This window comes from Lactuca serriola, chromosome 3, assembly GCF_051521515.1.
Source record: "Lactuca serriola cultivar US96UC23 chromosome 3, Lser_US96UC23_V15, whole genome shotgun sequence".
Classification (NCBI taxonomy): Eukaryota; Viridiplantae; Streptophyta; class Magnoliopsida; order Asterales; family Asteraceae; genus Lactuca; species Lactuca serriola.
The window spans coordinates 162,491,355-162,563,443 of record NC_136410.1 but is presented as its reverse complement, the minus strand read 5'-3'; the positions used below and the strand labels follow the sequence as shown (position 1 = coordinate 162,563,443).

The 72,089-nt window shown below is 40.3% G+C and overlaps 1 protein-coding gene and 1 non-coding gene across 2 annotated transcripts; both read right to left on the bottom strand.

Moving 5' to 3' along the window:
• Window positions 1–47,925: 47,925 nt before the first annotated feature.
• On the bottom strand, window positions 47,926–50,565 carry LOC145095838 (uncharacterized). The gene is made up of 3 exons (XM_079033659.1): window positions 48,907–50,565; window positions 48,309–48,318; window positions 47,926–48,209 (listed from the first exon to the last, which is right to left on the bottom strand). The coding sequence occupies exons 1-3, from the start codon at window positions 50,563–50,565 to the stop codon at window positions 47,926–47,928; spliced, it is 1,953 nt and encodes a 650-aa protein (XP_078889785.1).
• Window positions 50,566–59,476: 8,911 nt separating this feature from the next.
• LOC145096644 (small nucleolar RNA R71) lies at window positions 59,477–59,582 on the bottom strand. Its single transcript, XR_013704017.1, has one exon. It is a non-coding gene; the product is annotated as a small nucleolar RNA R71 (small nucleolar RNA).
• Between the last annotated feature and the right edge of the window lie 12,507 nt (window positions 59,583–72,089).

Genomic DNA, 72,089 nt, shown 5'->3' with positions numbered 1-72,089 from the left:
ACTCATAACTTATGAGCACTCATGAGTGTTGTAGCCCTTTGTCCAACACCTTAGACCTCTACAAGCCAACCCATGACAATCTTAATTCTTATCTACTTCCAACATATGACCGACTGTGGATGGTTTGAATAACTTAGTCATTCCGGAAGAATAACCTAGTTTATTCGGGAAGTCAAAACATGCAAAATGAAACACAATAATAATTGAATCCAATATGGTATCAACCCTTTGAACATAAATAAAACACCTTTTATTTATCACCATATGATTACACATTATTCATTGTATACTGTTTCAGCTATCAAATTTATTCTTGAATTTAAAACAATAGTTGTCCCATGCTCCAAGCATGTACACTATGTTTTCTAAACACTAGTCATGCCATACACCAAGTATGCATACTATGTTTGTCTATGACCTTTACTTTGTGAACTAGATCAATTGAACATAACATCAATGATTCTCTTTTCACAGTCCCAAACCCTTACCGCAAATGCAAGAATTCCAAATTCATGCCATTTACTGAAATCTGTTAGATTCTAAACTTATATGCATTGATCCTCTTGTAATGATTATGCACAAACTCACAAAGACTTGGCAACAATCTTACAGAGTATCCCAAAGGAGATCAACTCCTTGGAAATATCCTTCTTGCATTAAGTTTCCTTAATCTTACACAGATTGAAAATTCTAACTTTGAAACATTTCTAGATTCCATTTTGACTATCACTTCTGACCAAGAGTTGCCTCCTTACAGAATATGTCAATATGGTCCTTCCAGAATTATCACTATACTTCCAACTGTCCTTGAGCAACCAATCTTTGGTAAACCTTAGATTGTCCCCGACAATTGTTTAATCCTTTCAGTCAAATCCAGTTCTAAACCTTTTCCCTTCTTAATGCCCCAGGCATTTGGAAAATTTTAGAACGGATGATTATAGCACATGTAATCGATCCTATATCCGAAGCATATGGGACACGATTCATGATGTCTCACATAAAGACTAAACCAGTCTTTTGCTATAACATTTCCATTTCAATTTGCCAAGTTCTCATAATTCAGATTATGAAAAGGGATGCCGTAATCATAATCGAATTTTAGAACGCAAATAATGGACTCATATACAGAATTTCCTTATGTTGAGTCATTCCAACATGAAATTCATATATATATCCTTGACTAAATGATTAAAACCTCATGATCTAAGCTTATAGATTTGAGATGAAGTATAATTTCCTCTCCCTTAATTATAGCAAAACAACTTTTTCCCAATTGAAACTTTTGTTTTCTATAATTAACATTGCTAACTTGCAATACTTTATCATAATTATCATGCTCCCACTAACATGATGATTATTAGCATAACACTTATGCTCCCACTAGCTTTGACATGTACCCAGAAATCAGCTGGACTTCTAGAAATCAATACTTTATTGGCTTTCTTACCAAAGTTCAGATTTCTGATACTAGATTGTTTTGATAAGAGTTTATCAAAATCATACACCTTTCCCTTAGATAGCACACTTGTGAGTCTAAACAATTATGAAGAGGTATGCCGTAATCATAATGGTTAGACCTTTTTGCCACTTCTCACAAGTCCATATTAGTGTGCCGGTTAACCACACGCGCTCCACTAACGACTTTGAGAATGCAAATATCACAATTGCTATCTAGATAAAATCTACTTAGTGAAAGTGTTTCCTCACCATCATTTTTCATGAATCGGAGAGAAACCTTATGACACTTAGATTTAATGGTGTATGAGTTCCTACCCATATGAATTTGTCAAAACCATAATCATAAGACAAAGATAATGACAACTCCAAAACCATATGGATTGAACTCAATCTTAACTTCTTGCCACTTGGCAGCTCAAGGGCCTGCCATTGCTTCCAAGTTGTTATGCAACACATTGAGAACTCTAAGAACTCATATGCAAAGCCAACTTCAACTGGAATGGGCACAGTATATGTCAACACAATAGATTATAAACCTCAAATTGTGTGCTAGAGAAGAACTTTAGGTTTTATTCTTGATTAGTTCTTGAGTCTTTCAAGACTTTTAAGACTCCCACTGTCCTCTTGATATACAAGACTCCCTTGTCAAACATCCAAGATATAATGCGGATTCTAATCAAGACAAACACTTCACACAATTGGCCTTAGTTGGTCTTTGTTTTATCCAAAACATCACAACTTACCAATTTCAAATGTACAAGAGTAGAAAACTTTTACTCTTACATTTGACAAGCGTTTTAAACCTTCTTTAAGACATGTCACTCAAATTACAATCTTGGAGTATGACTCTAAGACTTGCAGTATGACTCATCTTCTTGATTTAACCATTTCAACAATTCAAGATCCCTCTTCTTAGTCATAAGAATGCACTAAGACTTTCTTAGAGAACTAATTGTGATATGGTTTCTTAATCATTAAGATGATCACAAAAATGATACTAAAGTACTCTCTCATCTTTTCAGATTTGAGAAACTTTTATCCTTCTGCCTAATTTGATTCTTCTTATTCGCTCTGCCATACATTGGAACCTTTTCCAATGTCTCAGAGTTACACTTAAGCTTGTAAGTATAATCATATTTACTGAGCTTTAGTAAACTATGACGAATAGTTTTATCAATCTTTTTGTGGTGGACTTGACCAGTGCACAAGAATGTGTACTGGATCCCTTAGTCCATTACTTGACTCACACATCCATGTGAACGAGTAATTAGTCTTAATTTTTCCAAAACTTGAAAGTTCTCATTCATCATGCTATACAACTTGCATGATTCCAAGTTCCGGTCCAATTGAAACTTGGGTGATGAGAATCTTTCCTTATTTGGTAAATCTAGACATTACCACAAATGAAAGAATCAATTTCATATTTCCACTCTTGCTGTTAATGGAATCTTATAAGCAACAATTTTTTCCTCAAATGCCATTGTAAGGATATTTTAAAATAAATAAAATCAAAAATTTTCTTTTATTTTAAAACTTTGCGGAAAAAAAAACTTATCCTTACAATCCATATGAAAACTTGTTGTTATCTATTCCTAAGCAATATCTCATAACTCCTGAGAAGTAGCTCAAGAATCCGATCTTCAAACTATGCGATAGAAATCCATCTACGCCATCAGATTCAGCATATTCTTTCTTTAAGTTTCTTCACTTTTTCTTTGATTCTTAAAACATCACCATGTGACCCAGTCACATCATGTATCAAGAATCTCAGAATAGAAACTTAACAGAGTTAGATAGTGGAATTTACCTGAAGTAGAGTCAAACTTATTGACTTTAACATCCTTAGGTAAATTTGGCAGCTTCGCAACCAATGCCCCTTTCTTTGGCAATACAAACATATGGACCCTTTGATAATGGTACACGAGACTATCACAGACTTAGCTTTTCTCTTTACCATTTGGTCAACCGAGTTGACTATGGCCGATCCCTTTCCATCGGGAAGAGAGAGCTTTACTAGATATCCAATGTCATCATTGTCAATGTCCATAAAGTTTTAGGAAGTTGATCTTAGCAAATAGATAAGATCATTAAGGGTCTTGTCATAGTCGGTTTCATAGGTGTTCCAAAAGAACTCACTATGTGACTTAGAAAGTGATTGAACCACCAACTTTCTTAAGACTTTGACACCCAACTCTCCCGGCTTGTCAACATGTGACTACATCTCCAAGATGTGATCACACCTAGACCTTGCCTTGCCAATAGGGCCTGAGTGACCTTAAACTTTTCAAGAACTTGTGGGTTAGGGAGATTAATTGGGGAGGTGAAAGAAGTATGATATCCATGGGACATCATCTTCATTAGGAAACGTTGTTTCAAGAGATTTGGGAAGATCATAGGTGTCTAAACCAGACATCTTTTGGGAGATATTCAAGATAGTTGATTTAAAGTCCTTAATATGACACCCAATATGAAATATTAAGGCTAGGACCCAACAAACTATTTTATAACTTAGAAGAGGTATGCCGTAATCCAAGGTATAAAATATTTGAAGGTAGGTGAATGACGATTCACCAATTTCCACCAAGATAAACGAAATGTATTATTAGGTTTTAATTGGTTTTGAAACTCCTAGATCTTTGAGATTCATTGAAATTTTCAAAGGCATGTTTCAATCTCGAGTGTGCCCTTCAGGTTTTGTGACTGGGATGCCGAGGATCACAAAACAAGGTGTGAAGTAACCATGCAAATCACTTGGTACCCTTAATAAATTACCCCTCAATCGATGTGCCGGTTAACCACACACGCTCTATCGATACTATGATAAATATTAAGTCACCCTTTACCTACCTTGTTAAGTCCAAGTTAGTGTGCCGGTTAACCACACACGCTCCACTAACGACTTAGACAAAGTGTAAAGTGTAATTTCATGGATTAGCACCTTATTCACATTTTTCCTAAGTAACTTAGATTGGGTATTATTAAGAGTTTAGTTACTTAGTATTCATCATTAATACTTTTAATGAAGGGAGAATTCTAGTCCTGTCAAACCCGTTCGGCTAACGACCCTCCACCAGTCAAGCAAGCGGTGGGTGAGAGTGGACACCCATTAAGTTGCCATTTTATAGGCAACAACCTTATACCCACCTTATAGACCGGCTTCGTGAATGAGGCGTACTAGTGGTAAGACTGACTTTACTCTTATACATATATATATTATTAACTTATAATATTATAAAGTATAAGGGTTGAATTTTAACTTTTAAAATTCTAAGGGCTAACTTGGAATTAAAGTATTCATAAGTGAAAACTTTACAAATTCCAAAACTTGAGGGCAAGTTTTGGAACTATTCAAAACTAATTAATTCCATAACTTATGTGTTTAAAGTAGTTTTAATCCAAAAACTTTTCAAGTTCCATAACTTGAGGACAAGTTATGGAAGACTTTAAACTAATAAAAGAACTAACTTTTTCTTTATTTTATAACTTATGGATTTAATTATGGTTACATATTTTCCTTTAATGAAGTGACTCTTGAACTTCCATAACTTGAGGACAAGTTATGGAGTCATAAAAAATTATTCAATGACACAAGACTCTTCATTTTGTAACCATTGCCAACTCTTATGAATTTTTATGAGTCTTTAATGTGACTCTTCATGTAACTTGAGGACAAGTTACACAAACACATTTTATACTCAACTCTTAGATTAAAATGGATTGAAAACAACTATTTCACTCAACATTTCTATTAATCTAAGCAACTCATAAGAACAAGATAATCAAATCAAACTTTTTCATGTAATTAGTCTAAACCTTAAACTAATACAAAACATGAATCTATTGACAATTATCTTTGAAAATGGATTAGCATGAACATTACCACATCAAAAACAAGTTTATAAGATCAAAAACAACTTAGGGTAATGTTCCTAGTCCATTTCTAGCCAAAAAACTCGAAAATATGCTGTCTGGGGGTCCAACTTGTCGAGTGCATGAACCAACTCGGCGAGTTGGATCAAATTCATCACTTTTTAGGCATGGACTCGCCGAGTCTCCTGATGGACTCGCCGAGTCTGATGGCCAGACAGCACCAGATTCGTTTTTTCAGCTTCTATTGCAGGTATAACAAGAAAACAAGCCTAGGCTCTGATACCACTGTTGGGTTTTGAGCATTCTAACACTCCTAAGTGTACATGCAACCCTAAATACCTTGGATCTATGTTTTCTCTATTATACATGCAAATAAGAACATCCAAGGTATTATCCTAATCTAGCATACAAAACAATGACTATAGCAAGATAGAATACATACCTCTTTGGTGTAGAAAGTCTTCATGAAGCTTGAGTGCCTAGTGCCCCAAGTGTGACACCTCAAATGGAATCACAATCATCAAAACATTTGGAATGACTTGAGAGAATTCTACACTCATCAAAATCGGCTAGCCCTTTCTTCACACACACTAGTGGCCGATTTTGGTCAAGAATAAGATGCTTATATAGTTAGGATTACACCATGTAAACCCTAATTGACATGGCCTTTCATTTCCATGATCCATGGGTACAAATACACCATGGAGCATCCATGGACCATCCTATGGGTTTTAGCCCAACTTGATTATCCATGGAGCATTAGCCCACTATACAAGTATGGATGATTTACATAATCAACCCATATATTTAATTAGTCTTCTTTTGATCACTTAATTAATCCTAGATTAATTCTTGATCAATACTAATTAAATAATCTTATTATTCTTATTATTAATATACTAGAACTTATAATATATTAATAACCATAAGTGTCTTATTTCTCTCATTATAGTCTATCCAAGTGCATGATGGTATGCAACCCAAATGGACCATGCCGGGTCGGGTCAAGTCTTACCAATTATAGTTATGGACTTAGACATTAATCCAACAAAAAGGCGGGGCGCCAGTACTAGAATGATAGTTGTTGTTGAAGGCAAACTCTGCAAGTCGTAGGTGGGAATCCCAACTCCCACCGAAGTCAATGCCGCACGCCCTCAACGTATCCTCAAGGGGCTGAATGGTCTGCTCGCTCTGCCCATCGCTCTGCGGATGGAACGTCGTACTAAAATACAGTTGCGTACCCAGTTCCTCATGGAACTTTTTCCAGAAATGCGAAGTAAACCTGACATCCCGATTGGAGACAATGGAGATTGGGACCCCATGGCGAGAGACAATCTCACGGATGTACATGTCGGCCAATTTCTCAGCCGACGAACTCTCCCGTATAGGCAAGAAATGGGCACTCTTGGTCAATCTATCCACGATGACCCATATAGCATCGAACCCCTTCGCCGTCCTCGGCAACTTCGTAATGAAGTCCATCGTGATCTGCTCCTATTTCCACATGGGAATCTCTAGAGGCTGCAGCTTACCATGTGGCCTCTGATGCTCGGCCTTGACCATCCTACAGGAAAAGCACCTCTCCACATACCAAGTGATTTCTCACTTCATACCAGGCCACCAATAGCTCAAACTCAAATCGCAGTACATCTTGGTCGCCCCCGGGTGAATGGAAAAGTGAGACTTATGAGCCTCTTCCATCACTGTCTGGGGGACCCCTTCGGTCATCGGAATCCAAATCCCACCGTATCGAGTCAATAACCCGCGGCTACCCTGAACTAACCGGGCGCTCTCGCCCTTAATCCTCTCTAACTTCCAGTTTGCGATCTCATACCCTCAACCTGAGCATCCCTAATCAAGCTCACAAGCGGGGAATCCACCACTATCCTCATACACCTTGATGGGGTAGAAGACCCAGTTGACTTGCGGTTTAACACATCCGCCACCACATTCGCTTTACCAGGATGGTAAAGGATCTCACAATCATAGTCCTTGACCACATCCACCCACCTGCGCTGCCTCATGTTCAGGTTCGGCTGATCCATGATGTGTCTCAAACTCTTGTGATCCGTATATATAGTGCAACGGACCCCGTACAGATAATGTGTATGGTATCTTGTCTCATGCGGTTTCAGCTGCCGCAATGCATAAGCTACCACTCATCCCCTCTGCATGAGGACTGTCCCCAAGCCCGAGATGGATGCATCACAAAATACTACAAAATCCTCGACTCCCTTGGGGAGTGTCAGCACCGGCGCCTCGCATAAACACCATCGGAGGGTCTCAAATGCCCTCTGTTGCTCAGTGCCCCACCAGAAATCCACCCCCTTCCTCGTTAAACGAGTGAGAGGTACTGCAATCTTGGAGAAATCTCAAATGAATCTCCGGTAGTACCCTGCTAAACCCAAGAAACTCCTAATGTATGAGGGAGATTTCGGAATCTCCCACTGCATAACCGCCTCCACCTTGGCCGAATCGACCAAAATCCCCTCCTGGTTAATGAGATGTCCGAGGAATTGGACCTCTCGTAACCAAAACTCACACTTCGAGAACTTGGCATACAACCGTTCTTGCCACAGAACCTCCAACAGCTCCGTGAGATGTTCCTCGTGCTGCTCTCGAGTCTTGGAATACACCAATATATCATCTATGAGCACAATGACCGAGAGATCGAGCATCGGTCTACAGACTCGGTTCATCAAATCCGTGAACACAGCCGGCACGTTGGTGAACCCAAACGACATCACCACGACCTTGTAATGACCATAACGAGTCCGTAATGCGGTCTTCTCCACATCTTCCTCCCTCACCTTGACTTGGTGATATCCGGATCTCAAATCGATATTGGAGAACCAAGATGCACCTTGCAGCTGATCGAAAAGAACATCTATCCTCGGGAGTGGATAACGGTTCTTCACCGTTTACTTGTTCAACTCCCTATAGTCAATTCACATCCTGTGCGAACCGTCCTTCTTCCTGACATAGACGATCGGTGCTCCCCAGGGTGAACTACTCGGACGAATAAACTGCTTACCCAGCAGCTCCTGCAGATGAGATGACAGCTCCTGCATCTCAGGCGATGCCAGACTATACGGCTCCTTGGCGATAGGGGTCGCACCCGGCACTAGATCAATCTTGAACTCAACCTGCCTCTCCGGAGGCACTCCAGACAACTCCTCCGGAAACACGTCAGTAAATTCCCTAACCACCGGGACCTTTGAGACTGAGGGCTTCCCCTTAACTCGTGTAACCACAACATACGCAAAATAACCGACACACCTGTGCTGAATATACTGCTGAGCCCTGTCGGCTGAACAAAACCCTGATCTGATCCTCGTGCCATCACCATATACCACCAGTTCTCCCCCACTTGGGGTTCGAACCAACAATCACTGTCCCTCACAGTCGATCTTGGCGCCAAATCAACAGAGCCAATCCATCCCTACTATCACGCATAGTTCCCCCATGGGAATAGGAATCAAGTCTATCGGGAAGGATACCCCGAAAATCTTCAACTCGCATCCCCGGTAGACCGAAGAAGCAGAAACCATGTGCTCGTTGGCGATCGATAGTCGCAACGGACACTCAAGCTCATCCATCGGCACACTGAACCCTCTATAGAAAGCCTGGGATACAAACGATTGAATCGCCCCCGATTCGAATAATACCAAAGCAGGAAAAGAATTTACTAAAAACGTACCTAAACACAGGTACAACCAATAAGCATAACATAAATACAATAACTGAAACACAAAAATAGAAAGATACCAACAACCACATCCAGTGCTGCCTTGGCCTCCTTGGCCGTAAGCTGGAAGGCGCGCCCCTGAACATTCGGAGGCTCCACCTTGACTGGCCTCCCATCCCCAATCCTCAAAGTAGTCGATGCGGAACCCTGCGCTGGCTTGGCCTCGAGCTATGGATAGTTGGTCTTAACGTGAGCAACCTGATGACAATGGAAACAAATCCTCATACCTACTGGAGGGGCGGACTGACGACAGTCCCTGGCATAATGCCCCTCTTTGCCACATTTGTTGCAACCACCTCCCGCTCGACAGACCCCAGAATGACCCTGGCCACACTTTCCACAATCGCGGCTCTTCTGACCCGCGGTCCGAGTATCAGCGGTCTTAGACCGCTTAGGTTCCGGCTGAGAGTGAACCGGAACCAGACGCTGCTCCCTTAACTGTAGCTCAATTCCTAACTCACGTCGCCTCGTGGCTTCTTGAAGATCCAGGAGGGTATCACAACGCTGTGTAGCCACAAACTATCGAATATCCGTCTTGAGCATACTCAGATAACGAGTCATCTGAGACTGCTCTGAAGCAAATTATGGGCAAAACATAGCCCTCTTTGTGAACATACGAGTAATCTCTATCATAGACTCCCCATCCTGCCTTAATGTCAAAAACTCTAGAGCCAGCTACTCCCGCTCAACATGTGGAACGTGGCGGGTGTAGAACATATCCCTGAACTGCTCCCAAGTAACAGCAGCTCGCTGGTCATCAGTGTACGACCCTATCGTCAATCTTCACCAGTCCTTTTCCCCGAGCCTCAGCAGGTTCAGGGCACACCTGACCTTCTGGTCATCCGGACATGAGCACGTGAAGAAACAACCCTCCACGTCAGATAACCACCTCATAGCCCTAATCGCATCCTGTGTACCATCAAATGTCAGGGGCTTCGTGTTATCGAAGTCCCGATATTGGAAAGCCCTACCGGCTCCTCCTCCAACCCCTGCCGTGGTTACAGCCAATGTGGCTGCATTGCCTGTTGTCTCTGCTAGAGCTGCATATTGCTCATTAAAGTACTCAACCATTGCGCTCTAAATCAACCCAAACATCACCAGTAGCTGGGCTCGGAAATCCGCATCGACCTCATCGTGCAGAATCTCCCGGATCCTGGCATCCAACTCCACTGTCCCTATCACGGGCTTAGGTGCTATCGGCACCTCTGACCCTCCGTCTCCTAGCCTTGATCCTGATCCGGATCCCGATCCTAATCCGGATCAGCATCAAAACGCCTCGTTACCACCATACTGAAAGATACACTCAAGACATCAGAAAAACAACATAATATCGGGAGACCAAAATCCACAAACCCTAGGGGTTGTGACTTCCTTGCTACGCATATGGGTCCTGTGCTTTCAGTAGTACGGGCCCATACTACCTTCCACACTTACCCATATTTGTCTCAAGTATCACCACAACACCCGAACACTATCATCAACATAATGTGCGCTCAACCCTCGCTCCTAGGGGAACATTGCCTATCTCGCAACTGATCTCACAGCTCCCCGCAACTCACACATCCATGAAACTTCCATCAACCCCTGCAGTGCTAGTGCATGCTGGTCGCACATAACAATGGACCCAATAGACTCTCGAATATCCAATCCTATCCGAAGACTGAATCAAACATTCTCAGGCTATAAGATCTTGATTATCCAAACCCGTGATGCCTACACTAACAACTACAAAAATGATGTCAATTCCATATACAAGAAACCCTAGGCTAGTAGGCATCATATAATCATGCAAGTCTATCATGCGATTCCTAAATATCCCTAGCCTAGCACTAGCATGATGTTCTAACATATCATAATATCAAATAACTGTATGGTAATTTGGGGTTTACTTACGGCTCCGGCTGATCATACCCTCTGCATCCTCCATCATTCATGTTGAAAACTATTTCAAAAAAATTTATTTTCCGACCATTCCCTTGATTTGAGACTGGATTCACACGAGTGTTCCTCCAATTCGCTCAAAACAAGGCTCTGATACCAACTTATAACATCCATAAATTTTACACCAAATTTGAACTTTTTCAATCATAAATAAAACCCAATGGTATTGTTTACAGAAAGTGTTTTCAAATCATTATTCAATCAGAGTGTCCCAAAACCCAGATCATAAGGATGAGGAGCTGTACGATCACGCCTTCGCCTTGCCATGATCTCCTGAAGTACTTGAAACAATAACTGAAAATTGTAAGCCCGAGGGCTTAGTGTGCTACCCCCAAAATACCAATACCACACTGATAATACCATATCAGTAATAATCAATCAATCAACATGCATACTGGGCCATCGGCCTGACTGGTCCGCCCTGGAGGGCCTACAGTCTAACTGAATCTATACCGAGCCTTTGGCATGATTGGACCGCCACGTGGGCCTACAATCTCCTCAGACCGCTCATAGGGTATGTTGGCCTTCAACACAAAGCAGGACTGCCTCAACCCAACCGATGGGCAAATAATCATGTGCACATAACTAACATATATTGGCATATAGAGACATCAAATATATCTATCTTACTGATCATCAATCATAGCAATCCCTCAATACTAGAGCACAGGCCCAACATGCCACTAACATACCAATCCCGAAGGATCATAAAAACATAACATACTGTCTATCCTGATTCCGACCTATCAGATCATAATCTCATACATATCATATCATAACCGTAACAACTAAAGGGCCGACCTTGGTGCCTTAGACCCTTTTGATACAGTGAGGATAACTCACCTTGCAGATGTCGACTCGGTAGATAAACTCCAACTCTCGGATCACTTGCCAAAAACTCCACCACCTATTACCATAATACGAATATACCTATAAGTCCTCAATCTTACAAAGTACTCCATAAACCAACTAGTCAACCCTTGGTCAAAGTCAAAGTCGTCAGTCAAGGACAACAATCCATGTTGACCTTAACTCGCCGAGTTCCCTCGGCTACTCGCCGAGTTCCTTGAAGTACTTGCCCACTTGCCATGTTATCGGGGTGACCCGCCGAGTTCCTTTGGTTTATGATCAAAAATCTATAGCCACCCGTCGAGTTTCCTTCATGCACTCAACGGATACGAAGACATATATCACTTCGGGGAATCTCATCCGACTCGTCGAGTTGTTCATACAACACGTTGAGTCTATGGCAATCTCCTACGGACTCGCCGAGTTGTTCTTCCAACTCGTCAATTTCATTCCTATCTTCATATGACTCGCCGAGTCGACAATGCGAATCGCAGATTCCCTTCAGTCCTTTTGCCATACTGACTCATTTGAGCCATGTAGCGGCTCCAAACTACAAATTCAAGCTTCTAAGGCATGCTTTTCACGTAAAGTTGCAAACTTTATGTGCATGCATAGCTATAAAGGCTCCAAATGTCCAATCCATACTTGAAATCGGGTTTCCTACCCAAGGGAGGTTTCATTCACGTCCAAACCAGAAACTTTATGAGTCTAAGACTTAAGAGGGGTCCAGATCCGAAGTTACAACTTCAGATCTAGTCCATAGTCCACCTTATCAACTCAAAGATCCATAAAAGCCCTAGATCTCATCCAATATAGGTCTAGAAGAAACATGAGGTGAAGGTGACAACTTGATACCTCTACATGATGCTATCTGAGGTAGACTTCTGATTTCCCACACCACCTTGCCCCTAGTCTTTTGTCTTCCAAGGTTTTCTTCCCAAAAGATCCCTCTCCAAAGCTTTAAACACACAATAATGAAGCACCACATGAATTAGGGTTTTCAGAGCTCTCAATAGACTGCAAAGAGGCCAAATGAGGCTTATACTTCCTTAAATAGGGTGCAAAACCCCGGGATTTAGGGTTTCAACTGCCAGCTCCTACTCGTCGAGTCCCTTAATGGACTCGTTGGGTAGCTCACTAAACATGCGATCCCACCCCGCTGCTACTCGACAAGTAGGGCAACCAACTCATCGAATAGGACTTAAAACCAAAGAAATTCTTATTTAAATCAATACCCGAGAATCAGGGCATTACATTAAATTATATAATCAGATGTGATTATATATGTCTAATCATATGTGATTTATATGGATAATATACATCTTTCTGTTATTCTCGTATCCATATAAATTATATGTATACATATAATCATATGTGGTGGTGGCGGGTGGTGGGTAGCGGTTTTTGTGGGTGACAGATGGGTTGGTGTTGACCGGTGGTGGTGATGGGTGATGGAGGTGGGTAGTGGAGATGGTGGTCAGTGGTGATGGTGGTAGGTGGTGGTGGTCTTAGTGGGTGGTGGGTGGGGGTGGTTGTGGCAGGTGGTAGTAACGGGTGGTGTAGGAAGGTGGTAATGGGTGGTGGTGGTGGGTGGGTGGGTTTGGTGGTGATGGTGATGGGTGGTGGAGGCAGGTGGTGATGGCTGGTGGTGGTTGGTGGTGACAAGTGGTGGTTTTTATAGGTGAGGTTGGGGTTGGTGGCGTGATGGGTGGTAGTGGTGTATGGGTGGTTGCGAGTCATGGTGATAGTAATGGGTGGTAGTTTTGGTGGGTGGGTGTGGGTGGTGGTGGTGGGTGGTGGTGATGGGTAGTGGTGGTTGGGTGGTGATGATGGTGGGTGGTGGGTGTTGGTTGGTGGTGGTGGGTAGTGATGGGTGGTTGTGATGGGTGGTAAGTAGTGGTGGTGGGTGGCGTTGGTTGGTTGATGATGATGGGTGATGGAGGTGGGTGGTGGTGGCGGGTGGTTATGCTTGGGTAGTGATAGTGGTGGTGATGGTGGGTGGTGATGGGTAGTCATGGGTGGTGGTAGTGGTTAGGTGGTGATGGTGGGGGTGGTGATTGGTAGTGGTGGGTGGTAGTTGTGGTGGGTGGGTGGGGGTGGTGGTGGTGGTGGTGGCCGGTGATGGTTGGTGGTTGTGGGTGGTGGGTGGTTGTTGGTGGTGGTTAGTGATGGGTGGTGGTGGCAAAATTACTTGTTGGCAAAGCTCGTAGGGATTCTCAAGTCACATGAAAGTGTTGTGACAAAAGACTCAAAAGTTGTTTCTAGTTTGGATTCCTTGGCATTTGTGGCAAAAGGTAAATCCATGGCCGATGAAGAATCTAAGACCGATCTCTTAGAATGTGACCTTTGGTGAGGAGTATGTTGTAATGGTCTCTAACCCCAAGCGGTTCGCTAGGAAGAAATTCCCTTCAACTAAGAACCGAAACTGGAAAGGGAGTTGTAGTTCTGAGAAGGCGAAGGAGGAGAACAAAAATGCTCCTCAGAAGGAAGAAGATAAGATTGATGGAAAGCTAGTTGGTAACTCTGGGTTTGAATGTCACTACTATCATGGGTATAATCATTTGGCAAAGGATTGTATGTTATGAAAGCTGAATGAGAAGAAAGAAGGAGAAGATGATGAAGCTTACTTCAAGCGTAAGCTGGAGGAAATCAAGAAGAAGAAAACTAATGATAAATCTATGCCTGCTTTGATTGTGTAGGAAGATGTCACAGAGAACGAGTTCAGTGGAGTTGAAGTTTGGTCTACTGATTCGGAAGATGAAGAAGTTCGCAAGACCACACATGGCAAGGCATTTATTATGAAGGAAGGAGGATCTGAAGCTGCTGGCAGATGTTTGATGGTAACAGCTCGTGTGTCACAAATGAGAGGCTACACAATAGATGGTAGGTGTGGAGAAGCGAAGGAGAGGGAAGAAAAATGCTTTACCGCAAAATCAGTCGAAGAGCAGATCAATGAGTGTGATCAGTTGATCAAGAAGGTAAATTCCATCCTTGAAACTCTTAAAAGACCCGTATCTGACTACGAAAAGGAATTAAATGATTTAAAATTCAATTTCTCTAGCTTAAGTGGTAGCCTAAAACACACACGCCTCACGAATTCTAACCTAACTGATCAAACCAGTAGGGTGTCTTCCAAGAGTGAGGAGTGAAGGATATGGATAGAGAAGAAGGAATTAGAGTTGGTTAAGGCTAGAGACGAATTGATTTATTTGCAATGTGACAATTTGAAGTTTTTGAAACAAAGGAATATTTTTTGCTTGATTGCTAAACGTCTTTATTCCAACATTACCTAGTTGCATTTAGATTGTGAGATTGGCAACAAAATTCACAAAATGATTTTGACTTTCCTTGAATTAAAGGAAGACGAAATAGATGTTGATTGCTATAATTGTGAATCTATTGTCTCATCAAAAAAAACTTCTAAAGCCTACAAAATTGGACTGGACAAAATTGAGTCATTTATTAAGTCCAAGGACCACAAGGATATGCTCAGAAACTTACTGGATGAAAATGATAAATTGAAAATAAAGACCGAAACTGTACATAAATTGGATTCATCGAGTTCTGAGTTGAGTTCAGATAACAAGATCAATGCTTAAAGTACATCTGAATTTGATGAGGACAATGAAATGAGTGAAATATCTGGAGAGGATGAGGTTGATTGTTCTGAATTTATTAAAACCGAACCTGAACCAACAAAAATCCTTATATCCAAAAACTCTGTTGAGTTCGATTGATTGTCTAAATAAAAGGTCAAAGTCTTGAAGGACAAGGTTGTGGAATACCAAAAGGTACAAACCGTACCAAATCAGGTGTACACTACTGTTGGAGTAACTAAGGATCATACAGTTAAGTTAACAACCTTGGTGGATGAAGATAACGCTGATGGCTGTGATAATCATTTTTGGTCAGCCCCAATCAACAATGTCGATGAAATAAAAGGCTTATCGGAACGAACCTTGTCGAGAGTGAAAAGCAGATACGTAGTTGAACCACTAAATAAACCTTCAAGGTTCGATAAAGCCAGTATAAGTGGCACCAAGGATGTTCAAAGTGAACTTTCATAGGGTACTAGCGAATCTCAGTTAGTAAGAATCGAACCTCGTGCCAGGAAGGTGAAACTAAATGTAAATATTCACAAATCTTCCAAGCAACTTCCAGAACAGAAACGTGAACGAAATAGGAGATATCAGAAAAATCTCAATGAGAGGAAGTAGTTCTGGCAATCCCAGAACTCCAACTTTGTACGAAAAGAAAACTCTTCCAACCAAAAGACAAAAGCACATTCACAGGTGAAACCCGAACAGTGTTCACAATGTCATCCCTATACTTCGCAGAAACAAAATGGTAGTTTCGCTCGTAAGTCATCAGTTCCTAAAAGATTCTTTGAGAAACCCAATCATCCTCACTTTCAACCAAAGAAAACTACTATCAAGAATGTTAAAGGGCAGGGAAAGCTCGTCTCAGATTTTGAAGTTCGGACAAAAAAGACGACCACTAACCCTAGGGAGGATAAGAGAGAATTTGTTAAGAATCAACATAAAGAAAAACAAACTAATTCAAATAAAGCAAATAACAAAATCAAGGTTTTCACCATTAAAAGGAAAGTCAAAACCATTATAATACCAAAAAGATCATCGTCACTGATCTAACCAAGTTTTTTCACAAAGGCTCTATTTCGGAATCTATGTACCGGTCTGTCTCTCAGGAAAGTAAACTCATCTCTGAGTACAAATTTCTTCCTCCAAAGAGTCCTCGGCAATTAACTCCAGAGATGCAAGTTGCCTTAGACGAGGTGGAGAAACCGGCTAAACGAGGAAAGAAAGCGGTTGATAAGAAAGAAGCAACCGGAGAGCCATCTTCTAAACCCGCTAAGTCAAAGAAAAGAAAAGCTGACAATGGTGATTCCTCTACTCCTAAGAAAATAAAAAAAATGGCTTGCAGAAACCTTACTTCTTCACCTTCACATTCAGACCCGAAGGATGAACAGTCTGCAGGTGATGATGACGAAGGGCAACATAAAGGTTCACCTAGGGGTAATACAGCTCCTCGGTCTCCAACTCCTGTGGATATTGTTAATGATTTTGTTCCAACACCCCCTCCATCTCCACCCAAGACAACTGTTCCGGTCACTATTGCTCCTCCACCCCCATCTTCAACACCACTAGTTTCCACTATTGCTCCATCATCGCCTGTCATTTCTACTGCAATCACTACCGCCCCATTACCACCACCTATTTTCTCCAATGCAACCTTCTCCTCTACACCTATCATCACTTCAACCATATATTTTTCTATCAACGTCAACACATCTGATGTGGGGGCACAGACTGAAGAACCTCCTAAAGTCACCACAAAGCCTCTTTCACCAACTCCTTCTAGTGATTCTAATCCAGTTCTTGGAGGAGCTGAATTTGAATTTGATTCTACATACTACAGTCCCTACCAAATTCCCAGTGAGGAAGATGAATCTGGTCCGGCAACAAAGCAACACATCAACAGTGTTCACGAATAACTTGATTGCCTGCTCGCTTTGACAACACAGTATAATGATGTTGTTCTCAAAGCTTTCATGGATACAACCCTAAACCAATATACAGAATCCATCGACAAATGTATTGCTGCAATCAATGATTCTACTTCTCTGTGCAAACGAGCCTCTTCTGATGTTAAAGATCTCATTTATGACTCCAAGGTTTTTCTTGACTCCTTCAAAAGTCATGCTGATTCCAATGCTGCCAAGCTCACAAAGTCCATTGATTCGCTTTCTCACTCTCTTCAAGCGGGGCAGACCAAGTTTGAAACTGTCAGGTCTGACCTCTCTGCTGACAACAAGACTTTCTTGTCATCCATTGATTCTCGGTTCGAAAAGCTCACTGTTGATCTTCTCATGGAAAGACAACTCAAAGATGATCTTGCTCAACATACGACGATCAACGTAGTGCAGCAAGCAGCACTTGCCAAGGCTGAACACAAAATTACCCTGTTGAAAACTGAACAGGTTGTTTTTCATAGCTATGCTGGGGATGTTTTATCTCAGTTACATACCCTGCTTCAGGCTCATGATCCTATTCTCACGCTCACTATTCGCAATCACTTGACCTCTAAACTTCTTCCCTCTCTTGAAATCTTACGTGAAATGAAGGGTGTTTCGGAGAGAATTGTTCCTCCGCAACAAGGGGGAGAAGAGAAGCCAAAAATCTATTCCTCTTAAACCGAAGGTCAAAACCAAACCGAAGGATAATTTAGCTTCAGGTTCTGGTGTCAAAGAAAGGAAAAAGCATGTTATTGGAGAAGATGATGAGGATGACGAAGATCAAGAAACTATTTCTGAGATCTTAAACCGAAAGAAAAAGAATGAGGAGATAGATGAAACTCTTTAAGCAACTAAGGAGGCTGAGGAAAGAGAAAAGAAGAAGAAAGAAGAGGATGATGCATTAAGTTACAAGAAGATGTTGTTCTCTTCATGGACAAGAGAAAAACTTATCAGGGATGCGATAGAGTTTCCAAGCACCTACTGACTGGAGCCTGTAACCTCCTTTGACTATGAAAATACAAGGGACTCGTAGTTCGACATGCCGACTACTCGAAAGTCATTTGTTTTTCACTGTTTTGAGCCGACAGTTGATGTTCCTTCACCCCATCCTCTGGTCGACCGTGAACTTATGGATTTTTATCTTGAGTTCAGTCAGCCTCAGTACCTGACCTCGGGTGCTCAGAAAATTACTACGGGTAAGGTGCTGAAACCATCATTTGTGGGGAAGTTTATCAATGTTTCTTTTAGGTTAAACCGAGGTTCAAGTAACTCAGTGTCTATTATCTCCCTGGCAGATCTTCCTAACTTGAATCCTCATGATTGGATTCTGCTCTCCAGTATTTTGCTTACTAATGCAACAAAGTATGAACCAATTTTAGGACATTTGAAAAGGATGTTGGCCTCTTATATTCATGAAGTTGCGAGGATGGATCAAGAGGTGGTGACTGTCACGAGGAAGAAACCGACGGTGAAGCCAACTGTAAAGCCAGGAGATGTCAACAAAATGACTCTCGGTCAAATTGATCTTGCTCACCTCACAGTGATGTTTACAAGAGCCAAAGGTCAAAGATTCTTGTTTGCTCTGGTGGACAAACATTTTTTCTCGACTGATTGACTGGAACACATCATCAATATTATTCATTGGTGCAAGGCGAATTCAGAATCTGATAAGAAGAACTTCACAGACATACTTCGGTGGTACATCAATGTTCGACAAAATCTTTTAGCCATCTTACCGAGCATGTTCAAGACTATCAAGAAGTCTGCTGCAGATCAACTAAAGTAAGCTCTCGGCTCCATTGACGCAAAGGTGGAGATTGTTGGGTATTATGTGTTGCGTCATGGGCTATTCTTTTGCATATCCGGTCTTGGGACTGTCTAACCATGATTATATATTAGGGTTACGTATTACATATAGTGCATGCATATATGCCTTAGTACGCTAGTCATTGATTATCTTTTGCATTGTAAACCTAAGCATCTCTACAGTCGAAGTTCTTAATCGAGCTCTTCTGAGGTGTCAAAGTTTAATCATTCGACATCATTCAAACCATTCGTGCGTTCTTTATTGTTTCATTTATTGTTTTTCTGCTTGAATCTATCGATCATTAAAGAATATTATTCCAACATTTTGCATTTCATGAAGGTTTCACATTCTTGGATTTGCTGCGGGAGGATTTCTTTGATGACACAAGTTTCTTTAGCCTTCGGCCAAGTGGCTGACTTGACTGTGTAGTAGTAGGGGTTGCGTTACTCACTGGACGATGGGGTTCTATAGAGGCTAATATGGACTGACTGGGTAGAGGTGGGGTGGAAAGGTATGGGTCAATACCTTTCGTAGCCTATATGTGATCTGTGACTTCTTTGGTTTCAAGTCCACCAGATATCAAGACATGTACATGTAATCGTCTCAATGGTCCAAAAATAGATTGATCTTTTGAGGGTGTGTACCTTTTAAGATCGCGGGTGATGAAAACATTGATGTCATTTCCCATGCCGAGGCTTGCATCCCGGTGGAGGTCTAAGATGCACAAAGACCAGAAATGTGCGAAGGTGAGCTCGGTTGGGGTTGCCCTTGGATTCTCCTTTGGAATGTACTGAAGAAATTCATCCCATAAGATCTACCCGTAGTTAACATCATTCCATGTAAAGATGCTCCACACCAGTTTAAGTAGCTTGAGACCCATGTTGTCTGTGACTCCGGTTCTGCTAGAGAAACTCTAGATGATGAAGTGACAGACAAAATGCCAAACTATAGGCAGTTGTTTCTTCTTGAATTCACTAATACCTTAGAGTTTCTTCTGATATCCCATTTGATAAAGAGTAGAGATGATGTCATTCAAGCATGGAGAGTAAAATATTGTGGAAGGAAGAACACAAAGATTAATTGTAGTTAGGAACTTTTCTTTGGTCAAAATGACCATGGAATCATCAAAAAAGTTCAGATGAACTTCTTGCAGATTGTTGATTGAGCGAAATGCAGAGAATGCACATTTGAAAAGGGTTGAAAGTGGAACAACATCACTGAACGAATCGAAAGCTCCAAACAAAGGGTGAGAAGATAAGAACTTGATCATCAAACGAATGGATTCGTTGTAGGATGGATGATCTTCAAATATGGCCCTAAAATTGCTCGAAGAAATTGTTTGCGATTGATTTCTTGTGGTGAATTCAGAACCAATGGGTTGCACTGACCCTGATGCTTTGGATTGCTTCTTCGATACACCAGACTTCACCATGTTGAAACTGATTTGAAGAACTTGCAAAGAAAAGTTTTGAGTGCAAGAAGATGAAGATCGTCAAAGAGTGCAGAAAGCGTAAAACTTTCTTGGAAGAGAATAAAGTGTTTATATAGTTTCGGATCTCAAAGGTTTACTAGATTTATCCTATCCATAACTGTTAATGGTAAAAACCCATGGGTTTTAACTATTATAAGTAATAAATAAAATAAATTACAAGAAATTATTTTTGTTTATTTTTGTAAAGATTTGGGCATTTAATGAAATGTCAGCCCACGATATAGATCGTGTGGAGGGGGAGGGTTGAAAAACCGTTGGGTAATTGGGAAATGGAAACACATTAGACAGCTTGGGGAAGGTGATGTGATAGAGAAAAGGTAAAAGATTTCTTTTATGGGTAAAGCAAATTAATTGTCTTTTAACCTAAAATAGGTCTGACGTGAAAAAGGTGTTTTTGAAAAAGAATGAAATGTTGTATGCTAAAAAAAGAATATTTTGAGAATGTTTTTCTTATTTAATGTAGATCATTAAATAACACACAATGTTCCTGATTTTATGAAGTTGTTGAGAAGTCATTCAATGTGAATGCAAATTGTTTCTTCATTGCGGATTAAGTCTTCATTGTGGTGAATGGTATCATGACTGCGATAGTAGGACCTGAAAGGAACACTTGATAAAAAATAGAAATAACAAATAATAAGGACCCAAGAAATATAAGTATGATATATGGTTGCAGTATAGAGAGTATACTGAAACCATGTATGATAGATATATTAGACTAGGACCGCAACAGAGACCAGAGGTGGTCTGCGGTTCCTATCAAATCAAAAAGAATTGAGGGTCCGAATTCATCATCCCTAACATTTGTAGAAAAATGTTGAGCTTTGTAGCATCAAGTGCCTTTGTAAACACATCCGCAATCTCTTCATGAGATGGGACAAAAAATAGTTCAATGTTACCTTTGAGGATGTGGTCCTTAATGAAGTGGTACCTAAGTTTGATGTGCTTCATTTTTTAATGATGAATAGGATTGTGAGAAATCACTATAGCACTGTCTGAGTCATAATAAATCGGTATTTGTAGCATTTTGTATTTGTAGTCGATCAGTTGGGTTTTCATCCATAGGACTTGAGAATAGTAGCTCGTTGTGGTCACGTACTGGGCTTCTACGGTAGACAAAGAAACACAATTTTGTTTCGGTGAAGACCATCTAACCAGTCTTCCTCCAAGAAATTGACAACCACCTTAAGTGCTTTTCCTATCCAATCTGCATCCGGCATGATCCACATCTGTAAAAGCTTGAAGGCTGAAGTGGTTTCCTGTGGGATACCATAGGACGAGAGCTTTGCATCCTTTCAAGTATCTAAATATATGTTTCACTGCGGTTAAGTGCGATACTCTGGGGTTGGCTTGGTACCTAGCACATAAGCCTGTTGCGAAGACAATATATGGTCTGCTTGTGGTGAGGTACATCAAAGAACCAATCATTCCACTATAAGTTTTGTGGTCCACTGATTCTCCAGAAGGATCAACAGAAATCTTATACCCGAAGGCCATAGGAACCTTGACTTAGGAACAATTATCCATTGCGTATTTCTTCAGCAATTCAGAGGTAAATTTTTCTTGATGAATGAATATCACTTGAGGGAATTGTTTCACTTGGAGTCATAGAAAGAAGTTAATCTCTTTGTTCATGCTCATTTGGAACTTGTTGGTCATGAGAAATGTAAATTCATCAACCGTACCTTGATCTGTTGACTCGAATATGATATCATCCACATAGATTTGAACAAGCATAAGGTGATAACAATTTTCCTTTCGAAATATAGTGGGGGTGAATCACACCTCTTTTATATCCTGACATGACATGAAACTCAGAGAGAGTTTCATACCATGCCCTCGGTGCTTGCTTAAGACCATAGACTACTTTCTCAAGCTTGAAACAATAATCTGGGAGCTTTAGACTTTCAAAGTCCGGACGTTGTTGCAAGTAAACCTCCTCGTTCAATTCACCATTCAAGAAAGCGCTTTTTACATCTATTTGATGTACTTTGATATTTTTGTGTGATACATATGCTAAGAAGATGCGTATTGCTTCCATCCTGGCTACGGGGGCATAAGTTTCATCATAATCAACACCTTCTACTTGACTATACCCCTTGGCAACTAATCTTCCCTTGTTTCAAATGACCGCACCGGATTCATCAAGTTTCTTTTTGTACGCCCATCTTGTTTCAACAATAGAGTGACCTTTTGGTTTCAGAACGAGTTTTCATACTTTGTTTCTTTCAAATTCTGCTAACTCTTCTTGCATGGCAGAGATGCAGTCAGGCTCTAAAAGCTTCCTTGATGGATCGGGGCTCGACTGCGGACATAAAGGCTGCATAGTGGCAGTGGTCCATAAGATCATGTGAAGATCGAGTTTGTACGCCTGCAGATGGGTTTCCGATAATTTGACCCGGAGGGTGTTCTTTTTTCCAGACATGTAAATGAGGTAATTGATGATCAACAGCTGCGGTGGAAGGAATGTCAACAACGTCAGAGGATTTTGCGGTAGGAGAAAGCAGTTCCCCCTCGACTTGTGAGCAACATGAAGAGTTGTCTTGGACTTGGACTGTAGGATTTGGATCAGAATCAGGTTCCCCCTGGATTGCGGATGAGAGTCCCTCTTGAACCAAAGATGGTTCCCGCTGGAATAAAGAATGCGTGATAACTCTTAGATCAATTCATGTGTCAATATTTTCTTCTTCATTAGAGTCTGAGGAAGCATTTGATGGATTAGAGACTCTGTGAATGGAAACAGGAGCTATATCTTCGATAACTGGAACCTCGATGGTTGTCGCAAGAACCGGAGTAGTGTTTCCCCCTCAACCGAAGAGGTGGAAGTTCCAAGTGATAGATCTTCAAATATTAAGGGTCCAGAAACTTCTGTGTGTTGTTGTTGAGCTTCCGGAGACACAAGAATTTCAGACAGTCGAGCAGTCTCTACGGGGTCGAAAATGTCATCATAGTTAACTTCAACGATGCTGAAAGGAATCGAAGAGGCTAGGATATCACTTTCCAGGATTGCTTTTGTTTCACTCGAAGGAGCAGTGTTGCGGATGTAATAGTCATCGAATTTGACATCGAAACTTTTAAATATTAGTCGCGCCCGTCTAATAAGAACGTTGTATGCCACCTTGTTTGTTGAGTAGCCAAAAAATATGCCTTCATCAGACTTCGGTGCAAATTCGTTAAGGTGATCCTTATTGTTGATCACAAAACATCTACACCCGAATATGTGAAAGAATCGGACACTCGGCTTTCGATTGTTAAGGCCCTCATAAGCTGTTTTGTTGAGACGCTTGCATACAATGATTCGGTTTTGAATAAAGCACGCTGTTGCGACTGCTTTCCCCCAGAAGTATAGAGGAAGATTTGCAAAGTTTAACATGGACCTAGTTGCTTCGACCAGAGTATGGTTCCTTCGCTCTACTACTCTATTTTGTTGTTGTGTGTAGGGAGTAGAGAAGTTGTGACTGATATCTTTGGAAACCATGAAACTATCCAAGAGATTACTAGCGAACTTGGTTCCTTTTTCACTTCGGATTCTACGGACTGGTAGCTTGATTTGGAGTTAAATTTCTTTGATGAAGTTTATCAGGACCTGCGGTGTTTCGGATTTGAGTCTTTAGAAGAAGAACCATGTGAAATTAGTAAAGTCATCAACAATAACCAATATGTACTTCTTGTGATGGAGACTGGCTACGGTAGATGGACCGCAAAGATCAATATGCAGCAGCTCTAGAGGTTTAGAAATTGAGAAATCAATGACCAGTGGACGAATTTCCTTTGATTGTTTTCCACACTCACAAGCAGGGAAGAGTGTTTCATTGTTGTACTTCAGAATTGGGAGGCCTCGGATGAGTTCTTCTGTGACAAGGTTGTTGATGTACTGAGAGGTTAGATGAGCTAGCTTGTGATGCCACAACCAACTAACTTCAGATACGGATTTGGACAGAAAACATAGTTGTGGGTTCCCGATGATCAATGAGACATCCAAAGGATACATGGTCCATTTGGATTTGGATTTGATCAAACAGGTGCTTCTATCGCTTGTCATGATGCAGTAGTATTCATTATCAAACTCAACCTGATGACCTGCTTTGCATAGTTGGACTACACTGATGAGATTGTGCTTGAGGCCTTCTACGTAAGCAACATTTTGTATTGAGAAGATCCCTGTTGTTAATACACAGTAACCTCAGATGATACTGTTTGCGTTGTTACCAAGGTGACATGTCCTCCATTACAGATAGGCCTGAAATCCTGATAGTATTCTAACCTTCCAGTCATGTGCAAGGAGCAGGCACTATCGATCAACCACTCCTCTTCTTGTTCCTCCTTGCACAAGGCCTGTTCGACTATGCTCAGAGTTCTGTCTTTGGCCATGAAGCAGTAGTTATTTTCCATCTTTGTCAAGCCATCTTCATCCACAGTTGCCAGCATGCAAATTTTATCCTTTCCCTTGATGTTTAAGTCTTCTTCCTCATGCCCTGACGACCATACTTGATGATATCTTTTCACCTGGGCCACATATGCCCTTCCCTTTTCCTTTTCATCCATATCCTGTGCCATTCAGAGATAAAAGGCTTTTTCCTTTTCTACATTTGCTTTATAGTCCTTAGCAAAATGATTCTCTTTGTTGCACTTATGAAAAATGACAACATCTTCTTTAACTTCGGTCAAGGGACCGGAGTCAGTTGGTTTAGCAGGTTGCGGTATCTCCTTGGCTTGATGAGAGTTCAGAGGTTGCGGATATTGGTGAGAGTGTTTTGAGTATCGAGGGAGGTTGTTTTGAGGGTTGAAGTTTCGGTTAAAGGGAGGCTTAGTGAACTGCTAATTTTTGCGAAAGGAGGTTGGAGGTAATCGATTGAACTGTTGACTAACAAGAGCAATAACATTTTGGAATTCCTCTTCATCATCATACTCTGTGTCAACTTCGGAAGACTACAGTGGGTTTTCATAGAAGAGAGAGTAAGGTTGAGGAGTTATGTTTTGCGGAGTCTGGGCCATGAGAGCAAGTGACCCTCTGAAGTCAACACAATCTTTGACCACCATTGATTCTTGTGCTTGGAATTCTCCATATAGTTTGAAAAGGGAGAGTGAGTGAATCTTCTTGTCACCTTGGACTATCATTTTTGCGGTAGTCTAGTGTTTCCTCAAACCATTACGAAACTGAAGATTGGTTTCATGATTACTGTGGATACTACCAACATTTGATAACTTGGTAACAATGAGGTTGAATCTTTTGAAGGAGTCCTCAAGGCTTTCACCCTCATGAGCTTTGAAGTTATTGAACTCGTTGAGTGCGGTGGTGAGCTTCTTATCTTGTGCCTGCTCCAAACCTTCATACAAATTTTTGAGAACTTCCCAGATCTCATTGGCTGATTTGCAATTGATGATAATGTTGAAGTTGTCAGGAGCAACTCTGCAAGATATTTCATAAAAGGAAATTGCATCATTTTCCATTTTATCAAGATCACCCTTTGTGGGATGATTCATTGCAAATTGGCCTCCTCCAAGTCTAGCTTGAGCACCGTCGGCTTGAACTGGAGTAAGAATAAGGACATGAGGTCCTTCTTCTACAGATCTCCAGACTCCACACATCTCGTCCAAGTCTTCTTAGATATCTCTCCATCCTTTGGGACCAGTGATGATACTCATTTACTACCAACATTGGAGCCATATTCAAACCTCCAACACTATTGGAAACGTTAAGAGATAACGCTTGTGCCATATTTTCTTGTTTTGATTTTTTTTTTTAAAGAAAAATGAGCTTTAGTGGTATAGAAACCTTTTCAAAATCAGTGTTTCGTTCAAAAAGCAACCACTTTGGCTCTGATACCAATTTGTTGAGTTGAAGACTCGTTTGAAGGTTGCGTCATTGGGCTCGGCTGTTAGTCCATTTATTTTGTACTCCGGTTTTGGGCCTGTCCAACCATGAGTTTATTAGGTTTACTATATAAAGATATGCTTGCATGCATATTAGGTTAAGGATTAAGAAGTAACGATTATTACGATAGTATTACAGATTTCTTTATCGTTCTTGTAAACCTCCAACCCTCTACAGTTGATGTTCTTGATCGAGCTCTTCTGAGGGTTTATTTTATAATCATTCGACACGTTTGATTCATCCTTGAGTTGTTCTTTATATTGCGTTCGTTCTTGCTGTTTAAATATTTATTTACCTGTTTAAGATCTAATCGATCTTCCAGATTAAGTTTCAATATCATCAATTGGTATCAGAGCAGGAGGCTGTGTAATCAATACGCTTCTTTTCTGTGAAAAGGTTTCAATTAGGGTTTTTCCGCAATAACTGATATTTATTGAGCCGTCATCTCATTATTGACGTATCTTGATATTTATTGTTTTGCCCTAATCTGGTTTATTACAAGTCTGATCTTTGAACAGGTTATTCGATCATAATGGACGATTCGCAATCGAATCCCATCAATATTTCCAACAGCATCGGTTCAACCACGAAGATTCCCATCCTATATACCCATGATTCTGAAGTCTGGGCACATCACTTCGAAGACTACGTTATAGGATCTGAGGATAATGGATACCTCATATGGGAAGCAATCATTAATGGACCTTTCTCTCATTCTGCAACGTCGAGGATTATTAAAACTCAAAAAGAGTATAATGATCTACTGAAGGATGTCAAAGATATTGCGCAAGATGAAAAGGATAAATTCCAGTGTAATATCAAGGCGTTACGATTGATCAGATTCGCCCTTCAGTCCGACACCTTCAGGTTGGTAAGCTCATGCACGACGGCAAAGGAAGTTTGGGATAGACTTCATGAACTGTACTCTACAGACGAGGATCTTGAACACTCTATCCAAACCTTGATCTTATCTGAGTTTGGAGAATTTAGGCAAGGAACCGAAGAAACTATGACCCAAACGTTCGATCGCTTCAATCATCTTCTCAGCAAGATGATCAAACATGACATTGACAGGAAGCTTATCGAGCAGAAGGTTACGTTTCTAAATGGTCTAAGATCAGAATGGAGAGCAGTGGTGTCTACAGTTAAAGCCCATGAGCAGTTTAAATCATATTCTTTGGCGAAACTGGTGGGTATTCTCAAGTCCCAGGAGAAGATTGTGCTGCAGGAAAAGAACGTTGTTTCAAGCCTAGGTTCGCTGGCCCTCTTGTCAAAAAGTAAAGCTGTGATGGAGGACGAAGACCTCAACCTGGAGGAGTATGACCTCACTTTAGAGGATTATGCTATGATGGTGTCTAACCCCAAGAGGTTCATTAAGAAGAGATTCCCCAGCAAGAAAAATCGAAAACTGGCAGGGGAGTTATAGTTCAGAAAAGGTTAACAATGAACCGAAGGTTGAAGAGCCCAAGAAGGAACCTAAGGCAGATGGTGATTCGGGAGTAAGTTGTTACTACTGTGGTGGGAAAAATCACTATGCTAAGGATTGTGTCCTCAAAAAGATGGCTGAAAAGGATGAGGAAGCTTTGCTGCAGAAAAAGCTTGATGAGATAAGGAAGAAGAAATCTACCGCTAACCCTTCCATGAATGCTCTAATTGTGCAGGGTTCGGTTGCTGATGACGAGTTCGGTGATGTGGAAGTCTGGTCAACCGACTCCGAAGACGATGAAGTGAGGATGCCTTCGCATGGAAAGGCCTGTGTGGCTAAAGAGGAGAGCAGTGGAGGCAGGTGCTTGATGGTGTCTGAAGTATCTCAGATGAGGGGATACAACACTGATGGTGGAAGCAATGAACCGAAGGAGCAGGAGGATATGTGCTTTACGGCCAAACCGCTCAGCGTGCAGTTCAACGAGCTCGATGAACTGATCAAGAAGGTACAATCGGTTTTTGTTTCATTTAAAGTACCACAAAGCTCATATGAAAAAGGACTAAAAAGTGTTAACTCTCGAATCTCTCATCTAGATAGTAGTTTAACTCAAACTCGAGTCACCAATTCTAACCTGACTGATCAATTAAGCAGGGCGTCTTCGAAGAGTGAGGAGCGGCGCATGTGGATCGAGTTGTTAAAATAACGAAAACATTTATTTACAGAGAGACAATTTAAAGCTGTTAAAACAACGAAATGTTTTTTGTTTGATTGCAAAACGTCTTTATACTAATATTACTCAGCTTCACTTGGACTGTGAGATAGGACAAAAGATCCATCGCATGATTCTGCCCTTCCTTGAGTTTAAGGAGGATGAAATTGATGCTGAAGCCTATAATTGTGAGAGTGTAATATCATCTGATGATGTCAATCCGACCTATATGTATGGACTGGACAAAATTGAATCTTTCATTAAATCCAAGGACCATAAAGATATGCTCAAAAACCTTTTAGATGAAAATGATAGACTTAAACTGAGAACCGAAACCATACAAAAATTTGACTCTTTAAACGCCAACTTGAGCTTAGAAAACAAAATTGATGTTGAAAATGCATCTGAGCTTAATGAGGATGACAATATGAGTGAAATTTCTGTAGAGGACACGGTTGACTGCTCAGCATTTGTGAAAAGCGAACCTAAAAACCACAAGAATCTAATTTCAGAAAATTCAGTGGAGTTCACTCGAGTGTCCCAACAAAAGTCCCCGATCTTAGCAGAAAAAGCCGTTGTATATCAAAAGGTTAGGACCACTCCAAATCAAGTTTACAAGGTCACAGGAGTAACCGAACATCAGACTGCTGAACTCACATCAATTGTAAACGAAGACAATGCTGATGGCTGCGATGAGTTCTTCTGGTCAGCTCCAATTGATAATGCACATGAAACGGTAGGCTTATCAGAAAGGACCTCATGGATAAGTAAAGGTAGATACATACCAGAACCCTTGAACAAGCCAGATAATTTCGATGTGCCAAGTACCAGTGGTACGAAAGACATTCCTCTAGAAAATGGAAGTTCGGCAAAAGAAGACATTCCCTCTAGTTCCTCTGTTCAAAGTGAAACTTCCACAGTTCAAAGTGAACCAGCGAAAGAGAAACCGAACATGAAAGCCAATATCCATCATCAACCGAAGCGGATGAGGAATCAGAAACGTGAAAGGAACCAGAGATACAGGAAGAATCTCTCTGAAAGGAAACAATTCTGGCAATCCCAGAATGCATATTTCTGCCATCATGACAAGAATCTGAAGTTTGAGAATAATCATGTTAAAAAGCATGAGAGCCACAACAACCAAAAGCCAAGGTTCGGTTCGGAAAAGAATACCAACCGAAAGAAAAGGTTCAGTTCTGAAGATGACTCCAACCGAAAGCAAAGGTTCGGTTCAGAGAACGACTCCAACCGAAAGCAAAGGTTCGGTTCCAAAATCGAAAGAGATCAAAACTCTAAGGTCAGTCCTACCAATGATCAAAAGAAAAAGGGTCACCTAGAGTCTCCAGCCAAGAAGTCATCCCCTTCTCACTCATCTAATTCTTCTACTTCTTCAAATTCATCTCGATCTCACTCAAAAGTTCACTCAGCTCGTTCTCAAAAATCTCATTCATCAGCTGAACAAAAGGGCAAACAGAAGGTTTCTGCATCCAAACCAGAATCTAAACCGAACGCACCTAATCCTAATAAAATCAAAGTTTTTACCATCAAAAAGAAAGATGAAACAGCACTAATAAAACGAATGTATCTAGTTGACATCTCTCTTACTATTCCTGTTCCTGTGAAAGGCTCACGAGGACCCAAGAAACTTTGGGTTCCTAAATCTGCTTAATTTTTGCAAGTTATAAGTGACGAGCAGTTTGACGAAGAATGGTACATCGATAGTGGCTGCTCGCGTCACATGACAGGAAGGAAAGAAGAGCTCAGGTAATACAGGTCTCTTTCAAATGGTGGCAACGTCAAGTTTGGAAACAACTCTTTCGGCACCATAAAGGGATACAGAATGATTACCAATGGTGATTTTACTATAAGGAAGGTGGCATATGTGGAAGAACTGCAACACAACCTCATTAGTGTATCTCAGCTTGTTGGATGTACAGGTCTTAAAGTCTCATTCGACGATGAAGGCTCTGAAATTATTGAGAAGAAGACGAAGAAAGTAATTCTCAAATCAGAGCGTAAGGGTGAAATGTTTCCTCTAAACCTCAAACCCATCAAAGGAAACCCAGCTATATGCTTGTTATCAAAAGCACAATCTGGCGAAAGCTGGTTGTGGCACCGAAGACTCTCTCATCTCAATTTTAAAGACATCAACAAACTTGTCACTGGAGGCCATGTTCGAGGTCTTCCATTGCTCAAGTTCGACAGAGATCATTTGTGTGCTGCATGTGAAATGGGGAAGTAGAGTCGTCAAATTCATCCATCTATAATTAACACGAAAGTTGTTGAACCACTCGAATTACTTCATATTGATTTGTGTGGTCCATCATCTATCGAAAGCATCGGTGGTAGCAAGTATATTCTTGTTGTTGTTGATGACTTTTCGCGATTTACATGGGTGTTCTTTCTAAAGCTCAAATATGAAGCGACTTATAAGCTGAAAGTGTTCAGCAAGCAGATTGAGGTACAGCTCAAGAAGGTCGTTCGCAACATCAGGAGCGACAATGATCTGGAATTCAAGAACAGGGAATTTGAAGAATTTCTGGCAGAAAAGGGAATAAGTCACAACTTCTCAGCTCCCTACACACCTCAACAGAACGGAATTGTCGAAAGACGAAACCGATCTTTGTGTGAAGCTGCCCGAACAATGCTAAGTTTCGCTTCCTTACCTCTTTATTTTTGGGCTGATGCTATTTTAGCTGCTTGTTTTACACAGAACAGGTCATATCTCAACAAGCAATTCACGCTCACACCATATGAGATTCTCAACAACAGGAAGCCTAATGTGAAATTTTTCCACATGTTCGGCTCACGGTGTTTCATCTTTAACTCTAAAGAACACCGCAACAAGTTCGATGTCAAAGCCGACGAGGGAATCTTTCTGGGCTACTCTCTCACTTCCAAAGCATACAGAGTCCTAAACAAGCGATCGAGGAAAATCGAAGAGACCTATTATGTGACTTTCGATGATAGCTATGTCAAAAAGCTACAGGCTAAAGAAGACACAGCTGGGGAAATCTTTCCTCAAACTGGCCAAGTTACAGTCTCGATCGCTAATCTATACGAGAAATTTATGGAGCTATTTGACGAACCAGAGAAAGCTACTCTCTCAGAAGCAGGTGCATCAGACAACAAGGTAGACCATATGAAACAAATTGTCGAAGAAGCTGCCAGGAGAATGAACGAAAGAGGATCGAATTCTGGTGAACCTCCATCCAATGATGCTTCAGTTGAGGGGGAGCCAAGCTCACATGTTGAGGGGGAGCCAAGCTCTACAACTGCTACCGAAAGTCCAACTCCAACCGAAAGTGCTTCACCAACCGAAGGTGCATCAACGCTTGAAAGCCCAGCACCACAACAAACCTCTGAACCTCAAGTTTCTCATAGCTCATCAATTGAGGGGGAGCATGGTGATATGTCACTCGACTACGAAAGCCAATCCGAGCCAGAAGAAATGATCAATGCTAAACTAGACCCAACCTTTGATCCAAACTATCCTCCTCTCACCAAATGGACCAGAGATCATCCTATCTCTCAAGTGGTTGGTGATGTCTCTGAAAAGGTTCTGACCCAATCACAACTGAAGGCAAAACAGACATCCTTATTTTCCAAAGTTGAGTTTTGTATGTTTAACTCTTTCGTATCAAAAGTTGAACCGAAGACAGTTAACACTGCTCTCGATCACTCCGATTGGGTTCCAGCGATGCAAGACGAACTGAATGAATTTGAAAGGAACAAAGTCTGGCGCCTCATTCCAACTCCTCCAAATGCCTCGGTTGTTGGTCTCAAATGGGTCTTTAGGAATAAAATGGACAAGGAAGGGAACGTGATCAGGAACAAAGCTCGTCTGGTGGTAAAAGGATATTGTCAGGAGGAAGGGATTGATTATGAAGAGACTTTCGCTCCTGTAGCCAGGCTGGAATCTGTACGAATATTTCTTGCTTATGCTGCCCACAAAAACTTCGAAGTTTTCCAAATGGACGTCAAGTGTGCATTTCTTAATGGAGAACTAGAAGAAACTGTGTACGTGGAGCAACCTCCTGGGTTCGTGAACGAAAAGTATCCAAATCATTGCTACATTCTGGATAAAGCTGTGTATGGACTCAAACAAGCTCCTAGAGCCTGGTATGAAACGCTAACTAAATTCTTAAAGATGTCCAAATTCAAACAAGGTTCGGTTGACCCAACCTTCTTTCGCAAAAAGGAAGGTAACCACCTTATGATAGTTCAAATTTATGTCGATGACATCATCTTTGGCTCAACGAATCCCAGCCTAACAGCTGAATTCAGAAAGCTGATGGAGACTAAATTTGAAATGAGCTCAATGGGTCCTATTAACTTTTTCCTTGGTTTAAATATTAGATAGGGACCCGAAGGCATCTTTATCAATCAGGAAGCTTACACGAAGACTCTCCTTGCAAAGTTCGGTATGATGGGAGACTCCAAAGTCAAAGTCTCAATGGCATTCGGCACCAAGCTAACTCCATCGCTAGACAAACTGGCTGTTGATATCACGCTCTATTGACAAATGATAGGCTCACTGATGTATCTTACTGCTAGCAGGCCTGACATCATGTTTTCTGTGTGTTACTGTGCTAGATTTCAGGCAAACCCACGCGAACCTCACATGCTTGCAGTAAAGAACATTTTACGTTATCTCAAGCGAACTGCCTCCTTAGGTCTATGGTATCCTTCCAACTCAGGCTTCTTCATTCAAGCCTATCCAGATGCAGACCTTGGAGGATGTGGACTCGACAGAAAAAGCACCACTGGCGGCTGTCAACTCCTTGATGGGAAGTTGGTGAGCTGGCAATCAAAGAAACAAACGTATGTGTCGTTGTCTACCGCCGAAGCTGAATACATAGTCGCTGCATCCTACACCTCCCAAGTGATTTGGATCCAGAGTCAACTTCGAGACTATGGACTCAATATGAAGAAGATCCCACTATATTGTGACTCTGAAAGTGCAATTAGGATCTGTCATAACCCAGTGCAACACTCTAAAACCAAACACATAGCACTGAGGTATCACTTCATCAAAGATCATGTGGAAGATGGAAACGTTGAAGTACACTTTGTTCGAACCACTGATCAACTGGCTGATGTCTTTACCAAAGCTCTTCCTGAAGCATCATTCAACAGAATTTTACAAGGGCTAGGTATGATGGAATCAGAGTCAGTACCTCATACTACCTCTCAACCTCAAAAGTAAGAAGCGAAATTGACCGAACATTCTGGTTCGGTTAAATTATCTAACTCGCTCATCACCCAAAGGTAGTTTTCTTGTTTGTATATTTCTTGTACAAAGTTGTTTGTCTTATTGTCAAAAGTATATTCTGATTGCATGTCTCAATTCATCGGTTTTCCAAAATTTTCCACAACCGAAACCAACCGAACGCTCGGGTTCGGTTTTTCAAAATTTTCCAAAACCGAAACCAACCGAACGCTCGGGTTCGGTTTTTCAAAATTTTCCAAAACCGAAACCAACCGAACGCTCGGGTTCGGTTTTTCAAAATTTTCCAAAACTGAAACCAACCGAACGCTCGGGTTCGGTTTTTCAAAATTTTCTCAAACCAAAACCAACCGAACGTTCGGGTTCGGTTTTTCAAATTTTTCCAAAGTTTTTTTCCTTACTCTTTCCAAATTTTTTTTCTTACTTATTTTTTATTATGTTTTATTAATTTATGTGTTCGTTCGTTTATGGGGATAAAATTGTTGGATTACTTAAGTGTCCCTAGAAGCATGCTGCTGCATGTGTCCCAAGCCTCATAAGATTCTGAATAATAGCCTTAATGACTTGGTATAAACAAACCCCGTCTTCCCAATTAGGCTATCCCATTTATTCTAATCGTGAGCTACCTCACTCTTTTCTCACATGAGATAAGACTTTTCTGCTTGGTCCTTATTTTTGCAGCGGAGGTACTTTCGTTTCTTACACCATCTCCATTACATTTCTCCATTACATTCATTTCATCAACGTAACCCTTGAGACTCTCAGAAATTACCACTAAGGTTTATGGTTACACAACAACTATGTTTATGATCTCAGTTTCGTGCAACTACGAGCTGAGTGAAACCCAAAATTCAACACTAAATCTGATGTGACGGTGAACAATAAATTTGCTCAAGTTTTCACCAACGAATTGACGGATGTATCCTACTAAAATCTCAAATTTTATTTTTGTGTGATTCCTATGAGGTTTTTAAACACCATAACATTTCTTCCCTTGGGATCCAGTTTTTTAATTTTTTCTGAGATTTTATATTTTCCAAGCCAATTTAAAATTAATTCCTACCTACTTGTTCAACAGACTACACCGGTCTCACAAGTACTTTGTTCACTTTCTTTCTTATTTCAAGATAAGGATTGTTGAATCAAAGCGAAAGCCACCCTTAAGTAGCCTTATTAAAAGAAACCTTTCAACATTTATTAATAAATGTCTGATCGTCATTCAACGGGAAACCACACTAACACTTTGAGGTCTCTCTTGATCTTGAAGGAAGAGATTCGTGCCCGGGATCATTTGTTTCGTGTCATTATTGACATCACAGTCATTCCTAAAAAGAGTTGCTTTATTTCTTTTCTTTTTACACTCTTCGCACGAAAATCTTTGATTTTCCAAAATTCCGTTACTAATAATTACAGGCTGTTTTATTGCTTTGGTGACTAATTATAAAGCTGTGGTCAAAAATCATCCACGTGGGAAGTTAATTCAAAAGATGCCATTTAAAAGATAAGACAAAGGGTTGCTGACTCAGGCGGGAGTTAAAAGGATTGAATTTCAAACAACGGTAAAAAGGGAACGCCCATACTTTTACTGACATCATGGACGCGTGTGCGAATTTCAAGCGACACCTCTCTAGCACAGAAAGGCGCGTGAGGATTTGAAACGGTATGTTCTGAAACGGCGCTTGTTGGGCGGCGTGATCCTAGGAATCTGACACTCTCTCTCCTACGTGATCATCGCATGCCTTAACTGTCACGCATCTATCATTCCGGAAACCTTTTCGTATTTCCATAGAGGATTTGAAACGATTTCTCTCTCTCCTTTCACCCACTATAAAAGGCAGTCTATACTCCTATTTACCTCTTTACTGCATCCGGAATTTCCAAGCGAGCAAAAACTCCCAAAAGCTTCACTGTTCATCTTCTTCTTCTACCTTCAACAATGGAAGAATCATCCTTAGTCCATGCTACCTCACACATCCTTCCCATTCGTCCTCAACAATGCTTGGTGATTGACCTCACTCCTCAGTTGTACGATTCCTATATGGCTCCGATCATCGAGTGCCTGAAGTACTCCCAGATCGCTCCAGCACTTTCCAGAGTTGAGTCTGTGCCCATGGAGATTCTATCGCAGGTGTATTCGACTGCACACTATGACAAAGCCGTCGAAAGGGTGTTCTTCGAGGTTGCTGATCACAAAACCTCCATTTCTCGACAACGATTTGGTACACTGCTAGGGTTGGCTGTTGACCCTTCAAGAATAAATCCGGAGATGATTCCGGTTGGGATGCTTTACAACATGTTTTATAACATGGGGTACACGGAGGTCCTCACCTCCGTCGCAAAGTTCAAGAAATCCTGCTTGCCGCCACAATGGAACAGCATGTTTACAGTCCTCTTCAAGGGCTTATCTGAACGGAGCTTAGGATCCGATGGTTCAAGTCGACTGTTCTTGTCGATTCTGTACGGCGTCTACAACGGCGTAAATCTTGACTATGGGATGGTTCTCTGGCAGCAACTCATCCAGAGCCTTTCTTCATCTTCACGACACTCTGAGGTGTCGTATGCCCGGTTCTGGACAATCATCACCAAATAGGCGATGAACAAATTCGATATTCCACCTGCTGCTGGTGCATCGATGTCTTCGATCGGTACTTTTCATACCACGAAGATCATCGTCTCTAATGCATCCAATTTTTCTTTCGTTGGCTCTATTCCGAAGACAATGTATGGCGATGTTCCCTCTGACAGCAGGATCATCAGGACCATTAAGGAGTTTCAGGCGTCTGGTCCTAGGGTACTTACACAGGAAATGCTCAAGTCAATCCATGACGCTGACAAGCCTGTTCATAGGGGCAAAAAGGCAGAAAAAGGGAAGCAAGTGACCAAAGCTCCTAAAGGTCCTTCTCCTAGGAAGAGGAAACCAACCAAACATGCCAAGTCCCCGCAACCGAAGAGAAGGAAGACTCAAACGAAGCGAAAGCTTATTATCGCTTCCTCTTCGAGTGACTCAGAAGGCGAGAGTTCGGGTTCGGACGGCTCTCAAAGAGACGAAACCCCTCCCAGAGGCAACACCCCACCCCGATCACCTACCCCAGACATGGAAATTCCTGTCTCACCAATTCCCTCACCTCCTCAAACAATCCCTACTTCCATTCCGACCATAAACTCCACCACCACCATCCCTAAAACCTCTTTCCCTATACCACCACCCATCTTCACAGATACCACTACAACAACTGCAAAGGTAACAACCAACGTATCTAATACGGGGGTTCATACCAGTGCAACCGAAACACCACCTGTAACCGAACCACCTCAAACCGAAACCCAGCATACAACCGAACCTACCCACACTCAACCACCACCTGAAACTACCCCAACCAACACTTAACCTGAACCTACCCACACCACAACACCTCCAGCTTCCCCACCCCCTCCATCTCCAGATCATGCCTCTGATGTAGACAACCCCTTCCTTGGCGGTGAAAATATGACCTTCGATTCGGTCTACTTTAGTCCGTTTCAGGTTCAAAGTGACGATGAGGATGATGCTCCAGTAACAAAGAAGCATCTAAAGGAGCTAAACGAGAAGGTTGACTTACTTCTTGCGTCATCCTCTAACACTCAGTCCTCTCTCTCTGAAGCCGCTCTTCAGAAGATTGTTGACGCCTTCTCTAGGGCTCAGCATGATTCTGTTGCTTCAGCCACAGCCGCCATTGATGCCTCCACAAAAGCCTGGGAGGCTGCGACCGCAAAAGTCGATAAACTATTCTCAGACGCCTCTTCCCTGTTGAAGTCCTTACAGGAGAGTGCTGACGCCACAAAGACAACGTTGGAACCAATCCTTCAACAATTGGCCATGTTCGTCTCAACGTAGTTACAGTCGTTCGCTACACTTCGCCAATCCATAAGCGAAGGCAACTCGACCCTTCGTGCCTCCATTGATGAGCGCCTCGCTAAGCTTCAGGAGGATCTCGCTGCCGAAAACTCATTAATGGAAGTTTTGGCAAGTAAAACCACCGCCCTTAAGGTCAAGAGCTCTCAGCTTTCAAACTCTCAGCAACAGATTGAAGCTCTTCGATCCGAACGGGAGGTTATAAACACTTGTGTTTTGGATGTACACGCTGCCCTATCCAACATCCTGGAAGCACACGATCCGATTCTCAATCATTCGGTGACGCGAACCCTTGCTGAAAAACTTGCTCCTGCCCTGGACCTTCTTAGCAAAGTTGAAGGCTTACCTAGTTTCGTGTCCGATCCGAAACAAGGGGGAGAAGCGAAGTCCGGATCGAAACCACCTCCTTCCTCAAAAGCTGCTCACACAACCGAACCACCTCCGACTGGTCAAACTTCGGGTTCGGGTGTGAAGGACAAAGGAAAGAACATAGCTGAGGAGGAAGAAGAAGATGATACCAAAACCATTGCTGACTTGCTTAAACGCAAAAACAGTCGCAATGAGAAAGATGATATCAATCGTGTGGCGCGTGAAGCTGAAGAAGCTGAACGAAAGAAGAAAGAAGCCCACGATCTCCTCGAGAGCAGGAAAACTCTTTTCCCTGCTTGGACTCGAGAGAGACTGATTAAGGAGGCCATAGATACTCCTAGCATCCTATGGCTCGAACCGGTGATCTCCTTCGACTGCATTAATTCTGTCGATTCGCAGTTTGATATGCCGTTGACTCAAAAGGCGTTTATCTTCCACGCCTTCTCCAATATTTTTGAAGTCCCTCATCCTGATTCTGAGGTCGATAAGGAGCTTATCGAGTTCTATCTGAAGGCCGCTCAACCACAATACCAAACATGGAGCGCTCAGAAGATCGTGAACATTCGGGTCTTAAAGCCTTATACCGAAGGAAGATTCATCAACATTCGGTTCAGGGTGATAAGAGGGTCTGCTAGAACCGAACATCTTATATCATTGGCAGATCTACCGAACCTAAACCCTCATGATTGGATCGTTTTGCACAACATCCTTTTGACGAATGAAGCTGAATATGGTCCAATTATAGACCATCTCAAGAGGATGATTGTTTGTTACATCATGGAGGTCGCCCTAATGTATCAGGAGATAGCCACAATCTTCAAGAAGAAACCGAAGATAGCTCCTGTGGGATCGGCCAGTGATCTCAATCAAATGAAGATGGGCAAGATCGACCCAAAGCGCAATACGGTCATGTTCACTAGATCAGAAGGACAGAAATGCCTCCTTTCTTTAGCAGATAAACATCTTTATACCACTGCTTGTCTTGAGCATGTGATGTTTATCATCCGGCGGTGTAAAGAGAATGCAGCAGATGATGTCAAGTATTTCAATGATATGATCCAGTGGTACATCAGCTTTAGACAGACGATACTTGCTCTTGTTTCTCGTCTGTTTCAGACTGTGAAGAAGAAGGTACCTGCTACTGCTGCTGGCCCAAGTAACAAGTGATGATCTCGGTCCAATTGACGCAAAGGGGGAGATTGTTGAGTTGAAGACTCGTTTGAAGGTTGCGTCATTGGGCTCGGCTGTTAGTCCATTTATTTTGTACTCTGGTTTTGGGCCTGTCCAACCGTGAGTTTATTATGTTTACTATATAAAGATATGCTTGCATGCATATTAGGTTAAGGATTAAGAAGTAACGATTATTACGATAGTATTACAGATTTCTTTATCGTTCTTGTAAACCTCCAACCCTCTACAGTTGATGTTCTTGATCGAGCTCTTCTAAGGGTTTATTTTATAATCATTCGACACGTTTGATTCATCCTTGAGTTGTTCTTTATATTGCGTTCGTTCTTGCTGTTTAAATATTTATTTACCTGTTTAAGATCTAATCGATCTTCCAGATTAAGTTTCAATATCATCACAATTGTAGAGAGAAAAACTTTTGAGAAACACACTTCAACAAATGTTAGAACAAGTTATAATTCAGAATAAGTTTAACTCAAAGGATCATAAAGCTCAACAATAATAAGTTAGAGTTGGTAAGTTAGATAATTAGATGTGGAAATATAATGACGAAAATGTAAGGAAATATAAATGACAAGTATTATACAAAGTAAACATTAAGCTGATTCTTGACAATGATTGCATTCAAACCAATTTAGTAAGTGTGATCAACTTAAAGTGATTAAGTCAAGAATGATTTGCTCCGAAGGAGAGATTTCGATCCTAAGATAAGTGTGTAAGTTTAGTAAGATCTTTGATAATAAGAGAGAGTAATAAGTGATGTAAGAGATAAGAGAGATGTGTATTTCATTTGAAGCGGAATCCTCTATTTATAGAGTTCCAAGAACATTACAAGAGAATAAAAAAAGACTATAATTTAAAAGAAGTTTCCATGTAAGGCACACTGGAGAATACATAGTAAATACATAAGTTAAAAAACACTAAGTCTTTGTTCCAGATAAGATGGTTGCGGATAGCATCGACTCTTCTCGTTGCGGTAGCAGAAGCAACATTGCGGTATTGAAGAGGACTTCAAATTAAGGTTTAATAGGGTCACTTTCTTGATTCAACAAAATTGATAGAGGAAATTATGGATATGCCAATGAAGGAGTATAAGAAAAGGTTGCGAAATGACAACGATCCCGATGTAGTTCCTGATGGGTTTCAAGCATTCTAACACCCCTAAGTGTACATGCAACCCTAGAAAACCTTGGATCTATGTTTGTCTAAAATACATGCAAAATATGATTTCCAAGGTTCATAAACCTATCTAGCATACATGGGGAACTTTTAATCTAAAAAGATGGCTAGAACTACATACCTTGTAGTTGATTTGATTCCTTGAAAACCTTGAGATCCTAGCACCCCAAGTGTGATGCCTCTAATGCTTCACACAACACCGAATGCTTTGGAATGACTTTGAGAGAATGTGTAATACTCTAAAAAAAGGCCAAGCCCTCTTGTAACTTAGTGTAGCCAATTTTGGTAGAGAACATGTTGCTTATATAGTGTGTCACATCTAGGGTTACACAATGTAAACCCTAATGTGACATGACTTTTCATTTCCATGACCCATGGGTTTGTAACTCCCATGGAGCATCCATGGAGCATCCTATGGGTTTAACCCAACTTGATATTCCATGGAGCCTTTTAGCCCACAATACAAGTTATGGATGATTTACATAATCAACCCATATATTTAATTAGTTATCTTTTGATCACTTAATTAATTCCAAATTAATTCTTGATCAATACTAATTAAATAATACTATTAATATATTAGAACTTATAATATATTAATAAACCACAAGTGTTATTTCTCTCATTTAGTCTATCCAAATGCATGATGCCATGCAACCCAAATGGACCATGCCGGGTCAGGTCAAGTACATACCAAAAATAGTTATGGACTTAGACACCTTATCCAACAATCTCCCACTTGGATAAGTCTAATAACTATATCTGTAAGTATGACTTCAGGAACCGATCAGCAATCGTAGCTCTTTCAAGGTCTCTCAGAACTGAGAAGATGATGATGTGCAATTAAGATAAGTGATCATATAATCCTCTGTTCTAGATATCAGCCGGACAAATACATGGAACAATGTCTTACTTATTGTCCAGCAGTTTGTTTCCCGATTTCCGATTTGTTTGACATAGAACTTAATTAAACACATTAATTCGGTTCTGACCGGGACCGGTACATAGGTCAAAACAAGATCATCGAGGTGCCCATATATCGCTTCTAATCCAAGAAGGAACAGATAAACTTCGACTTATATGCTTATTCTACTACTTGTTGAATCAGACACAAAAGTACGTTTTATAACATCGAGTTATCAATGCGGTTTCGTACGATCAATGCATAACCAACTCATAGGTAACAAGTTATATCTCTAGGTTTTAAGACCTATATGATATTACTGTCTCACGATCACTCGAGAAAAATTCCATGAAGTGATACCAGTGAGCGTGGGTTGAGTCCAATGCTCAGAACTTGTGTGCACTCATGAGTGTCGTAGCCATGTCCAACAACTTAGACCTCTGCAACCACTCATAACAGTCTTGATTCATACCTACTTCCAACATATGACCGACTGTGGAGGTTCGAATAATATGATATACCAAACATAATTATTCTGGAAGTCAAAACATGCAAAAGAAATATAGTAAACGATTGACAAAAGATCGCAAAACTTTACTCATAAATAAACACAACTTTTATTCATCATCAAATGTCAATTACACTTTACAAATTTCAAATTATCTAAATACTAAAACTAATATCATCCTTCAGGCCTATGCTCCGAGCATGTTAGAGATGCTTAACCCTACTCAATCCCTTCGTGAGGGGATCTGTTGGGTTCTCATCTGATGATACCTTCTTTTCCACGAGGAGTCCTTCTTCTATTTGATGTCTGATGAAATGGTATTTTCTATCAATGTGTCTGTATCTCCCATGATCCCTTGGTTCCTTGGCTAAGGCAACTGCACTTTCACTATTACAGAAAATTTGCATTGACTCCTTTATAGCTGGTACAACTCCAAGGTCTCCGATGAAGTTCTTCAGCCATATCGCCTCTTTTGCTGCCTCGCTTGCTACTTTATACCCTGATCCGCAAGTTGAATCAGCCACTGTCTCTTGCTTGGAACTCTTCCAAGTAATTTCTCCCCCATTTAAGGTAAAGACCCAACCTGACTGAGAGTGGAAATTATCCCTATCAATCTGAAAGCTAGCATCACTACACCCTGATATCTGCTAACCATGTTCAAAGAAAAGGCTACATCATGTCGAGTGCAGGTCATAGCATACATGATCGAACCTACTGTAGAAGCATAAGCTACTCGACTCATTTCTGCTATCTTGGCCTCAATACTCGGGCTCTGTGTTTTACTCAGTCTGGCGTTACTCTGGATGGGTAACTCTCCTTTCTTAGAGTCCTGCATGTTGAATCTCTTCAGCACCTTCTCCAAGTAAGTACTCTGACTAAGTCCAATTAGTCTTTTACTCCGGTCTCTCATAATCCTTATCCCTAGAATATAGGCAGCTTCTCCTAGGTCTTTCATAGAGAAACACTTCCCAAGCCAGGATTTCACTTCCTGTAGGGTTGGGATATCATTTCTTATGAGTAGTATGTCATCCACATACAAAACCAAAAAACTGACTATACTCCCACTAGCCTTGACATAGACACAAGATTCATTTTCACTCCTAGAAAATCCAAATTCTTTGACTTTCTCATCGAAGCAAAGATTCCATCTGCGAGGTGCATGTTTCAATCCATAAATGGATTTCTCGAGCTTACACACTCTATTAGGGTATTTTGTATTGACAAAAACCTCTGGCTGACTCATGTAAACATCTTCAGCCAAACTTCGATTAAGGAAGGCGGTTTTGATATCCATTTGCCATATTTCATAATCATGAAATGCAGCTATGGCTTAACAGAACCCTAATGGACTTAATCTTTGCAGCTACTGAAAAGGTCTCATCATAGTCAACTCCTGAAGTTTGAGAAAAGCCCTTTGCAACCAGTCGCGCCTTATATGATGTACATTACCATCCATGTCGGTCTTCTTATTGAAGATCCACTTGCACCCAACTGTCTTACGACCTGGTACATTGTCAACCAAGTTCCAAACCTGATTGTCATACATGGACTGTATCTCGCTGTCCATTGCCTCATTCCATTTGGTAGACTCGGGGCCTGCCATGGCTTCCGCATAATTTTAGGTTCATCCAGACTTAACAATGTCTCATCACTGATAAGTGTCTTACCTTCCGTAGTAATATGCAAACCATAATATTGCTCAGGTGCATTCATCACCCTTGTAGAACGCCTCAGAGGTTCAGACTTGTCGATTGGGTCAACAGGAGTTTCCTCCTCAGGTTGAGAGCTAGGGTTTTGTCACACCCCAACCGTCGGCGGAAACACCGGCTAGTGTAACGTCATTTTTCGTATCACAGTTATATAACATACATTGAACAATACTTAAAGAAAATACATACCTTTATTCATTTTTCAAGTTCCTGAAAACACATGCATTTTAAAATACGTCAACATAAAGTTGGTGAGTCCACATGTTTTGACTCCATAAAATAATACATTTTTACACATTCAAAAGTATAGTTTTGAAAGTATCATTTTGACTCTCCAACATTAGGTAGAATAGTATACTTATCATTTAAGTGTTATACCTAAACATTTCTTAATCTTAAGGTATAAGTCGTGGAAAATTTATACTTAACATTAATACTTGTATACGACAAGGTATAATGTTTCAACAATTTACTACCATGAACCTGTAACCGCTGCTATGGCATAATACCTTTGATAGAACAATACACTCATGACTTACCATGAGAACAAATACACTCATGATTTAACATGAGAAACAAAACCGTATGCTTCATCGACGCCAGAATAATAACAAATAAAAGGATAGTTCATCACTTGCTTTTGGTTGACTATAGCTAACAGTCACAAGTGGGGTGGTCAGCCCGTATACTAATTATACACGACTTACTCGCTCACACGGGATTAACGGTTACAGTTCAGAGGATTTCCGCTAAGATCCTCAATATTAGTTGATGAATACAATTACTCATGTAGACTTTGACGGCTTCGTATAGCTCGAACTACAAAAGCATCTTCATGTCTAAAACCTTAAGTTTCTAGACTATGCTTTTAAACATTACTCCTAACTTCATAATATTTAGGCAGTATAACAGCTATATCTTGAAGTAAAAAAACCAGGTTTTATCTTGACCTAAAACCAATAATAACAACATATAACGTTTCTAGTTTTATCTGGACATAAAACTATCAACAACAATACCAAGTTTTATCTTGACATAAAACTAACAATAACAACATATAACATATCCAGTTTTATCTTGACATAAAACTAACAATAACAACATATAACATACCCAGTTTTATCTTGACATAAAACTAATAATAAGAACATAAAACATATCTAGTTTTATCTTGACATAAAACTAATAATAACAGCATATAACATATCTAGTTTTAACTTGACATAAAACTATTAATAGCAACATACTATATAACTTAACATTTAGAACTTTCGAATATTACTTCGGTATTATATCGCACACAACATATATGTAGAATCCTAAGTATAACTCAAGATCTACATTAATAAATTAACATACTGATAAGTTAATAATAGTTGTATGTATTCAAAATGTTATATTTAAAACAATCATATCTCGATTATCATAACTATATACTATCATATAGACATATATACAATAACTAGCATGCATTTTCCTCCGAAATATTAGAAATTGGGGCCGTGAAACTCACCCTAGTAGCGTGATTTTATGTTATCTAAGCAAAACGGTCAGTGTGCGAGATCGTCGGGGCTCGGGATGCAAGATGGCCTCAGCAAAGGGAAGAAGTTTTGGTGTAAGAATGGCTGAATTCGGACCTGCTATTTATAGTAAGAAATTTGGACTCTCACATCATGAGTGTCATAAGGCTCACGTCGTGAGTTTTGCATGATCACCCCGTAGACTTGCCATTCGGGTCCCTAGCTTCGGAAGGTGGCCATGTGACTCCTCACGTCGTGAAAAAACTCTTTGTTCACGTCGTGATTTTAGATTCTATCCCCTCACAGCCTCGTCACATCTTCTAGATTCCGAGGTATGGATAAATGACTCCTCACGTCATGAGTGTCATAAAGCTCACGTCGTGATATAGTTAGATTAGGGTTTCTGAAAGCTGAATCTTCGGAAGGCCATAACTGTTGCATACGAACTCCGTTTTTGACGTTCTTTATATGCACGCATAGGTATTTACGAGTACTAAAACTATTTTTTAGACATAAATAGCTAATTCTAAGTCTATTTTAAATTCCTTTTATTATAGATATTTATAGTGTTCGGTTTATCATAACTGCTTCATGCGAAGTCAGATTCAGGCGTTCTCTGTATTTTTGGAATCGTTTGGACGTATACTTTGATTTGTTTCATAAAGAAAGTTCATATTTGTATTAGAATTTATCATGAACTACATAACACTCTTACCATATTCCTAGGTTAACATAATCACATTACATGATTGGCATAATCACATGTGATTGTCTATTGACGTATTTTGACTAGTGTTACATTCTCCCCCCGTTAGAAAATTTTCGTCCTGAAATTTATCTTGTGGATAGGGTTTTGTCAAACAATTGGGGGTATTTTCCTTTCATCTGATCTTCATGTTCCCAAGTAAATTCAGGTCCTCGCAAAGAGTTCCATCGAACTTTCACTATTGGAATACGACTTTGCTTTAATCATTTGACTTCTCGATCCATGATCGTGACATTTTCTTGTACAAAGTTGAGTTTGTTATTGACTTGTATCTCGTCGAGAGGTACCACAAGAGTGTCATCGGATAGACATATTTTCAGATTTGATACGTGAAAAACATCGTGCACATTACTTAGCTCTTGAGGCAACTTGAGTTGGTATGCGACAGAACCAATTCTAGTTAGAATTTCAAAAGGTCCTATATAACGTGGGTTTAGTTTGCCTCTCTTACCGAATCGAATTATACCTTTCCAAGGAAAGACCTTCAACATTACTTTATCTCCAACTTGGAATTCTAAAGGCTTACGTCTTACGTCTGCATAACTCTTTTGACGATCACATGCAACCTTTAATCGATCCTTAATTTGCACGATCTTTTCAGTTGTCTCGTGGATTATTTCATGTCCAGTATGTAAGGTATTGCCTGTACGTTCTCTGGCCATCTGCATATCTCCAACTTCCGCCCAACATACTGGGGAACGACATTTTCGTCCATAAAGAGCCTCAAAAGGTACAACCTTGATGCTGGTGTGATGACTATTGTTGTAGGAAAACTCAATTAATGGTAAATGTGTATCCCACGCATTTCCAAAGTCTATTACACAGGCTCGGAGCATATCTTCTAAAGTCTGAATGGTTCTCTCACTCTGACCATCAGTCTGTGGGTGGTAAGTTGTACTCATGTCTAGACGTGTTCCTAAGGATTTTTGTAGAGATTGCCAAAATCGTAAAGTGAATCTACTATCTCGGTCAGAAATAATAGAACTTGGAACTCCATGCAATCTAACAATTTCCTTAAGATAACCTCTAGTCAGCTTCTCCATCTTGTCATTCTCATTAATTGGTAAGAAATGGGCGGACTTAGTTAACCTATCTACTATCACCCAAATAGTGTGGGACCCACTAGGAGTTTTAGGTAACTTAGTGATGAAGTCCATTGATATCTGCTCCCATTTCCATTCAGGTATTTCCGGTTGTTGAAGTAAACCTAAAGGCTTTTGATGTTCTGCCTTCACTCTAGAACAAGTCAAACATTTGCTCACATAAGTAGCAATTTCTGCCTTCATGTTTGGCCACCAATAATTTACTTTTAAATCTAAGTACATTTTGTCAGAGCCTGGATGCACAGAATATCTGGACTTGTGGGCTTCTTCTAAGACCAAGTCCCTGACTCCACCGAACTTAGGCTTCCAAATTCGGTTCATAAAGTGTCGCGTTCCGTCATCTTTTTGTATAAGTTGTTGTTCCATTCCTCGCAAAGCTTCGTTCTTGATGTTTTCTTCTTTTAGAGCCTCAAGTTGAGCTTCTCTAATTTGTGCGGCAAGGTTAGAATGGATAGTTATGGTTAATGCTCGTACCCGACGGGGTTTAATATATTCTTTCCAGCTCAAGGCATCTGCTACCACGTTTTCCTTTCCAGGATGATAACGAATCTCACATTCGTGATCATTTAATAATTCGACCCATCTTCGTTGTCTCGTATTAAGATCTTTTTGGTTGAAGATGTGCTGGAGACTCTTGTGGTCGGGAAAAATAGTACACTTAGTACCGTATAGGTAATGTCTCCATATTTTTAGTGCAAAAACTATAGCTCCCAATTCAAGATCATGGGTAGTGTAATTATTTTCATGCACCTTAGGTTGTTGTGATGCGTAGGCGATAACCTTTCCTCTTTGCATCAACACACATCCCAATCCTTGATTTGATGCGTCGCAGTATATGAAGAAATCTTATGTCCCCTCTGGAAGGGATAGGATTGGTGAACTACACAACATTTGCTTCAGTTTCTGAAAAGCAACTTCTTGTTTGTCTTCCCAGTTGAACTTCGTATCCTTCTGGGTTACTGTTGTAAGTGGCTTGGATATTTTGGAGAAATTCTCTATGAATCTACGGTAATAGCCAGCAAGTCCTAGGAATTGACGTACCTCTGTTGGCGTCTTTGGTGCTTCCCAATTCCTGATTGCTTCAACTTTGGATGGGTCAACATGAATTTCTTCGTTGCTAACTACATGACCTAAAAATTGTACTTCTCTAATCCAAAACTCACATTTGGAGAATTTAGCGTACAACTTTTCTTCTCTTAGTAGTTCCAAGATTATTTTTAGGTGTTTACCATGTTCTTCCTTTATTCGTGAATATATCAATATATCATCGATAAATACGATTACGAATTTATCCAAGTATGGTTTGCAAACACGATTCATGAGATCCATAAACACTGCTGGGGCATTGGTTAATCCAAAAGACATAACTAAGAAATCATAATGACCATAACGAGTTCTAAATGCTGTTTTTGGAATGTCGTCTTCTTGTGCTCTGATTTGATGGTATCCTCATCTTAGATCTATCTATTAGTAGTGCCTAGATCCTTGCAGTTGATCAAATAAATCATCAATTCTTGGAAGCGGATAACGATTCTTGATCGTTAGCTTGTTCAGCTCCCGATAATCAATACACATTCGAAAGGATCCATCCTACTTCTTGACAAACAAGATTGGTGCTCCTTAAGATGAAAAACTTGGTCGGATAAAGCCTTTGTCCAGAAGTTTTTGTAGTTGACTAGATAATTCTTGCATTTCGGATAGAGCCAACCGATAAGGAGATTTCGCTACTGGTGCTGCTCCTGGAATTAAGTCGATTCGAAACTCGACTTGTCGGACGGGAGGTATTCCAGGTAGATCTTTAGGAAATACGTCATGGAAATCACATACTTGAGGTATGTCCTTGATTTCTTTTATCTTTCTTCTCTTATCTACAATGTGGGCTAAGAATGTGCTACATTTCTTATGTAGATATTTCTGTGTCTTGGTACAAGAGATGACTTTGAGGTTTTTCCCAAACTTATCAACATAGATAATCAGGGCTTCGCCGTTTGGTAAGGGTAGGTGTATGGCTTGCTCATGACATAGAATTTCGGCGCGATGTGAAGATAACCAATTGATGCCAATTATGACATCAAAACTACCGATAGGCATTGGCATGAGGTTGACGTGAAAAAGGTAGTTATTAAGAGTTAACAGACAGTTTTCTAGGATTTCATGTGTTTTCTCAGTTTGACCGTTAGGGATTTCTACTTCATAGATTTCTTTTAATATGCTAGACCTATGACTTAACAAATTTCTAAATGTCGGAGTTATAAAACTTCGATCTGCTCCAGAGTCGAAGAGTATGCTAGCGTATAAATTATCTATGAGAAACGTACCAGATACAACCGAAGGGTCCTGGATAGCCTCTCTGCTTCCGATCACAAATGCCCTGCCACGCCCTATGCCTCCTTGACTCCTTAACTTTGGACATTCCTTCTTGATGTGTCCAACCTCTCCACACTCATAACACTTTCTTTCTTCACCACGACCTATTCCAATATTTGTTTTCTGATTGACTGTTGCAGGTGTTGTGCTCCTGCAGTAACTAGCAGTATGCCCCTTCTTTTTGCATTTCGTGAAAACAAAACAGTCACCTGGGTGATGAAGGTTGCAGTGGTTGCACCATGCAGACTTTGGTTGAGTAGATACTGCTGTTGTGGCTGCGTAGTTGGTTGCCACTTCTTGTCTTTTCTCAAATGATTGTTTGGGATTCTTCTTATTAAACTTGCGCTTGTTTGTTCTAGCTTTGGGAGACTCAGCCTTTGAGACCACTTCTGTTCCTTGGATCTCTGTGAGGTTTAGCTGATGAGCTATCCTCTTGGTGCTGTCATAAGTCGTAGGCTTTGATGCGATCACCATGCCTTTGATTTGCGATGCTAAACCCCAGATATATCGCTCAATCTTTTTATATTCAGGGGTCACAAGTGTTGGACACATTACAGCAAGATCATTAAATCTAGCGGTATAAGCTTTTATCTCTAAACCCTTCATCGTTAGGGTCCACAGTTCTTGTTCCAGTTTATGTATTTCCTCCCTAGGACAATACTCCTCTACTATCATCATTTTTAGCTCCTCGCATTTCATGGAATTTTCAGTATCAATTCCTATTTTGTTCACATGGATATTACACCATGTAAATGTTGCGTCAGCGAAAGTACATGCCGCAAATCGTACTTTAAAATCATCTGGACAAAAGCTTATTTGAAAGACGGATTCTGTCTTTTCTATCCACCTTGTCAAATTCACTACCCCTTCATTTCCATGAAAGATTTTTGGCCTACAATTCATAAAATCTTTGTAGGTACATGTTCTAGCCGTCCCTACATGGCCTTCATTTCTAACTCCATCTCTTGTGACATAAGATAGAGTCGTAGCAATTCTTTGAGCTATCATTTCTTCAAGTTGCACTGTACTTATTGAGGGGTTTATTTCTAGCGGTGGTTGTGGTTGTTGTTGTGGTGCTGATGGTTGGTTAGGGTCTAGCCGATTACTCTTTCTAGGCATTTTGTTTTAGTTCCTATTATAAATAATAAGAATTTTTATGAGTTTTGTTGATCATTTAATACACGAGTACTAAATACTGTAGTTATTATTCACAGCGTAAAACATAATAGACAACATAATGATTACTATAACGTATGCTTCATATTGTTACCAGTGGTTACATCGGTTTCTTTAGGTTTATAAGAGAAAAGTTTCTATAAACTTTGCAAAATTTGCAAGGTTTTCTACATCCTTGCTATAAACTTTCCTCTTTTCGCCTTAACTAGTCTGATTTTCTCTATTTACATAACCACTAGTTGTAGCTTACCTACCAGAAACCTAAGTGATGACCCAGCACGTCAGTGACATTAACCACTTGCTCTTCAAGTGCTTGAGTTCTCTGCTCAAGACTTCCCATGCGTTCTTCATTTCTTGAGGTTTGATTGTAGAGCTCTAACTCTGCAATCCTGGCATCGTGAGTAATCATGTCATTATAAGAAAGTTTTATACGATGATGGACATCCATCACCGATTCCTGATCTCGTGTCCTTTGTCCTTCTAGCCTTCACACTCTTCCAGAGAGATGAGTGGCCCTCCCTTCAACAATTTCCATCTTATCTTCAATTTTCACACTTTTCTCAAACAATTGAGATAAAGTGTTATCTTCAGAAGAATGTGGGAGATGTGGTTGAGATGACTGACCAGTCTCATACATCTTGGCAGCTTTTTCTTCCGCCACCCATTTATCAACTGTTTGTGCGATCCGTGCAGGTTCATCTTGAACTCTATGACTTCCTGAAGATGTTGCCTTCTGACTATTCTTAAGCTTTTGCTTTACGTGCAGTGCGTTTCATTTTTACTCCTCCTGGAACATTACGGTAAAGAGTGTTCAGTGGTGGTAGAGATGATGCCACCGACTCTGTCTCCTCCATGGATTCTCTTTCTTCCATTGGTTCACTCTCTTCCCATTCGTTGGAGGGTATAGGTGCTCCATCGTCAGAAGGTATTGGATGAAAGGTGGTTGGAGTTACAGGATAGTAAGGATCGCCTAACATCATAAGAAATGAAAGTTCTTCTTCTTCATCCGTATCCTCGATGATTATCCATTCTCGTGAATGTGTCATGTCGTATTCCTATACATTTTTTATTTCCAAGAGTTTAGTCTATCAAATATTCCTCCCAAATTAAATAGTTCATATGATCTGATCATAATAAAATGTAGTTGCGCACCTACACCTAGTTGTGATAGGATCTATGCACATATGAACTTTAGTTGGAATATTTGATCTAAATCCTTGAGATCAACAACATTCCGGGTATTAAGGTGTATTCTCATCGCGGGTATGAGTTTTTATATATGACTCTATATTCTTACTTATCATATTCACGCATTTACTATTGTTTGTTACTTTAGGTTTATCTGATAAGGCTCCAGCCAGTCAGGACTGTCGAAAGGGCAGGATCATTATAGCATATAGCCGTTCAGAAATCCAGCAACCCAAATAGACATGTCTATCCTTGTCACCGCTCCTGTAAGTAGTGCTTCAGTAGTATAATTAATAATACTTTTTATTTATAGGCTAAGGGATATACCTAAACCTAATAGAGTAAGCCCTAAACTATAGACGTGCTTTCCTAAGAACGTACTAGTTCACTATAGTTCATAGCTCTGATACCAATCTGTCACACCCCGGCTGTCGGCGGAAACATCGGGTAGTGTAACGTCATTTTTCGTATCACAGTTATATAACATACATTGAACAATACTTAAAGAAAATACATGCCTTTATTGATGATTGAAATTTACATTATTCTTTTCCTAGTATTTATTACATAATACCCGACTATGACATACTTCTTAATGAACAGAAAGATACTAGTAAAACTTCTCATGTTCTAATACATACCAGCTTTTCAAGTTTGTGAAAACACATGCATTTTAAAATAAGTCAACATAAAGTTGGTGAGTCCACAAGTTTTGACTCCATTAAATAATACATTTTTACACATTCAAAAGTATAGTTTTGAAAGTATCCTTTTGACTCTCCAACATTAGGTAGAATAATATACTTATCATTTAAGTGTTATACCTAAACAGTTCTTAATCTTAAGGTATAAGTAGGGGAAGACTTATACTTAACATTAATACTTGTATACGACAAGGTATAATGTTTCAACAATTTACTACCATGAACCTGTAACCGCTGCTATGGCATAATACCTTTGATAGAACAATACACTCATGACTTACCATGAGAACAAATACACTCATGATTTAACATGAGAAACAAAACCGTATGCTTCATCGACGCCAGAATAATAACAAATAAAAGGATAGTTCATCACTTGCTTTTGGTTGACTATAGCTAACAGTCACAAGTGGGGTGGTCAGCCCGTATACTAATTATACACGACTTCCTCGCTCACACGGGATTAACGGTTACAGTTCAGAGGATTTCCGCTAAGATCCTCAATATTAGTTGATGAATACAATTACTCATGTAGACTTTGACGACTTCTTATAGCTCTAACAACAAAAGCATCTTCATGTCTAAAACCTTAAGTTACTAGACTATGCTTTTAAACATTACTCCTAACTTCATAATATTTAGGCAGTATAACAACTATATGTTGAAGTAAAAAAAACCAGGTTTTATCTTGACCTAAAACCGATAATAACAACATATAACGTTTCTAGTTTTATCTTAACATAAAACTATCAATAACAATACCAAGTTTTATCTTGACATAAAACTAACAATAACAACATATAACATATCTAGTTTTATCTAGACATAAAACTAATAATAACAACATAAAACATATCTAGTTTTATCTTGACATAAAACTAATAATAACAACATATAACATATCTAGTTTTATCTTGACATAAAACTATTAATAGCAACATACTAGATAACTTAACATTTAGAACTTTCGAATATTACTTCGGTATTATATCGCACACAACATATATGTAGAATCCTAAGTATAACTCAAGATCTACATTAATAAATTAACATATTGATAGGTTAATAATAGTTGTATGTATTCAAAATGTTATATTTAAAACAATCATATCTCGATTATCATAACTATATACTATCATATAGACATATATACAATAACTAGCATGCATTTTCCCCCAAAATATTTGAAAGTGGGGCCGTGAAACTCACCCTAGTAGCGTGATTTTATGTTATCTAAGCAAAACGGTCAGTGTGCGAGATCGCCGGGGCTCGGGATGCAAGATGGCCTCAGCAAAGGGAAGAAGTTTTGGTGTAAGAATGGCTGAAGTTGGACCTTCTATTTATAGTAAGAAATTTGCACTCTCACATCGTGAGTGTCATAAGGCTCACGTCGTGAGTTTTGCATGATCACCCCGTAGACTTGCCATTCGCGTCCCTAGCTTCGGAAGGTAGCCATGTGACTCCTCACGTCATGAAAAAACTATTTGTTCACGTCGTGAGTTTGGATTCTATCCCCCCACAGCCTCGTCACATCTTCTAGATTCCGAGATATGGATAAATGACTCCTCACGTCATGATTGTCATAAAGCTCACGTCGTGATATAGTTAGATTAGGGTTTCGGAAAGCTGAATCTTCAAAAGGCCATAACTTTTGCATACGGACTCCGTTTTTGACGTTCTTTATATGCACGCCTAGGTATTTACGAGTACTACAACTCCTTTTTAGACATAAATAGCTAATTCTAAGTGTATTTTAAATTCTTTTTATTATAGAGATTTATAGTGTTCGGTTTATCATAACTTCTTAATGCGAAGTCAGATTCAGGCGTTCTCAATATTTTTGGAATCGTTTGGACGTATACTTTGATTTGTTTCATAAAGAAAGTTTATATTTGTATTAGAATTTATCATGAACTACATAACACTCTTACCACATTACTAGGTTAACATAATCACATTACATGATTGGCATAATCACATGTGATTGTCTATTGACGTATTTTGACTAGTGTTACAGGTTTGAAGTTCCTTAACCACTTGACTCTTGAATTTATTCAGGGTCAATTTGCCTCCCACTGTTTCCTTGGCTTATGAACTCTCTCTCTCTCTCTTTCTCTCTCTCTCTCTCTCTCTCTCTCAAAAGACACCCCTCCTTGCTATAATGACCACATTGTCATTAGGTCTGTAGAAGAGGTAACCAAAGAATTTATGTGGGTAGCCGATGAAAATACACCTCTTGCTTCGAGGTTCGATCTTATCGTGAGTCTCGCGTCTTACGAAAGCCTCACAACCCCAAATCTTGATGTGGTCTAGTTTGGGAACTTTACCAGTCCAAATCTCATGAGGAGTTTTGGCAATTTTCATTGTAGGGACCAGATTAAGGATATGGGCGACAGTCTCTAAGGTATACCTCCAAAATGAGATTGGTAGCGAAGCTCAACTCATCATGAAACGAACCATATCCAACAAGGTTGAATTACGCCTCTCAGCCATACCATTCAACTGTGGTGTCCTGGGAGGTGTCAATCGTGAGATAATCCCACATTCCTTGAGATAGTCGAGGAACTCTGTACTAAGATACTCACCACCACGATCAGATCGAAGCATCTTATTGTTCCTACCCAATTGATTCTCGACTTCCTATTAAAACTCTTTAAACCTCTCGAAAGTCTCTCACTTATGCTTGATTAAATAGACATATCCATATCTACTTTACTCATCAGTAAAATTCGAATAATAACGATTATCATCCCTTGTGGCTGTTTTGAAGGGTCCACACACATTTGTGTGTATAAGATCCAACAAACCTTCACCTCTTTCACAAGAACCAGTGAAGGGTGACTTTGTCATTTTTCCAAGTAAGCATGATTCACAACTATCATCTGAATTTAGGTCAAACGACTACAAGACTCCATCTTTTTGGAGTTGGCCTATCCGTTTCTTGCTCACATGTCCAAGACTACAATGCCATAATGATGCTTTATCCAAGTTATTATTACTCAAAGAATCAATACACACCACATTATTTCCTAGATTATCTACAACATATACAGCTTCATACACACCATCACAAGGTGATGCTTTAAAATAAAGAACATTATTAAAGAAATCATTTATTCCACCATTCTCATTATAAAAAGAAAAGGTAAACCCTTGTTTGTACAAAGCATGAAAAGAAATAATATTTCTTGCCATTTCAGGCAAATAACAACATTTATTCAAATCTAAAATAAACCCACTACTTAGCAGCAAAGAATAAACTCCAATCTTGGTGACTGGTGAAGCTTTCGTATTTCCAATGATCAATTTTATCTTTCCATGCTCCATATTCTCACTTCTTCATAGTCCCTGCAAATCGGAACAGATATGAATACTTCAGCCGGTATCAAGGACCCAAGAGTTAGAATAGGGTGAGTTATTAGATAGAAAAGTGTAAATACCTGCATGGTTGGGTTTGACTTTTGCATCCTTCACATCTTGCTGGTACTTTGGGCAGTTCCGCTTCCAGTGTGACTTTTCATGAAAATAGATGCATTCAGCCTCTTTTGGATCTGAAGAAGGAGTGACGAAACCTTTCTTGGTTCCACTTGAAGAAGAGCCATCAAGGGGCCTAGCCTTGGTACACTTCGAAGAGCTCTTCCTCTTCTTCCCTCTACCTTTCCCAATTGCCAAGACAGCGTCGGATTTTGGAGATGGAGTAGGAGTGTTAACAACCGACTTACCTTTAAGACCTGTTTCTGCGGTCTTTAGTAGTCCCTGAAGTTTTCTAAGTGGGACTTCTTCCTTAGTCATGTGGTATCTCAAGCAGAAATTATCATAACACGAGGGTAAGGAGTTCAAAGTGATATATATTGCAAGCTCCTCGGGGAAGTTCACATTAAGCTTCAGTAAACGATTCACATACCTTTGCATTTTCTGCATGTGGGTCGTGACGGATTCTACGTCCTTCATCCTGGTTGTTATCATGGAGGAGATTATTTCATTCCGCTTTTTACGAGCACTCTGATGGTATCTTTCCATCATATCTTGGTGTATCTCAAAAGGGTAGTAGTCCTCAAAGGACTTCTGGAGTTGAGCTATGATGGTGGCCATCATGATGCATGCCACTTTGGTGGCAGCTGTTTCATGAGTCCGGAAGTCAACAATCTCATGAGGAGTAGCAGTCGACTCATTAATCTCCTTTAGCTCCTTATCGAGGACATATTCCTTGTCCTCGTAGCGAGTCACCATCCTGATGTTCCAGATCCAATCCATAAAGTTGGAACCATCAAAGATGACCCTCCCACAAAGGTTCATGAAGGAAAAGGAGCCGGTAGGGTTTGAGCCATAATCAGTGTTGTTGGAAGACATCTTAAAAGAAGAGGACAAGTTTAGTTTAGATATAAAGATAGTCCTTAATAAAACACCCAAATGTAATATTGTGGCTAGGATTCAATCACAATATATTCTAACTTAGAAGAGGTATGCCATAATCTAGGCTATAACATATTTGAAAGGTAGGTGAATGACGATTCACAAATTTTCACAAGAAAAAAACGAAATATAAACTATTAGGTTTTTAATTGGTTCTTAGAAATTCCTTGATTCTTATGAGATTTAATGAAGTTTTTCAAAGGCATGTTTCAATCTCGAGTGTGCCCTCCAAGTTTTGTGACTGGGATACCGAGGATCACAAAACGAGGTGTGAAGTAACCATGCAAATCACTTGGTACCCTTAATGTTTATCACTCAATCGATGTGTTGGTTAACCACAAACGCTCCACCGATACTATGATAAACTTTAAGTCACCCTTTACCTACCTTGTTAAGTCTAGGTTATTGTGCCGGTTAACCACACACGCTCCACTAACGACATAATCAAAGTGTAAAGTTTAATTTCATGGATTAGCACCTTATTCACATTTTCCTAAAGTAACTAAGATTGGGAATTTAATAAAACATTTAGTTACTTTATAATATTCATCATACTTTTTAATGAGAATTTATAAGTCCTTGTCCTACCCGTTCGGCTAACGACCCTCCACCGATCAAGGAAACGGTGGGTGAGAGTGGACACCCATTAAGCTGCCATTTTATAGGTAGCAACCTTATACCCCCCCCCCCCCCTTATAGACCGACTTCGTGAATGAGGCCTACTAATGGTAAGATGACTTTCTCTTATATATATATATATATATATATATATATATATATATATATATATATATATATTATTAACTTATAATATTATAAAGTATAAGGGCTGGTTTTTAAGTTTTAAAAATCTAGGGGTTGGAACTGAAGTTTATCAAGTGACTTTACATGTTCCAAAACTTGAGGGCAAGTTTTGTAACTTTACAAAACCTTTCACATTCATAACTTATGAGTTATGTGTTCTTTTAATGGCTTTTAACACAAAGAGACTTTTGGTTATGCATAACTTGAGGACATGTTATGGACTCCATTAAAACACATAAAGATCATGAATTAATGATTAAACAAGTAATTTCTATGATCTATCAAGAACTCATAAGAACATGAACATTCATATCGAAATTTCAAGAACATATGAACACATATAATCATGTAATTTTTATATTAGCCATTGTAAGTTGATTAGAACAACCATTACACCATCTAAAATAAGTTTTATAACACCAAAATAGTTTATGGAAATGTTTCTAGTCCATTTCCAGCAGCACAAATCGAATTTCTACATTCCGCATGGCCAACTCGTCGAGTGCAGGAAATGAATCGCCGAGTTGGTTGCATTTTCACTTGGACTTGTCGAGTCCTGCCCATGGACTCATCGACTCCCCTATGCAGACAACAAAAATTTAATTTTCAACAGTATTTTGCATCAAGTATTCACAAGCAAGACGAGACTCTGATACCACTGATGGGATTTGAGCATCCTAACACCCCTAAGTGTACATGCAACCCTAGAAAACCTTGGATCTATGTTTGTCTAAAATACATGCAAAATATGATTTTAAAAGTTTATAAACCTATCTAGCATACATGGGGAACTTTTAATCTAAAAAAATGGCTAGAATTACATACCTTGTAGTTGATTTGATTCCTTGAAAACCTTGAGAGCCTAGCACCCCAAGTGTGATTCTTCAAATACTTCACACAACACCAAATGATTTGGAATGACTTTGAGAGAATGTGTAACACTCTAAAAATCGGCCTAGCCCTCTTTTAACATAGTGTAGCCGATTTTGGTTTAGAAAATGTTGCTTATATAGTGTGTCACATCTAGGGTTACACCATGTAAAACCTAATGTGACATGACTTTTCATTTCCATGACCCATGGGTTTATAACTCCCATAGAGCATCCATGGAGCATCCTATCGGTTTAACCCAACTTGATAATCAATGGAGCCTTTTAGCCCACTATACAAGTTATGGATGATTTACATAATCAACCCATATATTTAATTAGTTATATTTTGATCACTTAATTAATTCCAAATTAATTCTTGATCAATACTAATTAAATAATACTATTAATTTATTAGAACTTATAATATATTAATAAACCACAAGTGTTAGATCTCTCATTTAGTCTATCCAAATCCATGATGCGATGCAACCCAAATGGACCATGTCGGGTCGGGTCAAGTACATACCAGAAATAGTTATGCACATAGACACCTTATCCAACAGTTCCACCCAGAAATCCGACTACAATGGGTTTTGAGCTCAAGGGCCATATTATTTCCATGCTCAAAGATATACCTGTTTTCGGGAAAGATTATGAAGATGATTTCAAGCATATTGATGAAGTTTCGGACATTGCAAATTATTTCAATGTTCCAAATGTTTCAAGAGATGTAGTTTTAGTAAGAATGCTTCCGAGACGTTTACTCATGATGCAAATATATGGTTAAAGTCATTAGCTCCTGGAACAATAAGAACCTGTCACAAACTTCATGAAGTTTTCGTTGAGCAATTTAGTCCTCCTTCAAAGATATCCAAACTTAAAAAGAGATTTCTAACTTCCAACAAAAAATCGATGAATCCTTATTCGAAACTTGTGAAAGATACAAGGGAATTTTGAAAAATTATCCTCAACATGACTTGAACGTACAACAAGATGTGTTTATTTTATATGATGGGGTGAATGTTACAATGAGGCAACTTCTTGATTCTCAAGGGCTGATGAATAAGAAGAATACAACAACAATCATAGAATTAACTAAAGAATTCATGAAGCACTAAAGAGAATACTATAACCCACGAGAAGATGCTACAAGAAGTAAAGGTGACGGAGGACATGAGAACATGACAGGGATAATGGATAAATTGGATAACATGGACCGGTGAATGACAAAAATGGACCAGTCTATACATTCTATACGAGTAGGGTGTTATAATAGCAATGGGCCGCACTTAACCAAATATTGTGATTTAGATGCAAATGGAAATAAAAAATCCTAAGTATGTTACTCTATCAAGGACTAGTACGACGAGGATTGTAGGAAATCTAAGGAGTGGTTTCCTTATGATGAATACAAGAAGCAAAAGGAATAGAAGTATAGGAAAACAGGTCGAGGCTTCTATAAAAAGAACAACCACTGCCCGAAAATAAATCCAAGTTCGAGTCGATGCTCGCACGCTTTGCAGCCGTTTTTGAGAAGAGACATGACGCAACTGACACTATGATAAGAAATCGACAGTCTGTAATTAAGAACAATGAGACTCAATTGGGTCAATGACCAAAATCATAAACAATCGATTGCCACCCAAAATTCTTGATCAAATTCCACAATCTCATGTTAAGGTGATATAAATTGAAAAGGAAGGAAATTATAAGGCATTTGTGATGTATGAAACAAGTACCAAACTGTAATGCCTTGATTCTCAGGTGTTGATGTAAATCAGAATTTCTTTGGTTTTAAGTCCTATTCGACGAGTTGGTTGCACTACTCGTCGAGTAGCAGCAGGGTTGGATCGCGTGTTTAGTGACCTACTCGCCGAGTCCATGAAGGGACTCGATGAGTAGGAGCTGGCAGATGAAACCCTAAATCCCGGGGTTTTGCACCCTATTTAAAGAGGCTTAATCTTTCTTTGGCCTCTTTGCAGTCCTTGAGAGCCCATAGAAACCCTAATTCATGTGGTGCTTCATTCTTGTGTGTCTTGAGCTTTAGAAAGAAGGTTTTTGGAAAGGAAGAGCTTTGAGGGCAAGAGACTAGGAGCAAGGAAGGTGTGGGAATCAGAAATCTACCTCAGTTAGCTTTATTTGGAGGTATCAAGCCGTCACCTTTACCTCATTTTTCCTTCTAGACCTCATTTGGTTGAGATCTACGGTTTTTATGATTTAATTGTGATGATATTGTGGGATATGAGCTAGATCTGAAGTTGTAACTTCAGATATGGACCCTTCTTGGGTCCTAGAGTCATAAAGTTCTGAGTTTGACCATGTATGAAGCTTTCCTTGAGTATGAAACCCCATTGTGAGCTAGGATTTGACATTTAGAGCCTTTTTAGCTATGCGTGCATATAAAGTTTGCAAACTTATGTGAAAAGCATGCCTTAGGAGCTTGGATCTGTAATTTGGAGCCATTGCATGGCTTAAAAGAGTCTGTATGGCTTAAGGACTGAACGAACTCGGTGAGTTGCAAGGTGGACTCGGCGAGTCATGAAAGGTTGATTGAGGACTTTGACTTTGACCAAGGGTTGACTAGTTGGTTTATGGAGTACCATGAAAGGTTGGGAACTGATGGTTCTGATGGTATTATGGAAATAGGTGATGGAGTTTTTAGCAGTGATCCGAGAGTTGGAGTTCATCTACCGAGTCGACATCTGCAATGTGAGTTATGCTCACTGTATCAAATGGGTATAAGGCACCAAGGCCGGCCCTTTAGTTGTTATGGTTATGATATGATATATATGATATTATGATCTGATAGATCGGAATCAGGATAGACAGTATGTTATGTTTTTATGATCCTTAGGGATTGGTATGTTAGTGGCCTGCTGGGTCGGTGCTCTAGTTATGAGGGATTGCTATGATTGATGATCGATAAGATAGATATATTTGATGTATGTATATGCCAGTGTATGTTAGTTATGCACACATGATTATTTGCCCTTTGGTTGGGTTAAGGTGGTCCTACTTTGTGTTGAAGGCCAACATACCCTATGAGCGGTCCGGGGAGACTGTAGGCCCACATGGCGGTCCAGTCTTGTCGAAGGATCGTTATAGATTCAGTTAGACTGTAGGCCCTGTACGACAGACCAGTCAGGCCGATGGCCTAGTATGCATGTTGATTTATTGATTATTACTGATATGGTATTATTAGTGTGGTTTTGGTATTTTGGGGGTAGCTCACTAAGCCCTCGGGCTTACAGTTACAGTTATTGTTTTAGGTATTTCAGGAGATCATGCCAAGGTGAAGGCATGACCGTACCGCTCCTCATCCTTGTGATCTGGCTTTTGGGACACTCTGATTGAATAATGAGTTGAAAACATTTTCTGTAAACAATACCATTGGGTTTTATTTATGATTGAAAAGTTTAAATTTGGTGTAAAATTTTTGGATGTTATAAGTTGGTATCAGAGCCTTGGTTTGAGCAAATTGGAGGAATACTTGTATGAATCTAGTCTCAAATCAAGGGAATGGTCGGAAAATATTTTTTTTTAAATAATTTTCAAAGTAAAGGATTGAGGATGCAGAGGGTACGATCAGTCGGAGCTGTAAGTAAACCCCAAATTACCATACAGTTATTTGATATTATGATATGTTAGAACAACATGCTAGTGCTAGGCTAGGGATCTTCAAGAATCGCATGGTAGACTTGCCTAATTACATGATGCCTACTAGCCTAGGGTTTCTTGTATATGGAATTGACATCCTTACTATAGTTGTTAGTGTAGGCATCACGATTGTGCTTAATCAAGATCTTATAGCCTGAGAATGTTTGATTCAGTCTTTGGATAGGATTGGATATTCGAGAGTCTATTGGGTCCAGTTTTGTGTGCGACTGGCATGCACTAGCACTGCAGGGATTGATGGAAGTTTCATGGATGTGTGAGTTGTGGGGAGCTATGAGATCAGTTGCGAGATAGGCAATGTTCCCCTAGGAGCAAGGGTTGAGCACATATTATGTTGATGATAATGTTAAGGTTTTGTGGTGATACTTGAGACAAATATTGGTAGGTGTGGAAGGTAGTATAGGCCCGTACTATTGAAAGCACAGGACCCATACGCGTAGCAAGGAAGTCACAACCCCTAGGGTTTGTGGATTTTGGTCTCCCGATATTATGTTGTTTATCTGATGTATTGAATGTATCTTTCAGTATGGTGGTGACGAGGCGTTTTGCTGCTAGGTCCAGATCAGGATCGGGATCCGAATCAGGGTCAGGGTTGGGAGACGGAGGGTCAGAGGTGTCGGTAGCACCTGAGCCCGTGGTTCAGATAGGGACAGAGGAGTTGGATGCCAGGATCCAGGAGATTCTGCACGATGAGGTCGCTGCGGCTTTCCGAGCGTAGCGACCGGAGATGTTTGGGTCGATTAAGACCGCGATGGTTGAGTACTTTGATGAGCGATATGCAGATCTAGCAAAGACGGCAGCCGCTGCAGCCACATCGGCTATAACCACGGCAGGGATTTGAGGAGGAGCCGACAGGGCTTTCTAGTACCGGGACTTCGGTAACACGAAGCCCCCGACGTTTATGGTATACAGGATCTGATTAGGGATATGAGGTGGTTATCTGACGTGGAGGGCTGTTTCTTCACGTGCTCATGTTCGACTAACCACAAGGTCAGGTTTTCCCTGAACTTGCTGACGCTCGGGGCAAAGGAATGGTAGAGATTGACGACAGGGTCGTACACTGATGACCAGCGAGCTGCTGTTACTTGGGAGCAGTTTTGGGATATGTTCCGCACCCACTACATTCCACTTGTTGAGCGGGAGCGGCTGGCTCAGGAGTTTTTGACATTGAGGCACGACGGGGAGTCTTTGATGGAGATTACCCGTACATTCATGGAGAGGGCTATGTTTTGCCCAAAGTTTGGTTCAGAGCAGTCTCAGATGACTCGTTATCTGAGTATGCTCAAGACGGATATTCGACAGTTTGTGGTCACACGGCGTTGTGATACCCTCATGGATCTTCAAGAAGCCGCGAGGCGGCGTGGGTTAGAGATTAAGTTGCAGTTGAGGTAGCAACGTCAGGTTCCGGTACAGTCTCAGTCGACACCTAAGCGGTCTAAGACCGTTCATACTCGGACCGGGGGTCAGCAGAGCCACGCTTGTGGGAAGTGTGGCCGGGGTCATTCTAGGGTTTGTCGAGCGGGAGGTGGTTGCCACAAATGTGTCAAGGAGGGGCATTATGCCAGAGACTGTCGTCGGTCCGCCCCTCCAGCAGATATGAGGATTTGTTTCCATTGTCATCAGGTTGGTCACGTGAACACCAACTGTCCGCAGCTCGCCGCCAAGCCAGCACAGGGTTCCACATCGACTACTTTGAGGATTGGGGATGGGAGGCTAGTCAAGGTGGAGCCTCCGAAGGATCAGGGGCGCGCCTTCCAGCTTACGGCCGAGGAGGCCAAGGCAGCACCGGATGTGGTTGTTGGTATGTTTCTATTTCTCTGTTTTACTTATTATATATGTGTTATGCTTATTGGTTGTACCTGTCACACCCCCGAACAAGACGACGGAAACGTCCAAGGGCTGTTGTGACTCAATTGAATACCATCACAGTGAATATACATGAAACATAACATCATTCATCACCATGCATTGAAATAGTACAACTGGTAGTGTTTACATTTAGTACATTGTTTCATAACATTACATTCCCAAAAAGTAGATTGTTCGATACTAGTTAAACAAACAACAAGACATCACTGAGTAAATTTTTCCCTTCGATTTACCTGTTACCTGAGAATACAAGTATTTTGAAAAACGTCAACATATGAAATGTTGGTGAGTTCATAAGTAATGTTTGAAATATAATGTTTTGTATTGTTTTGAAAACCACCAGAAAATCCGATATTTTCTGAAAAGAGTATCGTGTAAAAAGTGTGAAGATCCGTAAGTATACTTGTTTGTTTCTATAAATGTAAAAAAAATTGTTAGACCTGGTATGCATCTTGTAGGTGTATGAATTGAAAACCCTAGGAAAACCCGATGTTTTCCTAAGGCGTCGTCCATACTATTCACTTAATCCAACGACCCTAACTTCTCATAGCCCCACAACCGTGGAGAAAAGAGGGTGCGAAGCCCCCGCTATTTCCATAAGTCGTTCAAGGCTATCGTGAATGCGAAAGGCCCTTGGCCCGACTCGCATTGGTGAATTCTCGACTTTGCTAGCAGTACCAAAGGACCCTTGGGGCCCAATAGCACATGAGCTATTGAAAGTCCTTTTACACGGTATTAGGTCGTATAAGACCCAATATCATGTAAGCAAGTTTCCTTCGGGCCAAAAGATCATGTCATTGGGCTAGCTAGGCCCAACAAGCACGATTTGATACTTTCGGGCCCAAAGATGGTGTATCGACGTCTGGTGAATTTCCACGTGTGTATTGACTTCCCGTAATTTTAGCGTGTGTATTGTAGTATCGTCGTGTATAGATTTTTAATTCATTATTGATTCGAGACCGAATCAATTCGTTTGGTAATGATTTTGGTGTTGAAGGTGTATTGACCGAATCAATTCGTTTGGTGAATTCTCGACTTTGCTAGCAGTACCAAAGGACCCTTGGGGCCCAATAGCACATGAGCTATTGAAAGTCCTTTTACACGGTATTAGGTCGTATAAGACCCAATATCATGTAAGCGAGTTTCCTTCGGGTCTAAAGATCATGTCATTGGGCTAGCTAGGCCCAACAAGCACGATTTGATACTTTCGAGCCCAAAGATGGTGTATCGACGTCTGGTGAATTTCCCCGTGTGTATTGACTTCCCGTAATGTCAGCGTGTGTATTGTAGCATCGCCGTGTATATATTTTTGATTTATTATTGATTCGAGACCGAATCAATTCGTTTAGTAACGATTTTTGGTGTTGAAGGTGCATTACGTTTCGTCGGTAGTTGTGGTACTAGTATTTCATCATAATGGATTTATTGTTTAACACATTAGAATATTACTTTTTACAGCCCCTTTCTTATGGATAATTTACACTTTTGACCCTTTGTATAAAAGAATTTCCATTTTAGTCCTCAAACCATTTTTCTTGACACTTTAGTATTAAAACTTGTTGAAAAGGTATTTTTCATCTCAAGTTTGCTTGGAAAATAGTTTTAGTCCCTCAAAATGAAGTTTTCTTGGTTGAAACCTCATTTTTCGCAACTTTTACACTTTTGGCCCAAAATAGAAATTTTTTGCATCTTTGGTCCTCTTTAAATATGAAAAGTATTTTTAACCCTTGAAATGGACTTGGAGCACTAGTAGTCCCCTGTTTTATAGAGAAGTACAGTTTCAGCCCTTCAAATTTGAAAATCTCGCATATTGGGCTTTATTGGGCCGAAAAATTCATTTTTGGCCCATTATGCTTGAAATTTTACATTTTAATCCTTCAAGAGAGTATATTTCCAGAAAATACTTTATTAAAACTGTTTTCTCTCATTTCAACCATCAGAATTCATATTTTGTCATTTTGGGCCCTTAAATTTTATGTCTTTAACATTTTGAGCCCAAAAATGGGTTTTTAGCCCAAAAATGTTCATATTAACCAACTTAGTCATTTTCCTAGAAATAATTTGTGTGTAATAATATGTTTTATATTTGTTTCATACAACCTAATGTAAATCCCGGCTTTAAGGACTTTTTGACTAGATCCAACACCACAATCTCATAAAAACATGAATATAAACATAGAAATCACACCAAGCATACATATACACATAGATCTACACATTTGCTTGTATTCCCCCCCCCCAAAAAAAAAAAAACTCATAAAAACCGAAAAATAGGGGGTATGAAGCTCACCTTGAGGTTTGGTTCGATTTTGATGAAAAGATATGAGATGATGATGTTGTTTTTGGCCTAGCTCACTTCCTTCAAAAGATCTTGAAGATGTGGATGGTTCTAAGAACATAATCCACAAATATATGGATGTAAGTGGAGATCTTTGAAGAGATCAAGAAATTATATCATAGATCTAAGTGGGAAGTTACCAAAGTTGATGATCTTGAATAAGAATTTCTTGAAGTATCCTCTAATTCTCGAAAATTTAGAGGAGAGTGTAGGAGTGTTCTTGTGAGCTTTCGTTAAGAGATTTGTAAGTAAAATAAGTGTGTTGGTGATTTTTGGGCCCTATAGTCGAGATTAAGAAGGAGAGAGGGGAAAAGAGAAGAGAGGTTTGAAGTGATAGAAGTCTTGATGCTTGAGATTAGTTTTTGCATGGAGGGTATTTAGCATGGGAACCCTACATGTAAAAATGATGTGTCATCATGAAATTTACCCTCTTTCTTTCTACCTTGGGCTGAAAATGGGTCTAATGGGATGAAGAAAAATGGTTTTGGGCTCAATTTCTTGGCTTTGATCGAACTTCATAGCCCCAATATTAATTTTCGGCCCATTGTGCTTAAGGACGATTCACGACCCCTTTTGAATAAAAGAAATGGAGTTTATGGCCCAACAAGGCCTATTAGAGATAAAAATGAATTATTTTAGGCCCACATGGCCCAAAACAATCTAGTTTCATGATTGTGGGTCCAAGTAGAGCCCAAATAGTCGATTTGAAAGTTTATTGGTCCATTAGGCCCAATAAGAGAATCCTAGTCCATAATGAATTTGAGCCGAAATTTCTAGGGTTTCCAACCCTTAGTTGAACATATGAGATGTATTTGAATAAGAATAGAGTATAGTAAGTATAGCCTTTTTCAATGGATGATGTTTACATGAGAATAGAATTTCCTAGCAAAATGCCAGTTGTAACATCATCCCCCCATTAGAGGGAATTTTGTCCCGTAATTCTTTTGAAAGATAGGTTCATTGATGAAAGAATACGTGGGGGTACTTCTGCTTAATCTAGCCTTCGTGTTCACTTGTGAATTCCGCTTTACATTTCGCGTTCCATTGAACCTTCACAATCGGAATGAGGCTTTGTTTTGTATGCTTTACTTTTCTATCCAATGCCTCGACTAGTTCTTCTAAGAACAGGAGATTCTTGTTTATTTCGATCCCCTTATAAAGGAATGATAAGAGTTTTGCCTGATAGACACTTTTTCAGATTTAATATGCTGAACATAGAGTGTACGTTGCTGAGCTCTACAGGCAGCTGCAACCTATAAGTCTTTGGACCGATCCGAGCAAGAATGTCGAACAGTCCGATGTATCATGGGTTTAGTTCTCGTTTCCTAAAGCGAATCATTCCATTCCAGGGAGATTCCTTTAACAACACGTGATCCCCGACTTGACATCCTAATGGCTTACGCCGCTTGTCAGAATAGCTCTTTTGTCGGTCTCGCGATGCTTGAAGTCATGCTTTGATTTCAGTATTAGCAGGAAATAGGCAGTTTGGGTTAACCTATCGAAGAGCACCCAGATAATGCCCAATTCAACTTGCGTACCTATAAGCTTCGTCTTTCAACTCCGAGAGTTTTATCCATCCATGCAGTGCTTTCTTCATGATATTCTCCGGCTTTGATGCTTTCAAGGCTGGTAGTAGGTGTTGACAGTGTTTCGTTCTCGCTTCGTGGGCAGACGAGTACGTTATTGATGAAAATAATAAAAAGGTTAACTAGGAATGGTTGAGAAAACTTGGTTCGTAGGGTCCATGAATAGTGTGGGAGCATTCGTTAGACCGAAGGGTATCACAATGAATTTGAAATGGTCGTGACAAGTTCGGAAGGCAGTTTTTGAAATGTTGCCTTCTCGGACTCAAAGTTGATGATAACCGATTCTTAGTTCTATTTTAAAGAAGTAACTAGCTCCTTGGAGCTGGCCAAGTAGATCGTCAGTCCGAGGAAGTGGGTATCGAGTTTTGATAGGGAGTTTATTCAATTTCCTAAAATCGATGTACCTTCGGAAGGATCAGTCTTCTTGAAGAACAAGATCGGAGCTCTGTAGGGTGAGAAGCTTGATCCGATGAATCCTTTGCGCAACAATTCTACTCAGTTGACTGCATAACTTGTGAATTTTCGGCGGGAGTCAACCTATAGGGTGCATTGGCAATTGATGTGGTTCCCGGTATGAGGTCGATTCGAAATTCGACCTGTCTCTCTGGGATATTCCCGAAAGTTCTTCGGGAAACACATCCGGAAAATCACATGCTACTGGAATACCTTGTATGCCTACCTCTTCTTTGGTCTTGTCCGCAACATGAGTGAGGAAAACGTAGTTCTTCTGGTGTAGGCACTTCTGTTCCTTGATGCACGAGATAGGAAGAGGATTGGCGCCAGGTTTATCACCATGGATTACTAGAGTTTCGTGATTAGGAAGGTGAAGGCAAACGGCCTTCTCGCGACACATAACATCAGCATGGTGGGGGCTTAACCCATCCATGCCGATTATCACGTCAAAACTCCGAATATTTACCGACATCAAGTCTATTGAAATGAATGATTGTTTAGTGTTAAGGTTTTCCCTACATAAATATCTTTGGTTGATTCGGTTTTTCCCATTAATCATCTCCACCGTTAAGGATTAGTTTAGCCTCTACGATTGTTGTTTTAGTAAGTGCTAGAATTTGTTACTAACGAAGCTTTGCTCAGCTTCACTATTGAATAAGAGGTAAGCGAAAGAATTGTTAAGTGGGAACATACCAATAACAACCGTTAGGTCTTGGACTGCTACGCCTTGACCCAAGGTCAGGACCATTTCCGATCCTTCTGCTCCTTGGTTGTTATCCTTGGGGCAATTACGCCTGAAGTGACCGGTTCTTCCACACCCATAGCAGGTGTGACTGATCTCATCATTGGTGTTATGGTTAAGGTTGTTGCGATTGTTGTCATTTTCATTTGGCTGAAGATTCTGATATGGATAAGTTCTACAGAATTTGGCAGTGTGATTCTTTCGGTTGCATTTGTTACAATGCATCTCCCGGCAGGCTCCATTATGATGGAATTTGCACTGGTTGCATTTTGGAAGGCTTCTAGCATATGGTATCCTGGTTGCTGGGATAATAGGGGTCATGGTCGCATGAATAGCAACAATATGTTGCTTCCTTGAGAACCCTTGAGTGTGTTGCCCCTTTCTCTTACTTCCAGACCTCAGCTTCCTGCTCTTATGCTCGGGGTTTGGAGTTCCTTGATAGGTTGTCACTTGTTGGTTTCCATGTTCGTTCCTTTGGATGGAGTTGTCACTGGTATTCCCGCCTCCATTGGGGTTGTTTGCATTGATTTGCGCCATCGCAGCGGTTACTGCCGTCGTTACAGCAGCTTGGAATGTAGTAGAGTCCATCTGCAGTAGCGGTGTCTCACGGGTTCGCTTGTTATTCTTGCGGGATGGCATTTTCCTGATGCACGTTGATAATCCAGATCGTAAGTAATGATCGTCATTCCTGGTTGTACTCTATAAATCTTGCATCTTGTTGTATAATTCTTACTGCTTCCATCTACATCCCTATGATGTATTGGTGGTAGTAGGTAATCATAGATTTGGCACGATCGTTACGTCTACCCTCAGAGGATATGGATTGTTTCGGTTTCGAGATCCTTAAGTACCATCTTAGTATACGAAAGAGTCATATCGGATAGTGAGGGGGAAAAGAAAAGGTTGATCCTAATTGTGGCGGAAAGTGTCTGGTGGTGGTGCTGATGAAGTGGATGCACCTCAGAGACGAGCTACTTGTTGCTCGGTATCTCATAGTCGTACTTATCACACTAACTGTCTCGCTCGGGAGTCTCCGTTCACTTCCAATGTTTGCCTCTCATCTCTCAATAGCAAACCGCATTTGTTCCGTTCGATTGGGGCGTCCTGAGCTTGGTTAGCAATACCTCGGGTGCGTCGGACCATGAATGGGAGGGCCCGGCCAGCTGGTCCTCTATGGCTAATGGTCGGAGAAACCTCGGTTCCTACCTTAGTGTGGTCGTATCCCCTGCTGGTGACTCTATCTCCAAATATCGTGTGCCTAAGGGGGCATGGGGCCACCGGGGCCCACACGATGTGTCGGTACTCTGACTTTACATGGAGGATTGATTTCATCGGATTCTACATCCGAGTCATCATCATCATTGCCCTCTGCCTCTTCCCCTTCGAGGTCCACTTATTGACTCGGCGGGTTCACCTGCGAGTTCCACTTCGTGTTCCTCATGTGGCTCTTTCTCTGAGTCAAGCCACCCGACTATTCCATGACTAGGGAGATAGGGTTTCCTGGCTAATGATACTCGTCTATAGCGTTTTGCACGAAGGGCTATGAATACTAGAAACAACTAGCATACCAATTACTCCTATAACTCTACGTCTATTGCATAGATTTAGCTGAGGTTCCCTTCTTGGAGATTAAGGGATATGTTTTTAAGTTCTCTAGCTATCACGATTTCTTCAAGACATGTGATGGTTGTATCTTGGAGGGAATGTAGTTGATCAGGCTACATCCGCTCCTTGATACAACTAAGAACAGTCCTGGATTAACCGAGATACTAGCATTATCTTGTTTGGTTCGGTGTTAGGTTCTCGTTCCTAATACAAGCAAGGGTGTTTTATTGTTATGTTTTACTTGTTTTGTTCAGAGTTGTGTTAGTCCCTCTTTTGGTTTATAGTTGCATATCAATGTGTGGCTAGATATGCTTGTTCACTATAAACAGAGCTCTAGTACCAACCTGTCACACCCCCGAACCAGATGGCGGAAACGTCCGAGGGTTGTTGTGACTCAATTGAATACCATCACAGTGAATATACATGAAACATAACATCATTCATCACCATGCATTGAAATAGTACAACTGGTAGTGTTTACATTTAGTACATTGTTTCATAACATTACATTCCCAAAAAGTAGATTGTTCGATACTAGTTAAACAAACAACAAGACATCACTGAGTACATTTTTCCCTTCGATTTACCTGTTACCTGAGAATACAAGTATTTTGAAAAACGTCAACATATGAAATGTTGGTGAGTTCATAAGTAATGTTTGAAATATAATGTTTTGTATTGTTTTGAAAACCACCAGAAAATCTGATATTTTCTGAAAAGAGTATCGTGTAAAAAGTGTGAAGATCCGTAAGTATACTTGTTTGTTTCTATAAATGTAAAAAAAATTGTTAGACCTCGTATACATCTTGTAGGTGTATGAACTGAAAACCCTAGGAAAACCCGATGTTTTCCTAATACTTCGAATTACGTGTTTTATATTTTGTTATACCGTTGTGACGTGTGTATTCGATAATTCCAGGTGACATTGGATTAATTATGGATTGTGAATTGTTATAAACACGCATTAACGAAAATGACTAGTTTACAACTATACAAACGATCCCTTAGGCGTCGTCCATACTATTCACTTAATCTAACCACCCTAACTTCTCATAGCCCCACAACCGAGGAGAAAAGAGGGTGCGAAGCCCCCGCTATTTCCATAAGTCGTTCAAGGCTATCGTGAATGCGAAAGGCCCTTGGCCCGACTCGCATTGGTGAATTCTCGACTTTGCTAGCAGTACCAAAGGACCCTTGGGGCCCAACAGCACATGAGCT

Excerpts from the sequence above, each read along its gene's own strand:
- LOC145095838 (XM_079033659.1), bottom strand. The coding sequence starts at position 50,565 with ATGCCTAGAAAGAGTAATCGGCTAGACCCTAACCAACCATCAGCACCA.